This window comes from Diabrotica undecimpunctata, chromosome 3, assembly GCF_040954645.1.
Source record: "Diabrotica undecimpunctata isolate CICGRU chromosome 3, icDiaUnde3, whole genome shotgun sequence".
In the NCBI taxonomy this organism is placed as follows: Eukaryota; Metazoa; Arthropoda; class Insecta; order Coleoptera; family Chrysomelidae; genus Diabrotica; species Diabrotica undecimpunctata.
This window is the reverse complement of record NC_092805.1, coordinates 156582124-156654212: the sequence shown is the minus strand read 5'-3', so window position 1 is coordinate 156654212 and position 72089 is coordinate 156582124. Positions and strand designations below refer to the sequence as shown.

The following is a 72089-nucleotide window of genomic DNA, read 5'->3' as shown; positions in this document are numbered from 1 at the left end:
GCTCCCACACAATAGAAATTGATAACGCTTAAATTTATAAATTAAAAATTCATAATTGCAAGTAAAATACTCTAGATAATAGCAGGAGGTAACGTCATCGCTGTATAAGTAATTATAAGAAAAAGTACTTATAAATCCTATATGCAATCATTTGATGAAAATCTGGGATCAACGGTAAGAGGCAAGAATATGTTACATCGATAAAAATGAAAACTTATTAAAAAATGTGAAAATTACACATGCATTACTCCCCTAAATGTAACCTATAAAAATTATGAGAAGGAAATTATTAGCCAAATACAAAATTCAAAACAATATTTTGGTTGGTGAATACCAAGGAGTATTCAAAAGAGGCAGATCCACAATTGTCCAAATTTTTTTGTTAAAAAAATGCAAAATTGAACGTATAAACAATACGTAAAACCTCATATTCGTAGCTGTATGATTTGTCACTGATCTAAACCAAAAAGAGCCTCATGTTTATCGACTTCAAGCAAGTTTACTACTCAGTAATAAGAGGACATCCCTGTCATGGTTTCAGAGCATGTAACACCAAAAAAAAGGTAGTTGGACTAGTAAGAAACCCGCTAATAAATACCGACAATATAATAAGTCTTTCTTAGGAGAAAGTTTGACAATAAACTTTAAAATTTAAAAGTTAATAAGGGATTGCTGCAAGGGAATCTGTTGTAAACAGTGCTTGTCAATTTCTAGTTAAAGGACATATTAGTGAAAGCGGAAAATGGAAACAAACAACAATCTACGGTAATAAAAGTCAAATACTTAGGTGGGGCGATGATGCAGAACATAACATGGACGAAAAACCAAAGATATTTCATCTATTAGAGGCGAACTCAGATACACGACTTACCAGTTAGTATGCATTTAAAAACTACCACAAACAATGAATGGTATTGTTTCAACAATGTACAATTTATCCTAGAGCTAGAATGTGAATAGAAATAAGGGTGGAGAAATGCAAAAAATTACGAAATGGACCAATAAATGAATGAGAACCTACAGTCCTTTACGGCAGCTAAATATGGGTTTTGAATAAAAAACCAGAAAATAGGTTGAGTGTGTTAAAAAAAAATCTTCAGGCAATTTAGAATGGCATAGAACGCTTGGAGGAGATAAAGCAGTGCAGAAATTGGACAACTGTATGAAAAACCAAAGGCAAGAAAAGAAAAGGACGACCACGAAAAACTAGCGGGAAGAATGTAAGAAAGATTTAATGAAAAATTGGAACTAGAGGAAGACCTATGTGAAAAGTTTTAAATCCAAGTAAAAAAAATTATAATTCAATTCGGAAATTCCATAATCATAGTAACTGTACACAGTAGGTACCTAATCGTCATTAATTTGTTTCAGGAGTTGCACTAAGCAAACAGGGGAAGTACCTAAGTGATCAATTTAGCATTGAGTGGAGCAATATAAAGCTAACAAGGTCAGGAGATGCTAAAAAATTTATTTTTAAAAGACATAGCAACTCCTATGATCCAGAACATATTATGGACTGTATATAAACATCAGAAAAACCAAGCTAATGATCATCAGCAAGAAAAACATATCTGGAGCAAATCTGTTTTTGAACCAAATAAGAATTGAACGTGTCTCACAGTACAACTATTAAAAAAAAATAAATGAGTCGGGTGACTATACCAAAGAGATTAAATGTCGAATCGGAAAGGCAAAAAGTGCATTCTTGACTATGAGCTCTATGTTCAAGAGTCATAACCTCACACTAGAAACAAAAATAAGGCTCCTTAAATGTTACGTGTACTCAGTGCTTCTGTACGGAGTAGAAACGTGGACACTGAAGGCAGAAACTCTATCAAAACTTCAGGCTTTTGAGGTATGGTTATATAGAAGGATCCTGAAGATACTATGGACAGACAGTCACCAATAAAGAAGTACTACGGAGGATAAACACAACTGCGGATTTGGTCAACATCGTGAAGGGTTGTAAGTTGCAGTACTTGGGACATATAATGAGAAATCAAGGCAGAGGAGCTACTTCAATGCATTTGGCAAAGTAAAATTGAAGAAAAAATGGCAGCAGGACGAAGAAGAATATTCTGGATTGATAATCTGAGAGCATGGTACAGAAAGACCTTAACACAGCGATTCCGTATAGCTACCAATAAAGTCATCATAGCTAGAATGATCGCCAACGTTTGGAACGGACAGGCACACAAACTAAACTTTGTTCAAGCAATCTGAGACCGAAAACAACTACTATTACAGAAATTGAACAAGAGCATGGCCATGCTGATGAAGCAAAAATAAACGCTATTTGCTTAAATAAAGATGTTATGTTTTTTCTGTCTTACTGTATGGCTGTGAAAGTTGGACAATGGACTCTGAAATAGAAAAAGGAATAAATTGCCTTTGAGATGTATATATACAGACGAATGTTGAGGATTCCATGGGTACAAAGAGTTACTAATGTTGAGATACTTCGTCGCATGTGTAAACAAAAAGAATTACTAAGAATAATCAAAGAGAGAAAATGCAATACTTGGGTCATGTGTTGAGAGGCGAAAGATATGAATTACTTCAAGTTATACTGGAAGGAAAAGTACAGGGCAAAAGATCAGTAGGAAGACGCCAGAACTCGTGGCTGAAAGACCTGAGGAGATGGTTCGACCGCTCATCCGCAGAGATCTTTCGCGCAGCAGTTTCCAAAACTACAATTGCCATTTGGATCGCCAACCTTCGAAAGGAGACAGCGCAATGAGAAGAAGAAGCTTAAACAAAGATGAAAGAGAAAGCCCTAATGATGATGACGTCATCGAAACCCAATTCAACTAGTCTGCCATCTTATCTGCAAGATATCAATTGGAGCAGCTAAAAATTAACGCTATACAAAGTGCTTTTCAGCGGGAACCAGACAATGATGACTTAATGTTTTTTAAGAGCCTACTGCCGTTTATATCAAATTTACCCACAGAAAAAAACTTAGATGTCGGAACCACATTCAAAAAGTTATCGAGGACCACTTTAGTGGGAAGAACTTTGCAACCGCCATCTGCAGCAGTGTTGACAACTGCGTCTTCTCATGCATCCCCAGCTCGGTCAACGATTTCATTTGCTAGCAGGAAATCGCCAGATCAAAACTATCTTTAATTATTGCCCGTCACTGGAGGAGCATTGCCACCAAATAAAGAATCATTCTCTGAGAATAAAGCTTTGCTCTCCCACAGATTAAAAATATATAGAATATAAATTTTGAGCACAATTTTTATTCTTAGTCTAATTTTTTTCATCGACAAAAAGGGAAAAAAAACAGAGTGTGAAAACTACAAAGGCATTACTCCCTGAGATGTAACCTATAAAAATATAAGAAGGAGAATACAAAGGAGAATGTAAAAATTTTTGTTAAAAAAAAATGCAAAAGAGAACGTATAAACAACACTTGAAATCTCCTAAACGAAGCTGCATGACCAATGATCTAAGGAGACTGAGGAAGAAAGAAAAACCTTTGATCCATCCAATACGGCAGCGAAACATGGATTCTGAATAAAAAACAAGAAAATAAGTTGGTTACGTTGAGTGCGTTACAGAAAATATTCGGGGGAGTTAGAGTGGCATAGAACGACTAGAGGTCATAAACCAGTGTAGAAAATGGAAAGCTGTACGAAAAACCAGAAATTAGTCGGAAGTTAGACCAAAAATATTAGGTTGTTTGGGTCACTGGTCGAGAATGGCAGACGAAAGATATATCAAGCATTTCTTATTCAAAAACGAAAGGAAGAAGAGAAGAGAACAAGTACGAAAATTTACGAAAAATGGGAAAACGACCGCAATGAACAGAAGAAATTAAAAAAAAACCTTTAAGTGTATAGACAGTATTTTTTAGTTGTTTTAATCATAGTTTGAACTAATCCAATTTACTATGTCTTATGATGTAGCCAAAATAGTTTAATAAATTATCATATCAGATTTAACTCTATGCTTAATATCCTTAAAACTATAATCTTCGGAAGATATAAGGATGTAGACTCGATCATCTAATATATAATTTTTGTATTGACTTAATACAAACTTTTATTTCGCAGTAATTGTAGTTTAACCAAACTTCAATGAACATATAACATTAAGATTTTAAGTTAAAGGTTTTTATTTTATTATACATCCTTACACAATAGTGACAACTGTGTAATATATATTTATTTATAGTTATGCCTATGTTGGTAAACAAAAACGTTACAAACAATTCCTGAGTATTAGCAATTCCCATAGCGTGAGGACTTATAGAGGATCCTCTTTGAATATTCATCTTGTTAGTAAACAATTGCTATTAAATTTATTATATCCACTATCATTTATAATTATATCCTAGTTCTTTCAACGGTACATCCACACACACTTATGAATTTTAACGCAGGATATTGACTGCAGTGCACGCGAAGCTTTGTTCCATTATTAATATAATTATAATCTTGACCTACACGAAGATAATACAGAAAAATCTATCGAAACGTGACGAAGAAACAATTGTTGCAGCTAATTTTTTTTTATAGAATCTAAAATCAAAATATGTGTAGTGTCTAACAGTAACAGCAATAAAATTTTAATGTATGCATTTGGATGTATATATATTCGAAAAAAGACAAAAAAAGAAAAAAAATAAGGAAAAGAACCTATAAAGAATAAGAAGACAGATATATCAGAAAAAGTATTTGGCAGTGTAGTCTTTGGAAAAATGCAGATAAGACAAGACAGATTCTTCTTTTGTCAGTCCCGTCTCCCAATCGGAGGTTTGATAATTATCATCAATATCTTTATTATCTACCGCTGATCTAAAGAGTTCTATTCAACTGCATGACACTCTCCTTCTTTAAACACTCCTCTTCTTAACCTTGCCGTACTCGCGAGGGATAGCAGCATATCCCACTTGCCAGAAAAGCACGCATGTGATCTTATACAGCGTCTTTGATACACTCACACCCTCATATTCACTTTTAGGTAAGCTTTCGGGACATTTTACTCAAGACTTTGGTGAAATACGTATGTGTGCGTTTTTTATTCAGAGTTATAGTTTAGGTTTTGCGCGACCTCCGAATTTCATTGTGAGCTTAATATTTATTGACTTATTTGTTTATTTTTTTTATATTTTGTTTTCTTATGTGAATTATTACACTTTCTTCTTCACGTGTCATGTCAGATTTATCCGACGTTAGTGATCACTAGACTTCGGCAAATATGCATATTGCATATTTTGCATATTGTGCATATTTTATGCAAATATTTCATATTTTGGCATATTTGTATAAAAGTTTGCATAAAGTGCATAAAAGTTCAGATTTTTATACTGTATTTGAAAATTTTTAAACATACCAATTTATTTCAATTCTTGTATAAAATTTTGTAGTCATTTTAATCAAGAAATGATCTAAGTACGTAATCTCTACAGGTACAAAACATTTACAATTTCAAAGAAGATCAATTTAAGTAGCCCTCAACATTCTTAGAAAGTCTCGGTCACTGAGGCATTCAGTTATTGGATAATCGCTAAGGGTTCGCTCATTTGCATTTTATGATCTAATCCCCAAATCTATCTACAATTTATTGTATCTTAACAGCAGGTAAACGGCTAATAGTTTTGTTCCTAATTTAGGGATTTTCCAAAATCTCCCAGTTTATTGAATTAGGTACCTAAACATTTCTAATTTGATGCTCAGATTTGTAAATCATTTTTGTTTTGATATTCAAAGCGTAAACACTCGTTGTGCGTAACAAAAAGGAAGATTGTGATTTTATAATGCCTAAAACAACCAGTGCTTCAACTTGGATTAAACCTTATAAAGAGCTGTCTATGGATATGGGAAAAATCTACTGTTCAGTCTGTGGCAAAATTGTAAGTATCTAATATTTTCTATTAAATATCTAATATTTCATACATACAGGGTGTTTCCAAATGACACTTACAACGTTTGACTGTAGATACTTCTCGAAAAATTGAACAAAACGATATAGTTAATGAGGGGTCAAACTTATTTACTTTTCGAGATACAGGGTGTTAAAATTTAAAAAAATTAAATTCTTTTAGTTAATAACAACAATAACTTTAAAACCAATAAACGTATTTACTTGAAATTTAGTACTCGTAGGTTGTTTTTAAATGAAAAATAGCTTCCTTTAGTGAGAAAAAATTGTCCATGGTACAATACAATGGTGTCTATTTAGAAAAATTTTTCACCTTTACTTTTTTTTATGAAGTCAGCTATTCTAAAACACAATTATTTTTATTGTAATTGAATTAACAAAAAAAAAACTTTTGTTGAATTTTAAAATAAGTTATATGATGTACTAATGGTTAGTAACAAAAACTAATTTGTGGATTAATACTGCATTTAAAACACTTAGCGAGTGTTTTTTTTTCCAAACCAGTTATTTGATTAACCAAAAACACCTTGTATATTTTTATATTTTAAAGGTTGGGTTAAAATAAAGGTTTTTATTTTTATTTATAGATAGCATGTGAGAAGAAATTTCAGATAGACCAACATGTGAGAACTGCTTCACACATTGCAAAAAAAGGAAAAATAGGAGGAAAACATCAAACTTTAATGGCTAAATGTTTCCAATCTACTTCAAAAAAATTAGATGAGCAAGAAACTTTTAATGAAGACTTGTGTCGCGCATTAGTGTCTGCAAACATACCGCTTTCAAAATTAGCAAATGTAAATTTTAGTTCGTTTCTAAAAAAATATTGCAAACTTAATGTTCCAAGTGATCGGTCTCTAAGAAGAAATAATGTGAACGGGCTATACTCGTCGGTGTTAATTAATATTAAGGAAGAAATTGCAGATAATTATTTTTACATATCTGTAGACGAAACTACTGATTCCTCAGGAAAGTATATTGCTCATTTATTGATTGGTGTTCTTAAAGAAGATACCTTACCAAAATCTCATCTTATTTCATGCCAGCAACTTGAGAAAACAAATGCTTTAACAATTTCGCGTTTTATACAAGAAACATTAGCAACTTTTTTCTTCCGACAACTATTCCTTCTAATAAATTACTGCTTATTTTATCGGATGCTGCTCCTTATATGGTGAAAGCAGAACAAAATTTAAAAATATTTTTCCCAGATTTAATACATGTTACTTGTGTAGCGCATGGATTAAACAGAGTTGCAGAGGAAATACGAAAAAAGTTTCCTCTTGTAAATACCATGATATCCAGTGTCAAAAAAGTATTTCTTAAATCTCCTATAAGAATTCAACTTTATAAAGAAATGCTACCTAACATTCCTCTTCCACCACAACCTATTTTAACGCGATGGGGAACATGGTTAGAAGCAGCTAATTTTTATGCAGATCATTTTGTTAAAATAAAGAACATAATTGATACGTTAACAGATGAAAGTTCCCAATCTCTTTTGGATTCTAAACAAACTTTTCAGAGTAACTTGCTTCAACAAGAACTTTCATTTATAAAATCAAATTTTAGTTTTGTTCAAAAAACAATTACTCAGTTAGAATCACCAAAACTGTCATTGTTCGAAAGTACAGCATTAATAAAAGAATTTGCGTCATGTTGTCGGAACGTTAGAGGTAATATTGGAAAAGATATTTTAAAAAAATTTGAAGCTACTATGGAAAAAAATAAAGGTTACCATATTCCTTCTGAAGTAGTCAGTGTTCTAGCTGGAAATATTTCGGAAACAATTAATTTAGAACCAAATGTTTTGGTTAGTTTGAAAAATGCTCCCGTTACATCAGTTGATGTTGAACGAAGTTTTTCCATATATAAATATATGTACTTAGACAGAAGCCACAAGTTTTTGTTAGAAAATTTTGAACACCACTTGGTCATTTATTGTTACCATAATTCTAAATAAGTTTATTCATACTTAAAAATGATGTAGATACTTAAAATAAATGTAAATCTTAATGAATAGTAGGAAATATTTAGTTATGTACACTTTTTTTTTAAATAAAATTGTTACTATTTTACGATTTTTTTATTTATTTGTATGCATATTTTGTAAAATATTTGCATATTTTCGGGTAAACACGTGCATATTTATGCGCATATTTTCTACATTTTTATTTGCATATTTGCCGAAGTCTAGTGATCACCATTGCGAAGGCTTCTAGATCTTCTGCCACATGGAATAATTGCCCCGCAGTTGTAGTACTCTATATCTATTTTCCCTCACTATATATCCTAGGACTAATGAAAATTCCTCGACAGGAAGTTCTCATCATCATGGACTTGGAGTCAGAAACGAGAGGGGAGAATTATTAGGAATCAAATAAACTACACTTTAGTAAATAAAAGATTCCGAAACAGCTTTACATCTGTCAAGACTTATCCTGGAGCAGACTTGGACACAGGCCAAGTTCCACTGGTGGAAGTATTTTGAGTCAAACTCAAAACATTGCAGAAAAGTAAAACACAATCATACGACCTACGTATGCTCAAAGACCTCGATACGAGGATGAGAGTCCAAGCCACGTTAAACGAGCAAGTGACTGCAATTAGAGAGGAATCGAACGAATCCAATAGTGCAAACTGTAAAGGATAAACACTTAAAGACAAATAGATTAATGAAGAAAAAATCATGGATGACAGATGAGACCCTGAAACTAATGGGCGAGAGAAGAGAGGCCAAAAATGACCCAGACAAATATAAAACCATAAATATATTAATAAGAAAGAAAATCAGAGAAGCGAAAAAAAAAGAAGTAAGGGAAAGATGCGAAGAAATTGAGACTCTGCAGTCAAAGTACGATAGTCACAATGAACACAGGAAAGTTAAAGAACTCACTGGGGGAACAAGACGAAGGCAGAAAGGAAATATAACTGATTCTGACGGAAACATCATCTTGGACAAATATAGTAAAATAAGAACGTAGAAAGAATATCTAGAAAAACTATTTGAAGACCAAAGAGATAACACCTTTGAGCTAGAAGAAGAGCTAAATGATGAACCAAGAATATTACAGCAGGAAGTTTATTCCGCAATAACACAGTAAAAGGATGGCAAAGCGACAGGCCCTGATAATATACAAGCAGAACTACTCAAACTAATGGACAACGAATCAATAGTAATAATCGCAAAGATATTCAACAACATACACAACTCTGGAGAAATACTAACAGAATGGGTAAAATCTGAGTTTATTGCACTTCCAAAAAAACCAGGAGCCAAAAAATGCGAAAATTACCGTACTCTAAGCCTCATGAGTCTTCTCCTAAAACTGTTCCTAAAGATAATTCATAAGAGAATCTACAAGCTGTGTGAAACTCAAATTTCCCTCAACCAGTTACACAAATGCTGTTGATACTAGAGAGGCTTTGTTCTCAATACTGGTCTTATTCAAGAGATGCAGAGACGTCAACTGCGATGTATACGCATGCCTGGTTGATTACGAGAAAGCGTTTGATCGAGTACAGCACGCCAAGATGATGCAAATACTAAAAGAAGCAGGAATTAACAACCAAAATCTACAAATAATTAGAAATCTCTACTGGAATCAGACAGCAAATCTCAGAGTTGAAGGTGAACACACTGACTGTGAAAATCATGCGTGGAGTGAGGCAAGGTTGTATTTTGTCTCCTATAATTTTCAATCTGTAATCTGAAAGAATATTTATCGAAGCTTTGCACGAAACTGAAAAAGGTATTCTACTAAATGGTTACCGGCTAAACAACGTCAGATATGCAGTTGACACCACAGTATTTGCGGACAACTTAGAAAACCTACAAGTTTTTATGAACAAAATCACGTATAACAGTCAACAATATTTACTTAATATAAACGTTAAGAAGACTATTTATAAGAGGATAATAAGATCCACTGTGACATATGGTAGTGAAGTATAGACAAGGAAAATATTAGATGTACAGAAATTGTAAAGCTGGAAAAGAAAAATGCTTCGAGTTATATATGAAGGCAAAAACATGATGGAAGGTTGGATAAAACCTACAAATAAGGATATAGAAGAACTGTATATTGAACCTAGCAACAGCGCGTCACAGGGTAACAAAGAGTTAGATGGATAATGCAATGAATCCAGCGTACAAGAAAATTTTCAAAAAAAGAGGAATTCATGACTGGAGAGAAAAATAAGAAATGCAGATGAATTCTTCTTCTTAGAGTGCCATATCCCTACGGAACGTCGGCGACTACCATGCTTATAATATTGGTATACTGATCTCGGTCTTGCGCTACGTGTAGCAATTGGTCCGCTGTCAAACCTGTCCACTGCCGCAAATTCCTCAACCAAGAGAGTTTCTTCCGTCCTATCCATTTCTTTCCTTCGATTTTACCGTTGAGAATTAGCCGAAGGAACTCATATCTTGGTCCTCTGATTATATTTCCAAGATATTCTAGTTTACGCCTTTTAATAATATTTAATAGAGTTCGTTGATGTCCCATTCTTCGAAGAACTTCTTCGTTTCTGGTTCTGCTAGTCCATGGAATTTTTAGTATCCTTCGATACAACAACATCTCAAACGCCTCGATTTTATTCATAATATCGGCGTTTAAAGTCCAAGTTTCACATCCATGCAAAAGTACAGACCACACGTAACATCTTGTAAACTTTTCAGGGATTTCCAAATTTAATGAGTTATTGGATAATAGAGGCTTGAATTTTTGAAATGAGTTTCTTGCCTGTTCAATTCTACATCGAATTTCGAAGGATGGATCCAGATTTTGGGTAATCCAACATCCAAGGTATTTGAATCTCTAAACTCTCTGCAGCGGTTGTTGGTTTAATATCAGTTGGATTGCGCCGATATCCACTTTACTGGTCACCCTGTATTTAGTTTTATCGATATTTATCGACAGTCAGAAATTTGTGCATTCCATGTCAACTCTATTGATTAGCTCCTGCAGATCGTCGATGTTTTCAGCTAGAATCACAGTATCGTCGGCGTACCGTATATTGTTAATTATTTCTCCTCCTATGATAATTCCTTTTTGATCTTTTAAAGCTTCTCTTAATAGATTCTCAGAATACACGTTAAAGGGGGTGGGAGACAGTACACAGCCCTGTCTTACGCCTTGTTCAAAACTGATTGGCTTTGATTCTCTGTTGTTGGTATTAATAATGGCTGTTGGGTTCCAGTAAAGTTTGGCAATAATTTTGATGTCTTTCTCATCTAGTTGGATGCTCTGCAAGGCGGTAATTAGTCTGGTATGCTGAACGCGATCAAATGCCTTTTCAAAATCAATGAAGCACATATATACGGGTTTTCTTACCTCCCAACATCGTTGAAGGAGTGTTTGCATAGAAAATAGTGCTTCTCTAGTTTCAAGGCATCTCCGGAACCCGAACTGCTCTTGACTAATTATTTCTTCGCACTTGTTGTTAATTCGGTTTAGAAGAATATGCAACAGTATTTTAACGGCATGGCTCATTAAACTAATGAGTCTACAATCGCTACATTTCTTAACGTTTGGTTTCATAGGTAGAGGAATAAAGATCGATTTTAACCAGTCCGATGGAATTTCACAGATGAATAAAGGATAATAATTCATCAATTTAACAGACAAGGAGAATGATTAGACCAAAAGTGACCTAAATGGAGAGTATGTATTTCAGCTCTAGGCCTACATGGCCTGTTGAGCATTTAATATTACTAGCATATATTAATAGCTTTGGGAAACATGTTTGACATTAACACCTGCTACTACCCTCGCCTAGCAAAAACTTACTTACTATTCCTTTCAAAGAGTCGTCTGCTATTGTATTTCTTCTTTTTGCATTCCAGTTTCCTATTATTTTACACGGAAGATATGGCACAGTGGATAAAGATGTTGAACATAAGAGATTGAGTGGACTGTGGTCACAGGCACCTGGATTATTTCCTAACGCAGGTGCTCACAGGACACGGGTATTTTACGGTTTACCTCTCCAAATTTGGAAAGTTGGAAAGGCCGACACGGATGAATACCTATACTCGGATACTGTGACACATATAATGTTAGAGTGTAACAGTTTGCTAGCAGAAAGTAACAAAATGAAAAGAGAGACAAGTGTGAATTTTGTTACAGTGAGAGAAATGATTGAAAATAAAGCAGGTTGGACTAGTGTACATAACTACATCTGTGCAATGATCAAAAAGAAAGACGAGGAAGACAGACAGCTGTATCAACGGCAAAGGTAAGTGGGAAAGATGTAGTAAGTTGAGGGAATACGTTTTGATAAGAGTTGAAAAGTGAGTCAGATTGTAAGAGTTAGACTGTGTGGGTCAGACTGGGGAAAGAGGAAATGCCCGGCTGGAAGTAATGCCGTACTAGGAGCGATGAGGGTCCACGCGCTACCTGAAACGGGATTCCTCTAAAAAATGCCAGTTTTTGGGACTAAAAAAGGAAAAACAGGGAAAAGAGGCAGGGAGCTCCCTTGCTGATAGTCTGTCGATAGTGGAGGTAGTGCTTCAGAAGTTGATGCTCGGCCTTACAGCTGCTGGATCGCTGAATGACAGAAGTGGGTTTGATTTAGCAAGCGTTCGACGTAGACTCAGCGACGAGAGTGCGTTTTAAAGTCCCTCGGGAACTATCGCCGGGACTACGAAGAACGAATCCTACACTAAAGCCAGTCAGGCGGCGTTCTGGACTGAGATGTCTTTTGAAGATTCCAAACCTCGCCCCTAAAAAAAAGTTTCTTATTATTATCATCGGTTCTTTTTTAAAAATATTGTAGAATGTTTCATATATTAGTTGATATGCTTCTTCTAGTAAGTCTATAATATTTGAATAATCTAATAAAATTTCCTACTACATCTCTACATTTAATTTGCAATAAATCCTAATTATCCCTTTACTTAAACCATTATCTACCTTGCAACAATGTGGACGAAAAAAATATGACCCATTTAATTACTTTTTAATATCTTTTTTATAGAATGTTTTTATAACTTACTAATGCATAACAACTTTAAAAAGCAGCAACAATAGCGAATATTCATATTATCATTATCGTATGTTGATACATTTTCTGAAAACATTATTTACGTAAATAGCTCTCTTTGTAATAATAATTTTACCATTTGAGTATTCGTTTAAGTAACAACAATAACAAAAATAAGCTCGTTAAGTGTTTTCAGAAAGGTAAACACACCATTTATTTACCCAGCACAATTGAAATGCTAGCTGCCAAACGGTGATGAAGGTTCTGTCTACTCGTACGCTTAGTTAGTGATCGGAAAGTCCGTAATACTAAAATTCAATACAGCTTATTTAAAAGTGAAAAGAATAGTTTTAGTGCTTAATTTACATATATAAATGTTTCCAGATTCTTTTTTGTACGTTTCTTTCTGTTATCTACAATTACTTTGGCAAATTCCTGTTCCACCAACACTTTTACAGCTTCTAACGCAAAATTGACATTTTGTTTTGTAATTTCATTTTTGTATTTGCGCCCAAATCATTTCTTTTAGGTTTAAGTCAGGATGACATATTGGAACTGTTAAGGAAATATGTTCACATTCTTGCAGTAACTTGTCAACTTTATATTAAATACGATCTTATTTAAGTATGCTGCATTATCACCGACAAAAACAGATCCTACAGGCAAATTGGGGATTAACTCATGTTTCAACCATTTTTCGTAATTTTCTGCATTTACCATCGTCATCATCCAGCCTGCATTTATCACTTCCACTGCTGGACATAGGCCTCCCTTAAACTCCTCCATTCTTTGCGATTTTGTGCTCTTTGTTGCCAATTTTTCGTGGTACGCCCGATGTCGTCAGCGTGTAGGTGTCTTCCTCTACTACGTTTGTCTGCTCTTGGCCTCCAACGTGTAATTTTACTCGTCCATCTTTAGTCATGCATTCTCGTTACATGGCCTGCCCAATTCCATTTAAGTTCCGCTATGCGTTCCATAACATCAGCAATACTTTTTTTTTTCAGTCACTTGATTCAGGTATTTGTCCAAGTTTGTGGAAATCTAGTTTTATTGTTCCTATTCATAAATCAGGTGACAGGAGTAACATAGCTAACTACAGACCAATAAGCATTCTTTCTTCTATTCCTAAAATACTAGAGAGTATAATATGTGACTCTATTAAAACACCTTTATGCAATGTACAAACCAAATGAGCATTAATGTTGGAAAATGTCACTTTATTAGTTTCTGTAGAAGAATTAACAACCTCTCTTATAATTACAAATTAGCTGAAGAACCACTGAAGGCTGTCTCAACTGTAAGAGATCTAGGTGTTCAATTAGATTCCAAACTAAATTTTTGCGCTGATTTTGATTATGTGAATAACCAGGCATTTAAAATGTTAGGCTTCATTATTAGAACCTCTAGATGTTTGCATAACATTAATTCCATTAGACTGATTTACATTTCCCTAGTTAGATCTGTTCTTGAGTATTGCTCAGTCGTTTGGTCACCCACTTATGAAGTCCATATAGCCAAGCTTGAAAAAGTCCAAAATAAATTCATTAGGTACTTAAGTTTTAAATTACACAAACCTTTAAGCGACCATTCCTACTCAGAAATTAGAAATACATTAAACCTTCCTAGGCTATCTTCCAGACGGATGTATGCTGATGTTTTGTTTCTTCATAAACTACTGAATTCAAAAATTAATTGCAATGATCTACTGTCTCTAATTGACTTTAATGTTCCCTCTAGAGTTACTAGAACATCTCATAATTTTGTAATTAAATTTCATCGCTCTAACTTTGGTAGGCATTCTCCACTGAGTAGAATCATTCTAAATGGAAATAGAATAGACTTTGATTTGTTGCTGTGCGCTTCGGAAAATGTCTGTAGAATGTGTTTAAAAAAATTTTGTAATTTTATGTGATTTATATTCGCTATGTGCTTTATATAATTTTAATATTTGTTTTTTTTTTCTATATAGCTGCATCGCCAATTCTTTTCATACATATTTACTATATCTTTATAATTATTGTATCACTAGATAATACTTGTAATACTTTGTGTATATATTAAATTGGGTGGTATCCCGTTAATAAATAAATAAATAATAATACTCGACCTTATTCGCAGATCTTCCTGCATTTATACCATCATGATAATCACTCGACGTGTAACCTAATGTAAAAATTAAAAAAATATATGAAACCCATTTTCCCATCACCGTGTATGATTACCAACATACTTTCTTTTGAAGTATTTTTCCACGATACTTTTTCACTATCATCTGACCATCTGCACAGCGTAGTGTGTCCTGCTGTAGACAGGTTTCATCAACATATATAATTGGCTTACCTTCAATTCTGTAACATTTAATATTGTCTAAATACATAACATGTAGAGCACAAATGTCATTCCTTTCAATGACTAAACCTCTATTATCTTTCGTTTTGCAGCTTAGAATCTTTGAGCTTTGAGATGTATATATACAGACGAATGCTGAGAATTCCATGGGTACAAAGAGTTACTAATGTTGAGGTATTTCGTCGAATGTGTAAACAAAAAGAATTACTAAGAATAATCAAAGAGAGGAAAATGCAATACTTGGGTCATGTGTTGAGAGCCGAAAGATACGAATTACTTTAAGTTATACTGGAAGGAAAAGTACGGGGCAAAAGGTCAGTAGAAAGACGCCAGAACTTGTGGCTGAAATACCTGAGGAGATGGTTCGACCGCTCATCCGCAGAAATCTTTCGCGCAGCAGTTTCTAAAACTACAATTGCCATTTGGATCGCCAACCTTCGAAAGGAGACGGCGCCATGAGAAGATCTTTCGTTTTATTTCATTTAAATCACAAATATTTTAGAATCCTGTAGAGATTTACACTTCCAGTCCATGTGTGTGCCTCGTCAGGCCTTTTCTGTAAAAGCTTCAATGATAATTACTATTTTATTGGGAATAAGCCACAATTGAAGTTTAAAATAAGTTTATTAACGTTTCAATTTCCACTTCGGAGATCTTTATCGAAATACAAACATTAATACATTGATATATGACAAATTTCAGTCTCATGAAAAGAAATTGTATTTCTAAAGAACTGTTTGTCGTAGTCCCACAAGCCTATCATAGTTGCTTTCCATTTGGCAGGTGGTGTAGTTGGAAATTCTTATGAATTATATAACATATAGGCTTGGTGAATTATTCTTTTTACTGTTAAGCTCTAGTAGTTTCACACATGTTGCTTAATATTGGTTCAATTTTCCTCAGGAAGCCGTGTTTGTATATATTTAAACACTTTGTAAACTATCCCTTTGGATTCCGGTGTCAATCTGATCTGTTGACTCGTACTACACTTACCCTTCTCCATTCTATAAAATACTTTCTAATACGCGTATTCGCACCTTTCTTCATGAGACTGGAACACATAATGAAACAAAATTTCAAACTCGTTTTAAATCCAGTGGTTAGAAATTCTCAAAAATAAATCAGTTCTTTGTATGTCCCTCATGACTATATAATTACTCTTTCAAATATTAACCAATCTTTATGAAGACATATTTGATTTATTGTTTACGTGAATAATACCATACTTTCTCAAATTGTTTAATATTGCAACGTCAATGCATAGCTGTTTCTATTGTCTACACCTCCACATAATCAAATATTTCGTGGAACCGGTCGACGCTAAATTTGAATCCAACTGTAACAGTAGTTTTTTGGATTCATTTTGTTAAAAAAAAATAATAATAATTTCTAATTTTTAATTCTAAAACATGTCAGTACGATAAAAATTAAAATTAATTTTCTACAAATGTATAGTTTAAGTGAATTAATCCCAAAAACCAAAAAGAAAACAAATTTACCCCGATCTTAAAGACACAAGGCTATATTTAGTATCACTCTTCGAGGGTAGTTCAGGCTAGGCTTTTTCATGGTTTAAGTATTCTAGACCACTTTACTTCTAACAATGGAAAGTGCATATTGGTTTTCCCCTCTTAGAAGTATATTACACTTATAATTTACATCTCTCCAACATTTAATTATTGAACCATGGCAATATATTTGTTTTTCTATTTTATTGATCAAATCTCCTCCTCATTTCTCGAGCCCTTGACAGGACGTGGTGACACTCTAAATATTGTTAGCTTGCTGTCTCCATTGGCTGCGATCCTGTGCTATATGGACGTAGGCACAGGATCGCAGCCTTCCTGTAGGGATTTTCCCACCAGAGTCTTCAGTTGATCTGTCCATCGTGTTGGAGATCTTCCTCATGGTCTTCGGACTTTTATCTTTCCTTCTACTACCAAAAGTGGTAGGTATTGGTAGTAGATTTTGTTCTTCTAGCTATGTGAGCGAAGTAATTTAGGTATGTTTGGTTTATTTTTTTTAATAGCCTGTCTTTTATACGAAGCTTTACCAGACTTGACACATTAGTTATATGTTCTTTCCAGGACTCGCGTATAATTTCTTCTATAAACCCACATTTTAAAGGTTTCGATCTTATTCATATCGCTTTTTTTTTAAGTTTCCGCTGTGTATGTAGCAATATAAAAAATAAGAATAAGGGCATTGACCAACATGAACTTCGTGTTCTTTGTTTTTAAATCAAATAAAAGGCAGATATCGAGCACTGTTTTTTATTATTAAATCTTGCCCAAGTAATCTTCAGGGGCATCTCGTCACAATTGTAGGCTATCCAGAACTTCTATGAATGTTCTTCTCTTCTTCTTCAGGTTCCTTCTCCTATCGGAGGTTGGAAATCATCATCGCTATTTTAATTTTATTGGCAGCGCTTCTGAATAATTCTAATGAGCTGCAACCGAACCACTCTCTCAAATTTCTTAGCCAGGATATTTTGCGTCGTCCTGGGTTTCTCTTCCCTTGTATCTTCCCTTGCATAATTAATCTAAGTAATACGTACTTCTCGCCCCTCATTATATGACCCAGATATTGAATCTGTCTAATTTTAACAGTTTTTATGACTTCACATTCTTTCTTCATTCTTTGTAACACCTCTATATAGTTACTTAGTTACTTTTTCAGTCCACGATATTCTGTGGATTCCCCTGTAGCACAACATCTCAAAGGAGTTAAATTTGAAAATTGAAATAATAATAAAATACTAAAAATAATAAAATTGACGAGTGAACCATATAGTAAAAAGTGAATGTGACAGCTCGAAAACCATTCTGCAAGTTAACAGTTCATCAGTGTATAATGAGTTTCCGTATATTGTACAGGCATTTGTATAAAGGACTATATACATATCCTGTTTTATTTTCATACAACGAATACATTTTCATAGCGAATATTTTTCTGTTATACTGAATGTATTGACGCTGTATGTAAACTGACATAAATTTGCTTCGCAAATGCTTTAGAAGTAGCTGCTTTGCAAAATAAATTAAAGTTGTCTACGGTCGTTTAACTTTAGCTTCTGGGCAGTTAAATTTTTTAGGTATGGAGGCAATGTCACGTTATGGACTGCCTCGGATTATCTTACACACTCTTACGGACTCCGATGATTTTTTCTCGTTTTATGTTTTACTGAACCAGTGGACTCAAATTTATCCACCACATTGCGAATACTCCTCTCAGTAAGACGATTATGGCGACCGTAAAGTGGTCAAATTGCGCGGATCGTTGCCCAAACAGAATACCCATTTTGATAAAACAATTTTATCATATGGATGTGTTGTTGTACGCTATATCCATCCATATTGATTTGGCAAAACATACTGAAAACATGCCCAGTGCCACTTCTGTGTTGCCATTCTCATGATGTTGATGGCTGAAAACGTTATAACCAATTTTGTGTTTTGCGTTTATTTGAAAAACAACACTTCAAAAAATCAATAAAAACTGCCCAGTTTCAATTTATTTCAAATCCTACTTTTACCAAGATATTCATTGAAAGGAATGTGTATATCAAAATAATTGTACAAGTTGATTTCATGTTTTTATTAATATTTTAAACAAAAATCGGTAGAAACTTGGAAAAATATATTGGAAAATGAACATATATAATATCCTTGTAGAAATAACAAAAAATTGTATGATGTCTATTCGCCACCACTGCTATTATCATCGCTAAATAGTTCTACGACTGGAGTGTGGTCCTTGGTTTCCCCAGATTCTGGTTCTAGACTAAGATAAAATTCTTTATTAAGAGGATTCTTAAGATATTTAGTTAACTCATTAGATCGCGAAACTTTGGCTGACTTATTTTATTTTTCGCTTTATTTGGTATCCGAGTTATTTGTTTTGGTGTTCTTTTTCGAGTAATGGTGTGGAACGTCCGTGTGCCGTGATAGCTTTGACCTATTAAAACTTGTCCAGGATACTTCTCAGATATTCAGTACATTCTTGCTGGTTTTAATGAAATTTTTGGTTTTGGATTCTTTAAAAATAAATATTTAAAACTTTCTTCCATAAGAATCCAGTCAGTTTCTTTCTCATCATTAACCACTTTAAATGGAGAAGGTTTAGACCTTGACTGACTTGAATAAGATCATCCCATTCATCTGGAACATTAACAACTACTTTTGTGTACGAGAAATGAGACTAAAATCACTATCGCAAGGTAGGTATAAATGTGCTCGTATTGGGTATACGTATGTTATCTCGGATGCTAATTTCAGTACATACACCAGAATATATGAAAAGCGGAAAAATATGTAGTTTTTGTTCTGACCCGGGCAACCATCAGAGAAAAACCATATTTCATACACTTTTTTGAGTATAGGATCTTTTAGATAATGAAATATCATAGTTAGTTACTTCATTTTTACCATTTAGCCATTTCTTCGTGATAGGTATACATATAGATATCATTGCCTCCGATATCGTGTACACCAAATACATAGTACCAAAGTTGTCTGCTGTAGAAAAATTTATTTGTAGTCAAATTGGGTAGCGGAAGATTTTGCATAAAGTAAAAGGCTATTGTAGATACATTATTACTATGCTGACATTTATATTTAATTTTTTGTTTTATATCACAAAATGGCTTTTTGTTTTTCACCTGAAGCAGTTCGTTTTTTGTACAAAGTAAGAAACTTTGGACTGTGGATGAAATTCTTAAAAAGTCTCTGTACAATTTTTTACATTTAATTCTGATGGTAGATAAATTTTCTTTTTGTCCAGTCTACGTGTATAATGACTTTAGGGGCCTTTGAATGAAGACATGTCAGCTATTATGTGTTCTATATCAGCAGGGTGTGTCTTCTTAGACCTATTTGTATGTTTACTTCGGGCATCTTTTAGAAAACATCCACTCATTGCTAAGCTATTTCTAATTCGACTGATCTGCATTTCAGTAACACCGAAAATACTACGAAGAGCTTTGGGACAAATACTTACTTTTTTCCCAATAGTAGAATTTTATACATAAAAGAACCTATATGTGGTGAACCTTGTTAATGTCGAGCTTTGTTTGTATCTTCATTTCCACTTTCACTAGTAGTACTGTGGTTAGGTAAAGCAGCTTGTGGTCTCTGGACACGAGTAACGCTAATAAGGCTTGATAAATATGAATCCTGCTCAATTTTGGTCTTTATATTATTAAGCATATTAAGTAAGTCAGAACGTTGTTCCGGTGTTATTACATAGAAGCATCAGAAAAACTTACAGTGATTTCCTTAAGTTTGGGCTAAAACATCCTTATCACCTTTATGCGTTTTGTGAGCAACTCCATGTATTTTAGCTTGCTTTATGGTTTACCTTCAATAAACTTTTCTTTTCCGTTTTCGTGGTTGTTCTGTAGTTCGAATTTCACACATGCTATCATCTATAATATTAGAGGTATTGTGTTGAACAGTTTCCGCCATGCTGAACTATTTTTCTAATACAAAAGAAACAAGATCATTCATGCTTAGCCATAACGGTTGACTAAGATGAAAGAACTTTACTGTTGCTTTTACAACAATCCGCATGGACATCTGTTTCTTTTTCTAGAACTATCCTAATTTTCTATGTAGTTTACTCTAGATATCTGGAATTTTTACACAACTGAATGTGTGAGATCGATAAAGAAACTACTATTCTATGCGGACAGCATATAAAGTCAAATTTGCAAAAATGGACTTGTATTGTTTTTCAAATAAACGCTTCAGTATAAACGCTATATTGGAAGACCCTGTATCTTGTAAACTGTTGTCTTAAAGTCTAAACCTTAGTTATTACCATATATATGTGATATTACAACGTCTCGTCGACGGTAACGGTAAAATACAAAAATATATTTTTTAATATTCTGCTTACATAATTAGCAACACTCAAATTGGTTGTCTAGTTACTCCCAATATAGAGGATCTTCATGAGTTGGAGTTGGCTGAGCGTAAAAAGCGGAAGCGGCATGCAATTAATCCAAATAATAGACGGAACCAGCGAGGGGTCGAAGGGGGGACACTCATCCAGCCCATTGGTTGGGAGTGGGATATGATGTGCAATTGTTCTCTTTTTTTCCGACTGCAAAATACACGGTAAAATAAAAGAATAGGTTTGGTTTGGAATACAATAGTTGGTGTGTGCTGGTAATGAATGAATTTTACAAAATCGTAGAAAGTTTGTTAGATTGTTTGTTTTTAGTTGGTATCTGTGCGGAGTGTAACAGAAATCCGTGTGTACTGAACTGATATGGTAAGTTTATACTTACTTTAACAATTACTTGTTTGTTAATGCAATAAAATGGTTTTGGGAGGCTATGTTTTATTGTGTTGACAAACACAAAAATGTTAATTAAACACTTAAAATACAGTTATCATCAGAGTAGTATTTTACAGAAAGCACTACTGACTTCGGTTTTAATAATCATAATGGGATGTTATAGTAAAAACATTTTCCCACAATAAAATTCCGCTTATTGCTTCTAAAAATATTAAACTATAAATAAAAGCCTAGACGTCTATTTATGGTAGGGTAAATATATAGTAAAACGTAGATTATTGTATATTATGAAATATGGCTCAGGTTATTTATCCTCTTTAGATCTGACGTAACAAATTGGAAAGTAGGAAGTCAAAATTTCAGGCGAGAGTTGATCAGCTTTCTGGCTTTCTATTAGTTTATATTTTAGTGTTTCTTTATAATTTTATCATCGCAGAAACTATAGTTCTCACTTTCAGATTTGCTCGGTTTATTGAATTGATATCTCAGAGATATACACACAGCCAAACTTATATGGAATCATCATGTATTTCAAACCAATATTTATTTCTTTTGAAAAAACTTTAATAATGGTTTTTATAGAAAATTAACAAACCGATAAAACCATCAGATAACACAGCTCGGTACGTTATAGATTATTTGCTTCAGTTGTAAATTAAACGAAAATAGATAAACTTATTTTTGCGTTCAAAAACGAAAATATGCCTTATGTGGGCTTAACGCATGTGCAAAGGGAAAAGACTATTGGTCTTTTGGAGCAAAGAATGTCTCAGTGAGGATATAACGGCAGTGGTAGGCGTTACATAGGGCGTTGTGTCAAAAGTTTATACTAGATGTCAGGATCAGGAATTAGTAACGCTTAAGGCGGGTCGACACGATCCAAGAATGCTTGGATTACAACTTGGACAAAGTGGACTTGTACAAGTATACTTGTACCAAGTTGGTTGTCATGGTTAAATTACTTGGGTGTCAAATAACCATTGTAAAGATGGCGGAAGTGATTGTGGAAGGTGTTCTAATGTGCCTTCTTGATGTGCCTATCCGTTACGAATATTGGCGATCATCATGGCAATCTTTATCTTATCTGCAGCAGCGCGGAAAAGCTACACAGATGTTGTATTGAACCCGATTCTGAGTTTCTTTAACCAAGATGTTCTTCTTCTTCCTGGACCTCGTTTTCCAAATATTTTTCCTTGCAGGATGGCTTGAAGGAGAGTATATCTGGATTCATTTCGCATAATATGTCCGAAGAACTGTAACTTTCGAGATTTGATGGTGGTCAGTACTTCTCGGTTCTTATTTATTCTTCTGAGGACCTCCTCATTTGTGACTCAGTCAGTCCACGGGATCTTAAGCATTCTCCGATACAGCCACATCTCAAATGCTTCCAGTTTTCTGCACATATCTTCGTTCAAGATCCACCATTCAACAGCATAAAAAAGGACAGAGAAGACGTAGCATCGTAGCATTCTTACTTTTATATCAAGAGAGAAGTTGTGACTCTTGAAGAAAGGCTGCACTTTCTGAAGACTGCTGAAAACACTCTGCCTTTCAGACCATTTTGTTTTTGTGTTTATTTCTCGTTTTCTATTTTTCGACACCAACTACATTTTAATTTTACAATACCATGCTACTTGTATCCAAGGAAGTTGGCCAGCGTCCTAGTTAACTTGGATAGAGCCTGTTGATACAAGTGTGCTTGGATGAACAGGTGACATTATCAAAGTAGCTTCCAAATGTTGCTCATACAACGTCCTAGCAGACTTTAAGCAAGTACACTTGGATCGTGTCACTTGGATCGTCTCAATCTGCCTTAAATGCGGGTTAAGTAGGATGCTGGCCAACTTCCTTGGATCCAAGTAGTGTTTTATTGGAAAATTAAAATGGCGTCAATGTCGAACAATCGAAAACCAAAGTAACCACAAAAAGAAAATGATCTGAAAGAGAGAGTGCAATATAAAAATAAGGATGCTAGAAGTGCGGCATTTTTTCTTTTTTATACTTTTTTTCTGGATTTAAAGCTCATGTCTCAAATTATCAGCAACCACTAGAATACCTTCCATAATCACTTCCGCCATCTTTACAATGGTTGTTTGACACCAAAGCCATTTAACCGTGTTAACCAATTTGGCAAAAGTCCACTTGGTCCAAATTGAAATCCAAGCATTCTTGGATCTTATAAACCCACCTTTAAGAATAGACTAGATAAAGTTGCCAAAAAGTAACAATGGCTCACCACAATCGTTTCATTGTCCAAGTAGCTAGAAGAGACCCAACAATTTCTCACCCACAGCTCCAAAGGCGACTTTTGAAAGCTACAGGTGTAAGTGTTTTAGTTGAAACGATAAGAAAAATACTTTGTATCCAAGGACTATACAGCAGTAGACAGTAACGGGTTTTCGAGGTATACAGGAAGCTCAAGATTGATCGCCTAAATTGATGTTTTCAACACTAAAACTGGAACATTGGAAATTGGTAAAATGTGAGATATTCAGACGAAACCAAGAATTGTGAAAAATTAGATGACCGACGAATTCGTGTACTTAGAGAGCGAGAAAGATAAGTAAAAACAAAAATTGCCAGATCTGTTCACATATATAAAGGAGAAAGTGTCATGTTCTGAGGAGGCATTATGATCAGTAAAAAACCTCCTTTAATTTCCATCCAACCAACTTTAACAGCTCGTGGGTATGCTGATTTGGTTCTACAACCTATAGTTAGGCTCTGCAGATGTGCAATAGGGGAAAACCTATAGAAGCATTGTGGGGTATGCTTAAAAGAAGAATTAGAGCTCACCGGGAGAATCCAAAAATACTGCACAGCTAGTATAAGCTGCTTTTGAAGAATGGAACTACCTACCAGAACAAAATATTGACAATTTATTTATTGCATAAGGGCATTGCAATTAAAGCTTGCATAAGGGGCGGAGTGGATACACTGACTACTAAAAAAACATAAATACATAAAAACAATTTAAACATTAGTCGTTTTACATTTTTACATATTTACCCCGCAATATTTTAAACTTTAAATGCCAATTTAAAAGACCTGCACAATGTCAATAAAGTAGAACCAATTGTTACTAAAATGTTACACTTACCTTTTTGGCAGGTGCAGAGACACATAAAGAGGCCGACATTCGGCTCGCATGTCTGCCTAAATTTCAAGAAGTGGGTTGTAAGTTTTGTTGCATACTGTGGATAAAGTGCCAAGTGGTTGCTAGCTGATGGTGTCAAAGGAATAGATGACGGTGTTTTTGAATTTTAAAAGATTGTAAGATACCAGGTGTTTTTTTGGTTTAATATAATAGGTATATAATAATATTTTGTCGTAAAATTACTAATCTCCATATAGAGTTTTGTATGTTATGATCACTAACGCAGCATAAGCAGCAATTTGATTAAACTCAGCCTGAGAGACTTTTACACCCCTTTGAATGACATTCGAGTATTACAATTCATTGAAGCGATGTGTATTAATTTGTGAAACCAGGAACTACTTCACCGCGCTCCAATGCTCCAAACCATCCCTTTTCCTCCTAGAGCACGGTGATGCGCGGTATAGGTTCTCTTATCAGCAAAGTGCTTGTCGTGTGGGAGTCCTCGGTACAAGAACTCTAACACCATATCATAACCCGATCAATGCAGACTATCGTGAGTTTATTTTTTCCTCCTGTTGACGTATCGTCGAAGTGAAATTGCTGCTCGGGCCTCGAGTCACCGCTCTGCTACGCCCAGTTCGGTCGAAGATGTGGGCCCTTCTTGCTCGGGTTTTGGGGATTTTTTTTGTTAGCTTTCACCTTTTTTTAGTGTTTCGTGTTTTTTTTGGTGGCAGAAGAGGCTAGGTGATTTTTTAAGTATTTTATCATTTTTTGTTGACGGTCAGTAATAGTGGTTCTGTCTTTATATAATATGGTTAGAGCATGTTTAGCATCTATTACAGACCGAGGACGATCTGTGTCCCGAGTGTGGAGTGGTGGATGACGCGCATCATGTGGTATTCGTATGCCCTGTATACAATGTGGGGTGAACTTTGCTGCAGTTGGGCCTGGGGTCACCTCTAGGCGAGCCACATGAACTAATGTATAAAGCAATTGAAAACAAAAGAATTTTTGACTTGATCATTGGTTTTGTGACAGAAACCATAAAAGACAAGGAAGAGAAAGAGAAGAGACTGCAACAAAGGTGAACTGTTTATTTTAATATGTCGTATCTGTCGGCGTCAGTAGGGTGAGAAACTATTCAGCTTCCACTACTGACGACGAAGTTTTAAATGAATTCTCAAAGAACTTGACTACATTACAGAAATCAATTTACATACATGTTGTCTTGTTCCTACTTCTATCTAGTGTACGGTGTGGAGGGACGAATGGACCACCCCCGGGGGTGGAATATGAATATCTGGAGTCGCTTGTACCTGTTGTCTGACCTTTCTCGTTAAGTTCAAGATGGTTGAAATAACGGCGCGGTCGCTCCTTCCTGCCTATCGTAGGTGCAGACGTGGGTGAGGTGGCGCGACTTTGATGCTATGGTAATCACAGAGGGTAGACGGAGAGCGACAGATGGAAGTTATGAGCAAAGCTAACGGGTCAGATGGTAATGCTGGTAAGAGTGGTCCCAGGCCCGTCGGTCGGTTGGAGAAAGAGGGGGTGAGTTTAGTTCGTTAGCGGTCAGCTACGGTGAGACGTAGTCGTCCAAATCAAACACACCTAGGACACCTTTCTAGAGGTTTTTTGAAAATATTCTCATCTCCCAAAAAAAAAATGTTTAGCATCTGGATGCTAATACGAAGAATGCAAGTTTTTGAAAGGAATAGGAGAGAAAGACCAAAGAAGACCTAGTGGGAGACGATTAGGAATAGCATGTCGCTAAAAGCGAATAATATTGGTATAACCCATTTCTGAAGAAATATAATTAGGCAAGCCGATTTAAAAAATATTAACAATAAATTTGTTTTGTTAAAATGTAGATTAACCGAACAAAATTACGTATTTCTGCTGCCAAAACCATAAATTTTATATTTTTTACCGGTAATTACATACAATTTGCAATAAAATAATTTCCGTAAAAGTGAGTCAGATCGTTATCGATAAACTTTATCAATGACGTCGCCAAACGTGAAACAGTTGTACGGTCGGGAGTGCATTCGCCATTGCATCGCAGTCAGACGTGACTCCTGCCTCCTGCGTTTTTATCGATCATCGCCGACGCTTCGTCTGCAGCGTCGCCGCCGTCGACAATAAAGTCTTGTGCCGTCGACATTAGAAGTACGTCGTGTCGGAGCGGCCATTTTTGCTTAAAATAGGATTTGTTTTGTTTAAGGTGAAGTTGAATTGTTTTAGTTTGAAGTGGATTAGCTAAAAAGTGTTTTCAAGATTTATTCTAGAAAACGTTTGGTTTAATTCGATTTTATAGACATTTCGTTACGCTTGGACAGGTCAGTAATTCGTAAATATTGATATACAGAATACAGCTGTAAGTTTTATCACTTTCTATTGACACAATTCATACATTTTGGGAAAAATATGGAATATTGCCAAATATGTCGGAAATTGGTATATTATTTTAAATGTATTGGTAAAATATTTCATGAAGCCTTATAAATATGATTCTATAGTTGGTTTTTTATCAAAATATTGTTATTTCTTTTACCTTAATATGCGCAAGAATTTTTTGTTCCAAAAAAGAAATAAAAGCACATATCTTAAAAGCGTTATAAGTAGGTATATTTTACCTGATTATAAAAGTACTAGTATCAACATGATAGATATACATGGTAATAGACTATCGAAAATAATATTCATTCCGAAATTTTAAAATGAATAATATCATTTCGATAATCTGATAGAAATAAAAAATATTGTTAAACTAAATAGTTAGTTTGCGGAATTTTGCAAGATTCTAATGAGAAAAAGAAACTGTGTTATTAAAAATCCTTTTGATATTAACAATCTAACTTCTCATAAAAAATAGCTTTATCATCTAATAAAAAATGCATTTTATTGCCATACTGTAATGAGTTTCCCGAGTAGGTGTCAAAGATTCTTGCTAAATATAACATCTATTATCAATAAAAACAGTTATTCAGATGTTTATAAAGAAAACTTTAAGGACTGTAATTTAACACATATTGGAAAGACGCATCAGTATTAACATAGACAAATTTTAAAACAGCTTAAGAAACAATAACCAAATATTACAGTATTAAACAAGAAAAAACATTGTAGAAACAAGTAAATTGAAGGATTTTTAAATAAATTTCAAACGAGCATGAATAAATTACAATCCATTTTGTAGATTTGGTCTTGAAGGTAGTTCTATATGTATAAACACTATCTACTTGTCAAATTACTTGACCCGGGCCTTTAACTCTTTTTTTGACTGGTTAAAAATTGAGCTTGCGTCCTTTAACCCTATATTTGAAGAGCTATATCTCTGAGACCGCTGGACCGATTTTAATTCACAAAGTCTCATTTTTTTTGTTATAATGTCAACTTTTTGATAAAAGATACAAGACCGCAAAAGATGTTTTATTTCATAGTTTAAGCAAAACTAAAAGAAAATTTCAATTAATTATCAAAATTTAACAAAACGGCTTACTTACGAAGCAAGTAGCTCAATTTTTAGGCGGTCAAAACAAATAGGTAAATATAGATATACTTTCATCTATATTTGTATACCATTTTAGATTGTCAGGAAAAAGTACTATCAGTTTACAAATGATAAAAAAACGCAATTTTCGAAAAACTGACTATTTTTAAACAGCTGTATCATGGAAGCTACGAAATGGATTTTAATTTACCACCACTTATTTGAATGTTATTTAGAAGTCATTTCATTTACCGTTTTCCACAATTTTTTTCCTTGTTTAGTTAAATTTTGACAATTAATTGAAAATCAGAAAATTTTGTAAAAATTTTGTTCTTCAAAATGGAAAATTTTGTTCTTCTCGACCTATAAAATAAAATTCATCTCCTGCGGTTTATAAATTATTTCATCAAAAAGTTGACATTATAACAAAAAAAAAATGAAACGCGTTGAGTTAAAATTGGTATAGTTGGCTCGGAGATATAGCTCTTCAAATATAGGATAAAAGGGCTCAAGCTCAATTTATAGGCGAAAAAAAAAAAAATAGTTAAAGATCAAGAAATTCGATAACTAGATATTCTTGTATAGAATTACCTTTACCTAATTTTTATGCAATTTAATATTGTCAGGAAAACGTACTACCAGTTTACAAATAGTAAAAAATTAAATTTCGAAAAACTGGCTATTTTTAAAAGGCTGTATCTTCGAATCTATTCTATGGATTGTAATCTACTAATGCTTTTTTGAAAGGTATTTAAAAATCCTTTAAATTAACTTGTTTCTCAATCTTTGTACACATTTAGTTAAATTTTTACAATTATAATTGAAAATTATAAAATTTTGTAAGCTTTAACTTTTAAGTAAGTAAGGTAAAGTTTAATTTAATAAAATGAAATATTGTGACTTCAAATCGGTCTACTAGGCTATATCTCAGCTATAGAGATATAGCTCTTTAAATATAGGGTAAAAGGACTATGTTTAACCCTTTCGAGTGGTTTTTTGCAGACCCAGGAAAACTTTTAGAGATACAAAAATACTTATAGGCTTCCTTTTTAAAGTACAATGATATACTAAAATTTATTAAAAATTTGCCCCTATCTGATAAAGTTGTCAAAAAGTAAAAATATTGCTCATACATGCTGTTATAACGTTATTTCTGTATGCCCTACGACAGTCAGGTAGATACAAACTCATACAAGCAAGCAAACAATTTAATTAAACCCAGCTTGTGAGACATGTTCACGCCTAAGAATTACGTTCGGGTGTAACAATTCATTGGAGACAGGTGTACCCCCCTATAGCAGTCTGATGTGAGATAGAGGCACAACTGTCAACCAAGTATTTTTCATGTGGGAGTCCTGAGTAATAGAACTCTAACATGTAACCCTATCCGATTAAAAATTGATGCTAGCATTAGTCGCTTTATTCCTGTTATCTTCATGTGACTTATCCGCGAAACTAAATTACTTAGGCCTTAAGTCTCAGCTCTGAGCTAGACCCAGTTCGGAGAGTTGGTGCTCAATGGGTTGGGCCCTACGTGCTCGGGTTAGAAACTCATACACGGAAAGCCAGCGAATGTGTCCTACTATTTTAACTTCTCCAGTGTAAGCTGCAAAAGCGCCACCTATTTTGGTAGGCTTAAACGAAAACGACTGTCGTTTTTTGTCTTTTTGAGCTGTATGAAATAAGTAAAGGATATACAGATTTCAGCAAGAGTTTTGAAACGCCGAATATATAAATAAATAAACGGCGAAAGGAACATAATTCGTCAAATTTTCCGTGTATGAATTGGTATCAATAGACTTCTTTCTTCTTCTTAAAGTGCCTATCCGTTCCGGATGTTGGCGATCATCACGGCTATCTTTACTTTATTTATTGCAGCGCGGAACAGTTCAGTGGTAGTCGTGTTATACCACTTTCGTAAATTTTGAACCCAGGAAATGCGTCTTCTTCCCGGTCCTCTGGGAATAAGACCATCAATAAACTGTTATAAGGTTATTTCTTACTTCAAAATACGAGAGGTTCAGGATCGTATCTTAAATATCTGCCAATGGTGCATTTAAAAAACAACTTAATTTATTAAATTGGAAAGATATTTGGTATGAGTTTTATTATTGATGGAATGTTTATATATTTTTAATGTGAATCATCTCCAATATGCATCTATTGTTGTAGTTATGTTCTTTTTCCAAAATCTGTACATTTTTTAAATCAAAAGAATATCTACATTCTAGAGAATGCTTGGCCAAGGCTGTAGTATTTAATTTGTTAGTTGGTACACTATGTTTGTGTGCAACAACCCTTCTATGTACATATTGGTGTGTTTGCCCAATATATGTTGAACTGCAGTCTTTACAATTTATTTTATAAATAACATCCGATTTTTTTGTTTGTTTGTAGTTTGTTGGATTGAGTTGTTATTTATCTCCAGGTCTTCTCTAGTGTTTCTAATGATCATGTATTATCATAATTAGTTACCAAACTCGAGCTTTAAAATGTTTGTGTTTATCTTCCGCTAAAATTATTTGATCATCGGCAAACAAAAGGCACAATTTCCACATTTCTTGTTCCAATTTTTTCGTATTTCATTTATATAAAATTTAAATAAGGTTGGTGATAGGCAGCATCCTTGTCGAAGTCCTTTCTCGACTTTAAACGGTTCTAAGTTTTGTCCGATTTTTATTCTATATTCATTGTCTTCGTAAATGTATGTCGGTGTTATCCACTCCGTGATTTTCCATTGCATTACACGGGTTGTTGCCTGAGACACTAAAGATCCACAAGTACAGCGTGCAATTCAGAAAAAAATGCCATTGTTTTTTCTATGAGCTGTTTTATAGGACATAGATGTTTTATAGAACACCATTACTGTATCGTCTGCAAAATATAAGTTATTTAAAATTTCCCTATTGACAGATATACCATCTATTGAATCTGAGGGAGCAACTAACCATAGCGGACTCTTTTGGTATTTTGATATCTAATCTTCAGGCATTATCAAAAGACATCGAACAGACCAAATTATTTTTCAAATTTCTCATAATATGATAGAATTTATTTGTGTATTTTGTGGCATTTGTGAAAAATATGAGGTCATTGACTTTTCCGTAAATGAGAATGTATTGCATGTAACACATCCTTTAAAAGCTCTTCATGTTCAACATGTTCCTAAATTTCAAATTCACTTTAAAATGGTCACCGTTTCATATTCAAGGCCAACAGTGTAAAGATAAATATGAACTTCCTGTAACAGTTTTGACGTAATGGATTGTCCTGTAATAGTCTTTAGCTCAAATTTATTTTTGACATCTTCTTCTTCAAGTGCAATCTCCGCGGCGGAGGTCGGCAATCATCATAGCTATTCGGACTTTTGATACAACTGCTCTGAAATGTTCATTTAATGTACATCCATACCACTCTCAAAGGTTGCGCAGCCATGACATTCTACGCCTCCCTATGCTTCTCTTTCCTTAGATCTTTCCCTGCATAATCAGTTGGAGCAAGGTGTATTTCTCTCCACGTGTAATATGTACGAGATATTCCAAGTTTCTTGTTTTAATTGTATTTAAAATTTCTATTTCTTCATATTCATTCTTCTCAGAACCTCTTTGTTTGTGACGTGTTCTGTCACGATATTTTTAGAATTCTCCTATACACCAACAGCTCCAATGATTCCAGTTGTTACATTAATGTCGCATTTAAGGTCCAAGATTCCATTCCATAAAACAAAGTCCAAAAAACATATAACCTCGCCAACCTAATTCTTAGTTTCTATTCTTTTTTATTCTGATTTTGATCTCCTAAATGTAATCATTTCTGGAGTTAATCATTGTTCCTAGATATGCAAATTTGTCCACTTGTTCGACGTTGGTTCCGTTTATTAAAAAGATTCTCGTTATATCTTTGAGTTTTCGATATACTCATAAATTTCGCCTTCTTGGCGTTCATTGTTAGACCGTGCTCTTTTCCATACTCCGCTATTCTGGTCAGCAGTCTCTGAAGATCGGCTAAGATCACAGTGTCGTTGTTAACGAGAACTCCATTTACCTTTATTCCAGCTGTTTCACCCTCAAGAGCGTTTTTCAGGCATTAAAAAGAATTGGCGACAATACGCATCCCTGTCTCACTATACGTCTAATTTCAATGTCTTTTGACAGCTGTTCGTTAACACGTACTTTTGCTCGCCGTTTATAGTATAAATTTGATATGATCCTGAGGTCGTTGTAGTCAATCTTCTATGATTTCAGGACATTCATTAATTGTTTATGTCGTACTTTATCGAATGCTTTATTATAGTCAATAAAACGTGCGTATATATCTTGATTGACGTCCAGGCATCTTTATATCAGTATATTAAGTGAAAAAAGAGCTTCATGCGTTCCTAGGCCTTTGCGAAAACCAAATTGTGTACCATTATTGTCTATGTCCAGTTTGTGATATATTCGTTTATGGATGACTTTTAGTAGTAACTTTAGCACAAGAGACATCAAGCTAATGTTGCGGTAATCGCTGCATTCTCTTGCGTTTTTTTTTGGGGAGACAAATAAAAATCGACGTTAACCACTCTTTGGGTAATACGCCTGAACTATAAATTTGGTCCAAGAGTGTCACTAAAACATCAATGTGCTTTTTATCTAGAATTTTAAGGATTTCTATAGGAAGCATGTCAGGTCCAGGGCTTTTCCCACTCTTCATTGTTTTTAATGCGTGTAATATTTCTTCTTTTGTAATATATGGACCTATTTCTTCTGACGTAAGTTCTATGTGCTCCAGATCTCCTCTTTCATCATCGAACATGTCCATCTTTGTATTTTCTGTCCATTTCTGCCCATTTTTGACATAGCTGTAACATATAGATGTAGTCTATATTTTTTCAATATTCTTCTTCTTCCTATGCCGTCCCCATTAACGGAGGTTGGCGACCACATTTTTAAAAGCTTCTCTGTCTTTTGCAACGTGGGATAATTCGTCTACAGTCATGTTTGTCCAGTCTCGAATATTTCGCAGCCATGACTTCCTCTTTCTACCTATTCCCTTTTTGCCATCGACTCTACCCTGCATGATGACCTGCAGAAGACTATATTTATTATTTATTAGTATGTGTCCAAGGTATGCAGTCTTGAGTACTTTTATCGTTCTCAACAATTTTTTGTCTCGACCTATCCTTCTCAGCACTTCCTCATTGGTGACCCTGGCAGTCCATGGAATTCTCAACATTCTCCGGTATATCCAAAGTTCAAAGGCTTCAATCTTTTTAACTATTTGCGCTTTTAGTGTCCATGTTTCTACCCCGTACAATAGTTGCGACCAGACGTAACATTCAACAAACCTCAGTCTCAGCGCAGTATTCAGATTTTTGTCACAGAACAATTGTTTGAATTTTAAGAACGCTGCCCTTGCCATTTCTATTCGTACCCGGATCTCTTGGTCTGGATCTAATTCTGTGTTGATGTAAGCTCCCAGATATTTATATTTTGTCACTCTCTCTATTTGCTGTCCACCAAGAGTTAGTTGTTCATTATTTATTGGACTCCTTGATACTATCATAAATTTGGTCTTATCTGTGTTGATGTCCAGTCCCATTTGAATGCATTCACTATTTATTGCATCTAGTAAAGTTTGTAGTTCTTCTATACTCTCAGCCATAATTACCGTGTCATCTGCAAATCTCATGGTGTTTATGATTTCTCCACCAATTCTTATTCCCTCTTTTCTTTCCCATAAGGCTTTTCTGAATATGACCTGTGAGTACACGTTGAAAAGCATCGGAGACAAGACGCATCCTTGCCTAACCCCTCTCGCAATCGGTATATTATTTGTTTTTATATCGTTTACCTTTACTACTGCTTTCTGGTTCCAGTATATAGCCTTAATAAACTCAATGTCTTTTTTGTCTAAATTGATGTTTTTTAATTCATCTATTAACTTCATATGCTGCACTCGGTCAAAGGCCTTCCTAAAGTCTATGAAGCATACATATGCACTCTTGTTATATTCCCGACATTTCTGCAAGAGTACCGTCAACGCAAATAATGCCTCTCTTGTACCCATGCCTCCTCTGAAGCCAAACTGAGTTTCATCTATCTGCTCCTCACATTTCTTATAAATTCGATTTTGAACAATTTTCAAGAGAATCTTTAAAGGGTGGCACATTAGGCTTATCAATCTATAGTCATTACATGATTTGGGATTGTTGTTTTTTGGTAGAGGTAAAAATATCGATTTAAGCCATTCTTCCGGGATGTTGCCCTCTACATATATGTGGTTGAGAATTTTCAATATTGATCCATTAAAATATCCTCTGTAAACATTGAACGCTCGTCATAAGAAAAAAATGACAGAACTGCATATAAAAGTTCTTTAACTAGGTATTACTTGCTAGATGATAACATTTTAAATAATTTTATAAAGTGGTCCCCTCCCCCAATTCTAAATGATAACGTCAGTAAAATGTTCATGAACTTGTTAACATTACATTCACCATTTTTTTTTTAAATTTTTTAATACGTTTATCTGAGAGTGTGTTTTTAATTTGGCATCTTGTGAAGCTCATTCGCTTTTCACTGCGCTAAGATTATTTTTATAATATAGGCCAAAATATTTATTTTATACACGCTAAAAAAATCTACCTGAACCATATTCACATAAACGAACATACTGTTATTTTTAAGTTGAACGACTTATATTTGGACCGAGCTTGTTACTTTCTATTAACTATAAAATAATTAAAACTGTAATTATAAAAAAACAGTTTTATAGTTACTTACGGTCGGGTAATGATTTATTTTTATCAGTTCGTAAAGGTAAGTGGTTAATTAAAGATAACATCCACGCTATCACGAATTGGAAAAAAACGCATATGTAACAGATAATGAAACTGATACTTAAGATAATAAAATGCTTGTTTTAGATCTACCGAATGCATTTTATTGGAATTTATGATGAAAAGTATGTGTTCATGCAAAATGCTATAAATATACCATAATATAAAATTAATTCATTGATCACCTAGCAACTGAATGTATTTATTACTTATTAAAAATTGACAAGTGCAGAAACAGATAATCACAATCCAAATTAATAATTGTTTATTAATAGAAAAAAGGAGCCGATTGGTTCCACGATTTTCAATATATACCCCATCATTATGCTCAGTAGAAGAAACTTTACAGGCTAAGGTAAAGTAATACCTTTATAAGTCATTCTATAAATAGTTAATTTAAGAATAAACCACCAGAGCTATACATACTCGTATTTATGAAAATACAAATTATCATCATTATTCTCAGCGTATTCTACTGAACATCCAAAGGTACACAATATAGATGCATTAAGATTAAAAAATGTGTTTACCTCTTATGGTTTAAATCAAAGTATTTTTGAATATACTAGAATACATAATGACTCTAAGACTGTGATTGATAATATTTTCTGCAATGTAAATATTAAGTTTTTATATTGTTCTGTTGTATATACTGATGTTAGTGATCATTTTTTACAGAAAGTTAAATACAACTTGAATGCTTCTTTTTCGGGGGATAATATTGTTTATAAACGTGATTTTAATAGCACTCTTAATATTAATTATTTTAATCAATTGCTCTCTAGGGAATCTTGTTGCTTTCTAGACTCACATCTATCTTCGGATAAGAAGTTTTGCATATTTTATGAAAAAATTATGGAACTATTCAATAAAGCATTTCCTTTGCAAACAGTGGATACTAGACGATTTTCTAAACAGTCTAAAAATAAGGGCTGGTTGACTTCTAATTTAATAAATGAGGGAGATTTTATTAGACATTTTCAGATCTATAAAATATTCAGAAAGTTATGAGCTCAGAATACGGTATAACATTCTAAAAAAAAAATCATGAATACAAAGTTAAGTTAGCCAAGCAAACTTATTTTAATAATAAAATGATAAATGCGCAGAATAGTACGGCTGAGGCTTGGCGCATCATAAATCGAAATACTGTCGGAGGTAAAAATCGAAACTCTTCTAAATACCCAAGTAAATTTAAAAATAATTTGGGAATTTCTGTGGATGACTCTCATGACATAGCAGAATCTTTCAGTCAACATTTTTCAAATTCCGTAAAAAATTTAGTTAGTCAAACTTCACCTGACTATAATCCTAAGAATCTTTCTTCGCTTATACACTCCCTTTTCCTTTATCCTGTTAGTGATGAAGAAATAAAATGTATAATTAAAGATATCTCAAAAAAATCCTCGGCTGGACTGGATGAGATTCCGTATTCTATGTTAACCCATGTACCTCATAACATATATAAACAATTAACATTTCTAGTAAACCTTTCATTCCAGGAAGGTATTTTTCCTCAAATTCTAAATACTGGTTTAGTTGTGCCTATACATAAAAAAGGTGACAAATCAAAATTTGATAACTATCGAGGCCTCTCACTTTTATCTGTGTTTTCAAAAATATATGAGAAGGCATTTCATACACGTCTCCTCTCGTATATTAACAAGCACAACATTATAGAAAAGTCTCCATTTGGTTTCCGTGAAGGTATAAATGTGCAAGATGCACTACTAGCGCGGTGCAATCATATTTTATCGAACTTTGATAAGGGTAATAAAGTTATCTGTTTGTTTTTTGACTTTTGACAAAAGCACGAGCTTTTGAAACTGTAAATCATCCAATACTGCTGGAAAAACTTTATCGTAGTGGTGTTAGATGAACTGCGTTAAAGTGGATCCACACCTTTTTATCGGAAAGGTTTCAAAAAATTAAGGTCAATGTGAATGTGAATATGTTTTCTTCAGAAGAAAGTGTCCTCTCCGGAGTTCCACAAGGAAGTATAATTTTTTAAATGCTCTCTTTTATTTTTGATTTTCGTCAATGATTTAAATCAATGATCAATGATAAACGATAGCTCAACATGTTTGGTTCGGAATCCATTAGATAATTTTTCTGATGCAATAAATGTTCGAGTAGAAAACGTGGAACATCAATCAGGCTGTTATGTCACTCAATTTGCTGACGATATCACAGTTGCGCTAAATTCCAATAATTTTTTTCAAGCAGTACAAAAAGCAAACTGTCTTGTAAAAAGTATGACTCATTACTGTTTAAATAATGCCCTAATCTTAAATGGATCAAAGACCAATATGGTAACCTTTTCACCTTCTACTATGCAGATGAGTCCATTAGTAAAACTTGACAATGGGTCAGTGGTAAATAGCCACTCCACTAAGTTGTTAGGTGTTTACCTGGATTCTAATTTGTCTTGGAGCTCTCACGTTGATTATGTAGTGGGAAGATTGTCTGTGCACTGTTATGTTCTATGGCAACTTAGGAGTTTTCTCTCCCTAGATATCTTAAAACTTTACTATTTTGCTCATGTACAGTCAATTTTGCAATACTGCTTAGTTTGTTGGGGAATTTGCTCGCGAATTAATGAGGTGCTTGTTCTTAAAAAAAAAAAATTATTCGTACCATGACGTTTAGAAGGCGCTTGGATTCCTGTAGACCAGTTTTTAACTGTAATTTCGCTGTATATCTTTAGTTGTGTTGTTTATGTAAAGTCACATAGATGCAATTTTATTTGCAGAAATGATGTTTCCTTAATGAGTGGCTACAATTTTCGTCACAGAAATGATTTGGTGACCCCTGTTCGTCACTTGACCGTTGTGGGCAAGGGTCCTTACCCAAAATGCGTTCGTTTGTATAATAAATTACCTAATTATGTTAAAGATTCAAATATTTATGTATTTAAGAGAGCAGTTAAGGACTTACTTCTGATAAACAGTTTCTATTCGTTAGAGGAATACTTGCAGACATCCTTTTAACAATTTGTATGTTTTTGTGTATAATTTATATGTTTTTATGTTAACTGCTTTTATGTACTTATAATTTTTACTTATTTATAGGTTGTATTTGACGCATTTCAATACTTGTAAAAGTCAAATGAGATAAAGAATATTGATTGATTGATTGATTAACATGGTGCAGTTTCCCTTACATAGTAGTTCTTCATTTCTGCTCACGATTGTCTAAAATTCGCTTTTCTGCACCGGATTGTACTGGCTTGTTTCGTTATGTTATAGTCCCATTTGGACATCTTCTTGTCCTCTTGACGCCTCATGTGGTATCATGGATACCACTGTGTAATTCTAGTGGACCATCTATTGTCAGTTTTTCTCCCTAAATATCCCGCCCACCCCCATTTTAAAGATTTAATTTTGTGGATTACACCAGTGACATTGGTTTTCTGTCTTATCCATTGTATTCTTTATCGATCTCTCTTTGTTATACCTAGCATGCATCGGTTCATTGACCTTTCAGTGACTGAGTTTCGCTATTATCTCTTGCTTTATGTCCACGTTTCGCAGCCGTATGTCATGATTGTTAGTATACACTGACCGAATAATTTTTTTTTCAGGTAGAGTGGCATTCTGAATTTGAATATAACTGTATTTTTACCAAAGCCTAAGAGATGCCTAAACCAGTTTCATTGTTCTGTTGATTTTTGCGAGTAAGGAGCCAGATTTATGTATTAATTGTCCCAGATGTACATACTCGTCTACTGTCTCATGTGTTGTCAATCTTGGACATCCACTAGCTCTTTTAGGCCAACATAAATTGTTGCTGCATTTAGGTCGCTTATCATTTCTGTAGTTCTGCAGGATTATTCGCAATCTGAAAGATATCATCTGCAAATTTAAATGGTTGAGGTATTCTCCATCAATGGATAGGCCTTTGTTGTGCTAGTTCATTTTGCAGAATATATTTTCTAGAGTTGCAGAGAAGAGCTTTGGTCATAATGCGTCTCCTTGTCAGATGCCTCTGGTAGTGAGAAATTTTGGAGTATTTTCATAAATTATTACCTTAGCTTTTGCTTGTCTGTATATATTTGCTAAAGTTTCTATGTACGGTTAGTCAATTACTTGATTGGTTAAAGCTTCGATTACTGCCTTGGCATATATAGAATCGAAAGCCTTCTCGAAGTCTATGAAGGTTTATGCTAGCGGTATTTCATATTCTTTAGCTCAACTTATTAGTTCTCAAAGCATATGGATGTGATCGAGGGTACCGAATACACTTCTGAAGCCAGCTTGCTTACTTGGCTGTGCTACATCTAATGTATTTGTTAATTTGTTGTTAATGATCTTTGTGAATATCTTGTATTATGATTGGTAGTAGACTCATAGGTCTGTAGATTTTGATATCTTTTTTACTTCCTTTTTTATGACTGGGAATTATATTTGATGTATTTCAGTGGTTTGGTATGCATCTTGATCTTAGGCAGTTCTTAAATATGCCTGCAAAAATTTGCCAGGTTTTTTGCCAGTATAATTAAGCAGTTCCACTGTTAAGCCATCTATTTCAGCTGCTTTACCGTTGTTCATTTTTCTAATTTTCGATTCTACTTCCTCCGGAAGGAATTCTGATACATCTTCCTGGTTACTGATTGCTTCTTCAAGTGTTTCAGGGGCTTTGTATAGTACGCTGTAGTATTTAGTCACGAGTTGTATTATTTTATTTCTGTTGCAATTCTGGTGTTTTCGTTTATTATAGCAATGATATGCTTCTTCGCAATGATGAATGCTTTCTTGTTTTCTTTCTAGTTTTAGATCTAGAACAATTTTTGCTTTGATTAGTCTATGGCCACTGCCTATTTGAAATTTATTTATTACACTGATATGTTGTATTGTAGCATTCTTGTTGGTTAAAATGAATTCAATTTGGTTCTTAGTGGATCCATTTGGGGCTACGTAAGTCCATTTTTGTTCGATTTTGTCTTAAAGAATGTATTTGCAATATGCATGTTTTGCTATATATAGATGATGATATTTGGTGCGGTTCTTCTACTTGTTGGGAAACAATGAAATACATACAGAGGAATGGTGGGATTTGAATTGACAAGAAATATCACCATCCATAAATATATATTCATTTGAACGTTTTAATCCTACGTAAAGAGTACAAATGATGGTATTTTGCATGGGTAAATTGCTGATGTATTGTCAGAGAAGAGTTATTCCTAACGTCGTCGTGTAGCTTTAAGCAAGCTTGAATTTTGCAGTTTACTTAACTCACCATTAATGGAAAGGCGTTTGTACTTCATGTTTTTACGTATAGAGATTACTAAAAGCTTACTGATACATTATATGACAGTAATTGTTAAATGGACGATTTGTTTCCTTTTAATTCAATGGTGAGACACCTGTCATATGGACACATATGGATGTCAAACCTGGACCCTAACCAAGGTAAACATGAATAAACTAGCCATAACAGAAAGAACAATGGAAAGAGCAATGTTAGGTATACTACTGTCAGATAAAAAGAGGAACGACTGGGTAAGATCCAAAACAAAAGTCGAGGACATAGCAAAAAAAATTGCCAAACTTAAATGGAGCTTCGCGGGCCACACTGCTAGACAAAAAGACCAACGTTGGAATACTGGACCAAGAGGAAGACCACAGATGAGATGGGTTGATGATATTAAAAGAATAGCCGGAACAAATTGGAAATATGTTGCTCAGGATAGAGACCGATGGAAGGAGTTGGGAGAGGCCTATGTCCAAACATGGACGACAGAAGGCTAAGAAGAAGAAGAAGAAGAACTTCTCATACATATCTTTCAACATCTGCACTCAACGAGTACAGTAAACCCAACTACTATTTTATTGGGCGACTACCATGAAACCTCTTTAATAAAAATTTCAAATGCTTTCTCAAAATCAATGAGTATCATATGAGCGTTAGTTTTTAATTTTTGTATTTTGAGGGATATTTTCATATCACGTCTTATGAAGTACTTTTCGAAATTACCTTTAAAAATAACTATCTCGCCTGATCAATTATGTATGCGTGATGTCCCATTGTACATATAAAGCTCATATTGTTTTTTTCGCATAAAGATATTACCTCATCGGTAAAATGTGAGAAAAGGTTATCTCCTATGATGATTTTTCGCCCTTTAAGACGTTTAACATGTGGTAAAAATGTCAAAGTAAACCAATATGTAAATGGCTATGAATCTATTCATCCATGATGGGTGCGATTATATCGAGAACCTAAAGAGCAGCATCTGTCAGTACAGCAAGGTACTATTTTCAGTCCATTATACCCACTTTTTTTCTACTTTAGATAATATTATTTTTTTATTTCCGGGGTTATCTTGTACATTGGTCTCGTCGTAATTGAATATGTTATTAGGTGGAATATTTCCTAATTCTCTACGCAGATTCTCAAAATAGGCAACTAAAGTTTCTTTTGAAATATTAGCTCTAGGTCTTTTAATATTGGTCCAGACTTTTTGGGTAATTTCTCCTTTATGCCGTCTCAGTAATGAATATACCTAGTCAGTTCCAGGTAAATTGTTTTTGAAAAGAGGCCCTTGTCGACCTTCGGCATCCAAAACACTTTTGGCTAAATATTTTATATCTCACAAATCAAGGGGAAATCCCCACTCGCCGCATATTGCAACACGCTGTATAATGGTTTCTTCGTCGTTGGCGGAAAATACAGTCTGTTCACCATTTTTTCTGTCATGTCGGTCATTATAGGGGTTATTAAGGGTTCCATAGAGAATTTTATGAATGGTGAAGGCTCCTTAGTTCCAAGCAAAATTAAGAAAAAGGAATGGATGACAAACGAAATTTTGCATCTCATGGAGGAAAGGCGAAGAAATAAAACCAACAAGATAAAATACAAAGAAGTGAACCATGAAATTAAGAGAAAAATTAGAGAAGCCAAAGAGAACTGGGTTCTGGACAACTGCAAGGAAATAGAAGAATATGATACAAAGTGCGATAGCTTTAACATGCATAAAAAGATCAAGGAAATAACAGGTAAAAAAGTAAAGCATCCATAGTAAAGGACAAAAAAGGTAAAATAATTACAGATTTAAATGAAAAACTGGCAAGATGGACAGAATACATTGAAGAACTTTTTGCAGACGAAAGACCAGAAATAGCAGTGGCAGAACCTACAGACGACACAACAGGGCCTGAAATCCTAAAAAGCGAGGTAGAATATGTTATAAGCATATATATATAAGCAGTTGAAACTAATAGACGACGACGACGCACTTGAAATAATGGTGAACCTCTTTAACACAATTTATAGAACAGGCATCATACCAAAGAAATGGCTCTCCTCTACTTTTGTCACAATCCCAAAGACGAATAACGCCAGAGAGTGTTCAGACCACAGAACTATAGCATTGATGAACCACACACTAAAAGACAGAGGACATAAGCGCCACACAGTTTGGATTCAGAGGTGGAATGGGAAAACGGGAAGCTTTGTTTGGTCTGAGTGTATTAATGCAAAGATGTTTGGATGTAAACCAAGACCTCTACGTAGGTTTCATAGATTTTGAGAAGGCCTTCGATAAAGTCAGACACCAAAAGCTGTATGAAATCCTAAGAAGCAAAAACATCGACAGTCGCGACATTAACATCATATCCAGGTTGTACTAAGGACAAACAGCAAAAATCAAAGTTGATAATGAGTTAACCGAAGAAATTGAGATTCGTCGAGGTGTGCGTCAGGGTTCTGTGCTTTCTCCACTATTATTCAATATATATAGCGAAACAATATGTCAGAAAGCGCTCCTAGAGCAAAACATTGGTATGAACATTAACGGAGAGTTAATTAACAATATACGATACGCTGATGACACGCTAATAGTAACCGATAACCTAGCAAATTTACAGTTTTTGATGGAAAACATAAACACCCATACCAAAAAGTATGGTCTAAAACTGAACATCAAAAAGACTAAATTCATGATTGTAACAAAGAAGCTATACACCAATGTGAATTTAACCATAAATAATCAGCCAGTTGAAAGAGTTACGTACAAATATTTAGGGGTTTGCTTCACTGATACTAATGACCAGACAAGAGAAATATATAAATATAAACTTAAGAACGAGAATGTTAAGGTGCTATGTTTTCTCCGTTCTGCTGTACGGCATGGAAGCCTGGACACTGAAAAAGATAAACATCAAAAACATTAAGGCATTCCAGATGTGGTGTTACAGGAGAATGTGGAAAATACCATGGACAGAAAGAGTAACAAATCAAGATGTTCTGCTGAAGATGGGGAAGGAATGCGAAGTCATAAAAACCATACAAACGAAAAAACTGGAATATCTGGGCCACATAATGAGTGGAGAAAAGTACTCTCTGCTTAGACTCATAATCCAAGGAAAAATCTCGTGAAAGAGAAATGTGGGACGTAGGAGGATTTCCTGGTTGCGAAATTTAAGGGAGTGGTACGGGTGCAGTTCAATACAGTTGTTCAGAGCTGCAGCCAACAAAGTAAAGATTGCTGTGATGGTAGCCAACCTCCGATAATAGACGGTACTGCAAGAAGAAGAAGAGAATTTTATATTCTTCGGCATGGCGACGCTTACTCAACAACTTTCTGGAGGGCATTTTCCACCCTTAATTCATCATAGTCCTTATATGGCTGAGCACCAAGTTTTCTTATATAATTTCGAACTATTTTTTCTGAAAAGACGGCACTAATTTAAGATTTCTTCAGAAAATATGTTACCAAATTCGCCTCTGGCGGATATCAATTTCGCCCCATAGAAATGATCAAATTAGCCCCATTGTGAATTTTTAAATTTCCCGCGTAAATTATGATACTCTGAAAAATAGCGTGTTTACGACAGAGAAAATATTAAAATAATTAGTTGAAATCGCACATTTTGTTGTAGGCACCGGAAAGTTAGGAAGCTAAAGAAACTGATCAAATATATAGGCACAATTAAAACAAGCTTTTTTCTATAAAAAAAATATACTTACTTTAACTAAACAATCACAGGTGTCACGCTAGTCTTTACTTACTAAAGCGACTTTGTAAACCGTTTGTTAAGCTTCTTAGATTTCAGAGAAAATTAAAATATTCAGAATCATTCCCAATTATCAATTTCACCACTTTGGATCAATTTCACCCCATTTTACTTTACTTAAAAAATACTAGAGTTTTGATTTGCGTTGCAGTTTTTAAAAGATACTTTCGTTGTGAGATGAAACAAAACTTATAAGGTTTTAAAAGATCAACTTCATTATATAGTACATTTTAACAGACCTTTAAATTTCTTGTTTGAGCATATTCTAGTAGTTGATTCATTATGAGGTTTATATATTTTTACATGCATTTTTGACATTTTAAATATGTCCATAACCTAGAGAAGATATATTTTGTTATTGATCTGCTTGTATGAAAAGATTTTATAAATTCTATTTAAGATAAAAATGCTAGTTTGTTGTACTGAGTAGCTTTGTAGATATTTCCACTGTACACGGAATTTTTGCTGCATGTACTTTAAGATATTTGCAGTTTATTGTATACTTACTTACTGTTTCTCATTTTATTGTCTAATTGTAGACATACATAAGGAGAATTCTGCAGTCCATTTTTGTACAAATAATTGTATTTGACAAAAATGTCTGCTGATAAATCTTCTTGAGTATTTTTATTAGATTTGTATGTCGGGTACAATAAAAATCTCTTAAATACGAAGGAATATACTGGGTGTTTTGGACAAAAATTAATTTGAGTTTGGAAAAGAAATATTAATAAACAATTTCATTAAATTGGCTTTTTACTAGATTGCTGCAAATTGTTGTTTTTGGTATTCCTTCTTTTCAGGTTTTCTGTTTTTTCAATCTGTTTCACAATAAATTTGTTGTCTTTAAAATATCAGAGAGATGTAAGGTCCAGCGACCAAACCATCAGAACACAACGATGTGATACTTCGGCGCACGAGCAAACAAAATGAAATGCTAAATACAGTAAATACTTGGGTCATGTATAGAGAGGTAAAAGATCTTTTGTGTAGTAGTTTCTAAAGCTACAGTTTCTAAAGCTACTTGGATCGCCAACTTTCGAAAGAAAATGGCACAATAAAAAAGAAGATCGCGTTTACAAAAAAAAACAATATCATACTTAAATCTTTTATCTTTAACTAAACAATAAAAAAATCTAAATAAAATACCTAACTTTGTTATTTTAATTTCAGGTTCACGGCTTTTAATGGCGGATCGTCACTCAGATCCCAAAACCAATGATTCCAACACTCCTGTGAAAAATTCAAACCAGTCGCAAAATTCTCACCAGACGAACGCCGTTGAACATTTTGAGAACCATGGAGTACAGCCTCGTTCCGAAAGGTTACAAAGCGCCCGCAGAAGGTTAAACTTCGACGAGAAGAATCAAGACAGTGATTACGATTCAGATGATGCCTTTTTTCATTGTGATCAGAAGGAAGCAGAAGAAAAAAGGATGAAGTGGAATTTTGATTTTAAAAACGAAATCCCACTGAATGGAGACTGGATTTGGGAGAGGGTTGCTGTGGAATATCCTCAAGCCACAGATATAGTTTCTTCAATGATGGAAGAAGACCAGAATAGGAATATTTAAAATATGACTGAGTTTATTATTACAGAAGACTTAATTCTAGAATTTATAGATTTAGGTGGCCTTATGATGACATAATGTTTATGATGATAAAGAAACGAGTGTTTCAGGTCATGTCAGATCGTTACATTTTAAACTGAACAAAGTATGATAAAATAAATATATATAACACAAAAGTCACTGAAATTATCGAAAAAACTAACTTATTGTATCTATGGGATTAGGACATTAGGATTTGTACAATAAGAAAGAAATAATTACTTTTTATAATCTGAACTCACACCAAATTTAAACAATTAACTTTTAAGCTTTATTTGTTGAGTAGTTTATGCTTACCAAAACAATATCGCCAATATCGGATCCATTAGAGACCTTTATTAACTAAGAAAAATGCCTTTGAGATAGTTCCTTAATTTTAATTTTTAATGGCCACTTTGGCCTACAAAATGACATACAAACATTTTCATACAAATTGAGCTACATTTTGTATCTGTTCTTCATAAACGGTGCGTACAATTAGTGGTACACAATAAGTATTTACTCACAAATCGTTGTTCATATGTGGGCCACAATATGCAATGATTCTAGCTAGTGTGTACGTTATATGAAAACAACTACATGAAGTATTACTGCTTATTTCGGTCTGTTCAGCTTGTGTGTAAATTCTGGCGGAACAGTTTGGTACTTCGCCAATTCGGTACTGTTATGAGAATATTCGGATGACGGTTTTATCCACTGGAAATCATTTATTGAATAGCGCGTAGTTGTGTTTGATTAGAATATAGTAAAAACCTGAAATTAGGAAACAAGTATTGAAAGATATTTTTCATATTAGAGGCATAATCTTCGAGAATTTTTCCTAGTTCCGTTAATCTTTCCGTTATCTTTCAAGCATAAAATTTCTCACCCGTAGTGACTCCAAAAATTGGGTCCAAATAGAGCTTCTGGACCTCTGCGTGTTCTTTGGGACATTTTCCAAATTGATTTCTTCACTTGGCATCCAAATCTGGATTTTTATCTGGATTCATTAGATCTGTCCAAAATTGATTACGCCTTAATGACATTTGTCAAACTGATAACAATAAAATTACCAGACACCTTCGTGACGGATATGTCATAATGTTGTCGCTGAGAAAACATGGGTAAACTCCATTCGTTTAGCTCGGGCATATTTTGACAGATTAATTGTCGGAAACCTACAACACAACAATTCCTACTTCTCAGTATTAATCGCTCAAGTATCCTACTATTGCATTCTTCTTTCTTTAAAAAAAGAAGAATTATTCTAAATAATCGAAGTGTATACTAAACCCATCAAATTTTGGATAGTATATATTAAAATAATATATTTTAGTTGTTACAATTTAACATAACTATTTATTATATGGTGTAAATAAATAAATATTGATTGTCGGTAATTGGCAAAGTTCTATTTTATTTACTATTTAGTTTGTTTACTATTAATATTGGCTATGAGTACGTGTGCTTGGTTGTATAGTAATTTCCAGCCACTTTTAGTCTGTCAAAAAGTAACTAACTTCGCAAAAAAATAATTACTAAATTCACTAGACAGTTCGGACTGGGAATAGCGAACCGAGTATAGGAAGGAGTTTTTACAGTATGAAACGTGGCGTTGCTATGACGTTTTATCAGTTTAAATTAGTCTGGTGAAATAGTCATTTAAATAAAAAATATGGCAAAATTGCTACATGGCAATATTGCCAGTTTGCAAATCATAAGTGTCAGTATGTGACGTTTATATCACTATTATTGTCCTTATAAAGGTTGTTTACAAACAGATTATAATGCAAATTTTATTGAAAACTTGTAAACAGTAAGTTAAGTTATGTACGCAATATTATACGCAAATGGCTAAAATCATATCTAGGCCATATTTTGAGAGGCCACAAATATAGTCTTTTAAAAATAATTTTAATGGGCAAAATTAAAGGTCGGTGAGGACCAGGTTGCAAACAATACACATGGTTCAGAAGAAGGATCATTACGTGTAATCTAACCAGCATGAGTGCCTACACGCTGAATAGCGTACGACACCAGAAGAAGGCTAAAATCCGAAACCACTTCATTTTTATTTTACAGACTTTTCTAATTAGGTTTTTTTACCAAGTCTATAGTTATAGTTTATAGTATAGTCCATCTACATGCGCTTAAAATCTTAATTGAGAAAACCAATGAATACAACCTTCCGCTGTACTTAGCATTCGTAGATTATGAAAAGGCTTTCGACAGCATTGAACACTGGGCGGTGGAAGAAGCTCTGGTCAATAGTAGCATAGATTCAAGATACCGACAATTGATACATGATATTTACCAAAACGCAACCATGACCGTAATTCTGGACGACAAATTAATAACGGATAATATAAAAGTTAAACGAGGAGTCCGACAAGGCGATATAATTTCACCTACACTGTTTACCTTGACCCTCGAAGATATAATAAAATCAACAGATTGGGAAAACAGAGGAATATGTATTAACGGAAAGTACCTAAATCACCTTAGATATGCGGATGATATACTCCTGATCTCCTCGGAACGACAAGAACTAGAATTACTGCTGAATGAACTTCATGAAAAATCACTGCAAAAAGGCCTAAAAATTAACTTCAACAAAACAAAAGTAATGACAAACACGGAAGACCACGAGGCAATAAAAATACAGACAGAAAAAATATAACAGGTAAATGAGTATATCTATCTAGGACAAGCAACCAGAGCTAACAGAGAAAATCAAACAGCCGAAATATCGAGACGAGTAAGAATGGGATGGGCAGCGTTTGGCAAACTTTCTTACGTTCTAAATAATCAAACAATCCCTCTATACTTACGAAGCAAGGTATATAACTCCTGTCTAATACCAGTGCTCACCTACGGAGTACAGACATGGACATTTACACAGGCCAATTTGGATAGGATAAGGAAGGCACAAAGAGCAATGGAGAGACAAATGTTGGGTATATCACTTAAAGATAGAAAACGTAACCAGTGGATCAGAACCAGAACAAAGACAGTAGACGCGATAGAACAGGCAGCAAAACTGAAATGGAAATGGGCTGGACACAATGAACGTCTCCAAGACGGACGATGGAACAATGCCATCGGAAAGTGGCGTCCATACAATGCAAAGAGATCAAGAGGCAGACCACAGGTGACGTGGAAAGATGACATTAGGAAACAAGGAGGTCCCACATGGCAGAGAACAGCTTAAGATAGGAAAAGATGAAGAGAACTGGGGGAGACCTACATCCAACAATGGAAGGATAGAGAATAGGTTAAAAAAAAATAGTTATAGTATTGTAATAAAGGATCTTAATTCTTTAGATGGATCAGTACCTATAAATGTCAACGCGGATATGGATATCGTTTTATCCGAAGAAATTCTATTTGAAGTTTACTTTTTGCCGTATAAGGTTGTTTTTTAATACTTTGTACGAATATTTCGTTTGATTTCTAATAAAGCGTTTATTGTACAGTTAAAAATGTAAGTAACAAACATGATATGAAATGAATCTACAAGAATTACAAACAAAATACAGTACTAATGCAGTACTAATACAGTTGTATAATGCAACGTTGTATTCGGGATTTATAGGTCGCGGTCGTTACAGGTTTTAGTTAAATTTATTTTAACGACAATATCTTAGGTTCAGATTTTATCAACAATGTATATAATGTGTTTATTATTTATTACTAATTTATTTTAGACACAGTTTTTATAAAGGAAAAAGCAGCAGCAAATTATTTTAGTCATCCGAAGGAATTGCATAATGGATTCTTCTTATCTAAAATACGAATGACTATATATATTATAAATTAAAGAGATATTTTTAAAGTTATGTTGACGAATACATTCCTTATTCTCCTACACACCTTGCAAATATTTAATAAAGTATGTGATTGTTATATTCATATAAGAAAAATTATAAATATGAATGTATAGACAAGTCTGTATTTAGATAAGTCGTATAATAGATCAAAGCAATATATTGAGAAATATTTTTGTATTAATATCTTTACTTATTTTAATTTTAAACAGTTTAAAATGCTCACCAAAGTCATAACTACTCGACTAACAAGGAAATTAGACGAATACCAACCATATGAACAGGCAGGTTTTAGAAAAGGCTATTCAACTTCCGATCACCTGTTAACCACAAAAATATTAATAGAAAAATGTAACGAATACAAGTTTCCAGTTTTCCTAGCATTTGTAGACTACGAAAAAGCTTTCGATACCATAGAACACACGGCCGTAATAAACGCAATGCAAAATTGTAGAATAGACAGCAGATATATTAACTTAATAAAAGAAACTATGAACCAAGCTACAGCTACATACTACCTGAAAATGAAAATGAACACACGAACCCTGTACCATTAAACAGGGGAGTCAAACAGGGAGATACTTTATCACCCAAACTGTTCACCTTAGTTTTGGAGGAAGTTTTTAAAAACCTAAATTGGAAATATAAGGGAATAAACATCAATGGCCGCTACCTCAGTAATCTACGATTTGCAGATGACATAATCCTGATAGCTACTGACCTACAAGAAATGCAAACCATGCTTTTAGAACTACATACCGAATCTTCTAAAATAGGACTGAAAATGAATTTAAACAAAACAAAAGTCATGCACTCCGAAGACACCGTGACAATAATAAACGATAAAGTTATAGAAAAAGTTGAAGAATATATATACTTGGACAAAAAATAATACTAAATAGGGAAATTCAAACTGAAGAAATAAAAAGAAGAAGAAAGTTAGCTTGGGCAGCATTCGGTAAACTGAACTATATACTCAGAAATCAACAAATTCAATTACATCTTAGATCTAAAGTTTTTGATGCATGCATTATTCCGATATTAACTTATGCGGCACAAACATGGACAATCACAAAAAAGAATATGAATATACTTACGAGTCACTCAACACGCGATGGAAAGAGCAATGCTAGGTATATCACTTAAGGACAAGAAAACAAACACATGGATAAGACAGAAAACCAAGGTCACCGATGTGGTGCAAAAATCATTAAAGTTGAAATGGGAATACGCTGGACATGTAGCTAGGAGCGATCTAAACAAATGGCACAGATCAATTTTAACCTGGAGACCATACCAACACAAAAGACCCAGAGGCAGACCTCCTATGAGATGGACAGATGATCTGAAAAGGACTGCCGGGAAAAATTGGCTACAAGTAGCGTACAATAAAAAACAATGGAAAGGAAGACTTGAAGAGGCTTATGTTCAGATGTGGACGTGAATGGCTAGACGAAGAAGAAGAAGAAGAAGATCTTTACTTATACAGCAGATATATTTGTGAACTAGGGACACAATTTCAGGAACATAAAAACTAACACGGATATTTTAGTATATATACCGGAATACTTTAAGATAAGAGTCCAGCAAGGATTTTTCCTTTATAAAAATTCTTTTTAAATGCACTTTAAAACTAGTATATAAATGTCTACTAATTATATCCATATTAAGAATTTTAGTTATTTATTTGGGTCAAAAATTATTTTACATGTTTTACAACATGGCGGCAAGAAACTATTGCAAGTTAAAATATTTTATACCAACTAAACCAAAATATAATACAACAAACACACAATATGAATATATTTCCTCAAACTATGTTTTCAAAACAAATCTTCTAGAAATGCTTTTGTCATTGGAATGTACTTAGGGTCGTCTATGCCTCAGGAGCAAAACTCTTTTTCAGTCTCTAATAAATTAGTTTAAATAATTCTTTTAAACTACAACCACAGTGAAAAATTTGCACATGTACCTTGCTAATTTCTAAATGTTAGTTTACAAATTTCTGCGCATATTTAATGATCGGAAATTCTTAAATCGTAATAATATGCTGGTAGTTTACAATTTACTTTTTTCTTGAAAATAAAACCGGAAATGTTAAAACCTAAGGCAAAGTAAAACAAAAAGAATAATTTATTCGTATTTGAGAAGTACAATTTTTTTGTTTTAATTGTTTTTCACCACTGCAAAGGGTGTCTTCCAAAAGATGTTCCAGAAATTGTCGTGTTTCAGGTGCGCAGGTTAAGCGGGGCGCGTAGTGTTGTATGAAAACGAATTTTAGCTCAGGTGCGTACTGTTATAAATACAGCTGTAATTGTATCACTACCAGAGTACAGACATAGAAGATACGAAGAAAGACTAAATGGCAAAACAGTAAACTAAATTAACAATTCAAGGTGAAAAGTGGAAATGGAACAAGAAAACAGTTTAAAACTTATCGGAAAACTGATACAAAGCAAAAGTGTGGATGTTAAAGAAACAGACGAAGCAATTGAAATGGCCATGTTACCGATACGTGAATATGACCAAAATAAGAAAAGGGAAGCCAACCAAACCACAAAAAAGATTAGATCTGAAAAGAATACTTAAACAAAAAATAATAAGTCTTTGGAATGATAACTGGATAAGAAGCAGTACCAAGTTAAACGTTTTGCAACCAAACATTTCCTACAACCAGCTTCCGCCAATGAAAAGAAAGGATAAATTTATTGTTTAGAGATTGAGAATAGGACACACAAGCCTTACACATGAACTAATGAAGATTAATCAGATTTTGTACCAGTACTGCAACACCAATACTTTCGTAAAATATTTACCTCTCGAATTTTAACACTAACTAACGGCCAGAACATAGTCTTGGTGTCAAGCTTAAAGACATACTTATCAAAAATAACAGCAACCATAAAAATGTATTAAACTTTTTAAAAAACACAAAGTTATACAATTTTATTTAAACAAAAATGTATTCTACAAAGTGTATTGTAAATCATATTGTACTCAATGTAAAAGTATTAAAAATGTAAATGTAAATTGTACCTGTGCCAATGACCATTAGTAGTCGAGACACATAATTCGAAATAAAAAAATGTATAAACCATGTTTATTTATTTTTGATTTGCAAAAAGTTTCTTGCTATATTTTTTCGCAATTTTTTTATGTAGTGCAATATTAACTTATTATAAGCGTTTATGTTTTCTTTATTTATTTTGTACCTAACAAATGCAATGTTTAATAATTCTAGTCGATGTAGTAATTTTAGTTTGCTTGTGATTTCTGTTTGTATATTTTAAGGGAATTTTTTGAAATTCCTAATACAGCTGATACACCAAATATAATGTACATATAACATGTAATATTAATATTTTAAATATTTGTAATTATACATTATAAAATAATGTTTATTAATAATAATAATTTAATAATGCCTGTGTTTTATTTAATAGTCATTTTTTTAAATAGAAATAATTTGAAAAAAAAGGCGTATGTGATAGATGTAGAGAAAGCTTTGGTAAAGATCTAAATAATGGGCATGTATTTAATATTTATCATACGTTAATCTTTACCAAAAAATGGGGCCTTATGGAATACTCGAGGATAATGACAGAAAACTCATTACAGAAATCAAAGATAAATTTATATATATAAAAAGTTATATATAACAAAGATTTATATACAAAAATAATAAAATTATAGAGCAAGCAGACCAAAATCCTTCTTCTTCTTCTTCTTCTTCTTTTTATATAGACATGACATGACTGGGGAACCGTTTCTTGCCGTCTTTACGACTCTATTTGTTGTAATTCGGCTTATATGATCGTTCCATTCTACTCTTCTATTTCTTACCCAGTTCTTGATGTTCTCCACCTTGCACCTACGTCGTGTATCTGTACTTCTAGCTCTGTCCCATAGTATCTTACCATCAATTTTTCTAAGTGTTTTAATCTCTGACTGCTTTCTGATTATAATACAAAGTAGATATTATTCTTATATCGCGAGTGTCTAACTGTTTAGCTTCCAAGATCTCTAAAAGTTGGTCATGCTTGACGTTATCAAACGCCTTGTTGTAATCAATGAAACAAGCAAATACATCTTGATTCATATCCAAACACCTCTGTGTCAAGATGTTACAGGCAAATAATGCTTCACGAGTTCCATATCCCTCCCGGAATCCAAACTGAGTTTCTCCGATATCTTCTTTCAATTTTCTGTAAATTCTATTGTGAATTATTTCGAGGAATATTTTTAAGGTATGGCTCATCAGACTGATCATGCGATGATCACTGCACTGCTTAGCATGTGCCTTCTTGGGTTGAGGGACAAACGTTGTCTACTAACAAGTGGATTCGATCTTCGTCTATCAACTTTAGTATATCCGCTGGTACCTTGTCTGGTCCTGGAGCTTTGCTATTCTTTGATGACTTCACTGCTTGCATTACTTCTTCTTTGCATATTTCTGGACCTGTCTCCTCTGGAAAATTATCACAAGGAAGCTGCCTTTGATCGTCAAACAGTTCTTCTATGTATGTCTGCCAATGTTTTAGTTTCTCCTCTGTTTCCATTATCATGTTCCCTTGTTGGTCTATCTAAGTACTGCCTGCTTCCTGTTTCTATTGTTGATCATTTCTTTAACTTTCTTGTGAAGATAGAACGAATCATATTTGGCTTCCAAGTTTTCAATCTCCTTACATTTGTCTTGTAACCATTGTTTTTTAGCGTCGCGGATTTTTCTTTTGATCTCTATGTTAATTTGCTTATACTGTTCTTCATTTTTGCCTTTCGATAGTCTTCGAGAATTCATCAATAACAAAATTTCGTCACTCATCCATTCTTTCTGTTTCTTTGGGTTTTCTCTCTTTAGAATATTTTTAGCGGGCTCCAGCACGTTCTTTTTAATAGTGGCCCGGTGTTTATTAATGTCTAGTTCTGGTATCTTCTCTGTCTTTTCAAGTTTTTTAAGATTTGCCTGAATGCTTGTTTCTACCTGATGTTTAATTGTTTCATCATTTAAACGATTGATATCTATTACTTGTTTGGGCTTAGGTGTTTGTACTCTTATAAGTTTTATTCGGAATTGTGCCACTACTGTACACTAACAGTAGATCCCTTCTATTGGAATAATGATTAGACCAATTTACTTTCATACTTCTACTTGCACAATAAAATATTCGTTGTATATATATATATATATATATATATATATATATATATATATATATATATATATATATATAGAATAGGTTAATGAGAGTGAATAATAAAAGTAAAACGTAATGGCATGTCTCGCAATGGTTTCGTCTATCTTTGTTATACTACCAAAGAAAACACACCAATAGGATGTTCACAATACAGATCATTACCTTTAATAACATCTTCCTGAAAATATTAGAGGAAACACTACAAAAAAAAAGAAAAGGAAATCTATGATACTCAGTTCGGATTCAGGAAAGGAATGGGAACGAGAGAAGCACTTTTCACTTTTAATTTGTTGGCGCCAAGATGTGTAGATGTAAATCAGAATCTGTATGTTTATGTCATTGATTTTGAGAAGGAGATCAGAAACTTTTAGAATTGCTAAATGAAAATAATGTAGACAAGAACGTCAAAATTTATAACTATGAGACACTATGAGAGAAAATGGAGACACTAAACGAGGCGTTCACAGACAAACGGAAAAATCTTGCGGATTTGCAGATGACACAAATGAAGGATGAAGGAACATAAGTAGAAACGATTAGTAACTAAAAATATCTAGGAACAATAAGAACACGCATTTAAGTTTGCGAGGCAACTTAAATGCGCGTTCTTATTGTTCCTAGATATATAAATGCGTTGTAAAGTTGCCAACAAAGTGTATGGTTATTGAATTTTTTCCTCTTTCTATAGATTTTCTTTTCTCCTCCATCTATTTTTTATATGACACTAATAGTTTTGTTTTTCTGCCATCTTTTTCATCTTCAATAAATCGCTGATAATTAAGGAAGAGCACACGCTTTTAATAAAACCAAATTAGGCTCGACCAAGCGACACTTAATCGTTTTAATTTTCTTAATCAGCGATCGAGGCATGTGGCCGATGACACGAAATTTCAAAAAGTGACATGTGTTCGCTATATCGTATGACAGGACATCAATATCAAATCACCAAATATTGGTACTTTTTGTTTGCTTTGGGAATGTACCCCTTAGTGGTGTATTGTTACTGGTTGTGTAAATATGCAGGGTAATTGTTTGGACACAACAGCTACCCGTTCACAATAGGTCGTTATTTTAGTAGAAAATAAATCGAATCGGGACTGTAAAATAAATTGTTTTGTAAATTGCCTATTATAATAAAAATGTTCTCGCAAATACAATTTGGAAATTTATTCATTATCCTGAGTGATCGATCATCCTTTTGAATTATGTTAGCAATTTGATCTATTTTATACAATATATGTTTTATCTATACTGCAATGTGAATTTGGTTCGACGGAGAGTGTCGTAACATAACAGAGAGGAAAAATAATGCATATCAACGACTACAGCAACGACAAAGAACACGAAAGGCAGAGGAGGAATATAGAATGTTAAGGAGGGAAGAGAAGAAACTACATCGCAGAAAGAAAAGAAAACACATAGAAAAAGAGCTCCAAGAAATGGAAGAACTAAATAAACCATCAGAAAACAGAAAATTCTACCAAAAACTTAATAAAAGTAGAAAAGAATTTAACCCAAGAACAATGATGTCCAGAAACAAAGAAGAAGACTCAACATAGTGAAATACTACAAAGATGGACAGAATTCTTCAAAGAAAAGTTTGAAAAAAACGAAGATCCACTATATCATAGAATTATACTGGATCAAATGGATACCAGAGAAACAATACCCCCTTCAGTAGCTAAAATGCAAGAAGCAGTTACCAGACTGAAAAACAACAAGTCACCTGGATTAGATAACATTAGCGCAGAATTAATAAAGGAAGGCGGAGACTCCCTATTGAATACGATACACGAACTAATAGTGAACATACGGAATAGTAAACAACTGCCACAAGACTGGAATACCGGAGTAATTATCCCCCTACATAAAAAGGGAGATCAGCTTCAATGTAAAAACTACTGGGAAATAACGCTACTAACTGTGGCATATAAAATACTGTCAAATATTGTGTATGACCGATTGAGACCAGATGTGGAACAACTAGTTGGGGATATCAGAAGTCCACAAGGCAAATCTTGAAAAAGACTAGTGAATTTAATAAGATACACATCATCTTTTTATTGATTTTGAGAGTGCCTATGATAGTAACCATCGAGAATTTCTGATCCATGCACTGAATGAGTTTAATATTCCAACTCAACTTATTGATATAGTAAAAAAAAAACATTTAAAGTATAATGCAAAATTCGAAATCAAAACGCACTAACAGATACAATCCATGTATTCTATTCTATTCTGTATTCTATTTAACATCACATTAGAGAAAATAATTAGACAGTCAAAAGTCAACATCAGAGAAACAATAATAACAAAAAGTCTATAAATATTGGCATTTGCAGATGATGTTGATATCATAGCTAGAAGCGAAAGAGAGATGATAGAAGCATTTAATGCGATAGAAAGAGCGGCACAAAACAGTGGCCTAAACATTAACAAAATAAAAACCAAATACATGAAGGCCAGCAAATCAAGAGGCCAAAGAAACCTACAGAATCTGACAATAGGAGACTATAACATCGAAAGCGTGAAAAATTTTATATATCTAGGTTCACTAGTTACCCCAGAAAACAATGTCAGTGAAGAAGTTAAGAGAAGAATACATATCGCTAATAAAACATCATCACAAGAAAAACCAAATGCAAAATATACAAGACCCTGATAAAACCGGTCCTTGTATATGAATCAGAGGATCGGACGTCTGCGCTGGATGGGCCATGTTGAACGAATGTTGGAGACTGAAACACCAAAACATATAATGAGGCAAACACCAGTAGGGAGAAGGTTAAAGGGAAGACCCAAACTTAGATACATGGAACAAGTGGAACAAGATCTGAAAACACTTAAGATTACCAACTGGAAAAACAAAGCAAGGAACAGAACAGAATGGCGGAAAATTCTAGAATAAGCCAGGACTCAGAAAGGGTTGTCGAGCTACTGATGATGATGATGTATATTTAAGATATTCAAAACAAGTGATCAGTAAATTAAAACCACGTTTTGACTTTGAGCTTTTCATGAAATGACGTTGAAGCTGTTTGCCTCGATGGAGCTTCGACCATGTCAGGTAATTTTACTATAATACAAACAAAATACAAAAACAAAAGTAAAAGAATAAGTTTATCTTATACATTCATGGCCTTGGTCACAATATTTGTCGCTGTATATCGGCAAAAACACGTCGTTGTTGTCCTCCAAGTGGTCAATCGTTTAATGTTTATCGGGGTACACTAGCACTTTCACATATCCCCACATAAAATAGTCTAGCAGGTTAAATCGCACAATTTTGGAGGCCAATTGACAGTCCGAAACGTGAAACTATGCAGTTACCAAACGCTTCCTTCAATAATTCAATTGTGGCACGAGCTGTGTGACATGTTGCTCCGTTATATTGAAACGACAGCTCCTACATCTCATGGTTGTTTAATTTGAGAATAAAAAGGCAGTAATCATGACTCTATAGCGGTCACCATTGACTGTCCACTTCTGGCCAGCATCGTTTTTGAAGAATTACGGATCAATGATTCCATCAGACCATAAAGCACACCAAACAGTCAGTTTTTCTGAATGTAATTGTATGTTTCTCAACATACATTTGACGAATATCTTAACACCAAATAAGGCAAATAATTTTTCTGTTAATAAATAGAATTCTCTCAAATTATGGTTTATCATTATATTGCAATTTAGTTATTTAAAAATTATAACAAACGTTTAAAGTAAACACTTAAAAAAGAAGATATTCCTAATGACAAATTTGTGCCATGCGTTTTGTCAAGTTAACATATATATATTTTGACATATTTTACAACTTCAAACACTTTAGTAAAGTAAAAAGAATGGTATCAAAGTTTTTAATGTTTTATTGTATTTCGATGTACGTTATTGTGTATTCATCTGCGATCTATAATCATGAAGACGAATCCATTGCAATGAGAGCAAAAAGAAATTTACTCTGTAGAGAAAAACGGTATTTACAAAAACAACCGATGAGTAGTGAATTAAGAAATTTCATTAAAAGACATAAGCGTAGCGCAAGATCTACCAAACCAAGAATTAAACATTCTATCGAAGATAATATGTACGTCTTTAAGAACGGAAATATAGTGCCTCTAAGCAAAATTAAAAAAAGAAATAAAGAAGACAGAAATAATACCATTGATGATTTGGACGCTAGACAAAAGGGACCATATACGGTACTACCATTAATAGTACCAGTCACACCAGATGCCTGTGAAGAAAGTACTCAAACTACAACAACAACCAAGCCAACAACAGTTAAAACCACTTGCATAGCTGTATCTGCATCTACCCAAACCACCAATACACCTTTTGTTTATTCAGGCCGTCACCAACCAGTTGAAGAAATAGATGTAGAACAAGAAGAATACGAAGAGGAGAAAAAATCAACGACGCATATATTAAATAAAGTAATACAAGATGTCCAGGAGTTAATTAAATTGCAGAACGAACCGAAACTTGACGGTGAAGCAACTTTGTGTAACGTTACAGGTGACTGGGATAGTTACGCGGGAGGCATGCAAATTAGAATTGCTCGTCGTAGCCAAATGAGGAGTCTCAAAGCTACCATAGTACCAAAGGAACCGCCTGGAGAAGGATTTTTATGCGATAGCGACTGGAACGTCACAGCCATAATGCCTTTCCAATATTCTTATATGATAGCGATTATTGCTTTATCTGAAAAAGGTGCGTATATAAATTTAGTAAATGTCACTAAATATTTTATTTTGCTTTAAGTAATTAAGTACGTTCTTCTTCTCCTTCTTCTTTTGGCATTATAACCCTGGATGGGTCTTTGCTTGTTTGACTATGTCCTTCCATTCAGATCTCTCTTGGGCCCTTCTTCTCCATTGTCTTATATTCATGGTTTTTAGGTCGTCTTCCAGGTCATCCAACCATTTCGTCCTGGGTCTTCCTTTTTTCCGCCTTCCTACCGGTTTCCACTGTGACATATTTTTTCACTGTAACAATTCTTTGTTGTTTTCGTGTCTTCTTGTCACTTAAAATGTCCCAGCCATGACAGTCTTTGACTTTTCACAAATCTTACAATGTCATACCTTTCATTCAGTTCATTAACCACGTCGTTTCTCCTGATTCTCCATGTGCAATCTTCCTCTTGCACCGGGCCATATACTTTCCTCAGTATCTTTCTCTCGAATGTCCCGAGTTGGACTTCCTCTTTTTCCGTCATTACCCAGGTTTCACAGCCTTAGGTTACTACGGGTCTAATCAAAGTTCTGTAGATAGTTATTTTGGTTCTTTTGTCCAATAAATTCGATGTCATCGATCTTTTATTAGAATAGTATGTATGATTTCCACTGGAAATACGTGCATTAGTTTCGCTACTTACGGAATTCTTGTGATTGATTTCTGTGCCCAGATATGTGAAGGCATCCATACGTTCAATAGTATATTTGTTTATTGTTATATTATTTTTATTCCCAGGTGTTCTTTTGATGGTCATGTACTGTTTTTGTTTCGTTTATTTTAAGCCCTCTTTTTTTGCTTCAGGATCAATTTCCTTGAACGTTTCCATAAGTCGTGTTTTACTTCTACTAATAATGGCGACATTGTCTGCATATGCAATAATTTGTACTGTTTTGGTGTTTATATGACCGGATACATTGGTTTTTCTGATGACTGCTTCAAGATCTAGGTTGAACAGCTTGGTTGAAAGTGCCTCTCCCCGTCACCCCTATGTTGATGTAAAACAGGGGAGACAGTTCTCCATCTACTCTAACTACGGCTTTTGAACCCTGTAACCTCATTTCTACGAGGCTGATATATTTTTTAGGTATACCTAGATTTCGGAGGTCTTTCAGGATTTTGTCTCTTTTCACACTATCAAAAGCTTGTTTAAAGTCTATGTACATATTGTTATATGTCGTATTCATAAGCTTTCTCTCCGCTAAATCCGTCCGCTCCTGGCGCTTTACTGTTTTTTAGTTTCTTTAATATTTTAAATACTTCTTTATAACTCGAATTTTCAATGTGTTGATCCGTCGTAAAATATATTGTCTCGTTTTGATCATTTTCATTGTCTGCATTTAGGTTTTCCTCAAAGTATTCTTTCCATCTCATTATAATTTTTTGTTTCTCTGTTAGTAGTGCTTCGTCCTTGTCTTTGCATATTGTCAATTTTGGTTTAAATGACTGTGTGCTTTCTTTTATAGAATTTTCTGCTCACGTGTCTGTTGTTATGTTGTAGGATTTCTTGTACTTGTTTTTTTAAAGCTTCTTTTTTTTTCTTCTGCATATTCTAGTCGCATGTATTCTCTTTTAGTTATAAATTTCTCTGCTATTTCTTGTTTTTCTTTGAAGTGGGTTAAGCTTAGCTTGTCTTTTTTCCTCTACTGCAGTTCTGCATTCATCATCATACCATTCCGCACTTCTTTGCTTTTGGCTTTTCCGACAGTTTCTTCTGCAGATTCCGTTATTGTTTTTAATTATCTCCAGTCTTCCTCTGCAGTATCTTTCTCTCTGATTCCGTTAAGTTTTACATGTAGAGTATTTTGATATTCTTGTTTCAACATTCTTCAACATTCCATTTCTTAATTTGACTATTTTTCCCTTTTGCCACTGTCGCCATTTTCTGCAGCAATTTTGCCCCCCTACTTTTATTATTTTAAGGCGATCAAAGACGGAAATCAAAATTGCCAACGCAAAGAATATAACTTACAGTTAGTCCTGCTTCTACCACAAACTTAATGACTGCAACTGAACACTTTTTACCGGCATATTTCAACTCAGATCTCTGGAGACCAATTAGAAGATTATTAGGAGGTTTCAGATCTAATTCTCAGTTCTTCGAGGCTTTTATAACTTGTCGGTAAATATTTATTTAGCCTCAGATGCTATTTACTGGTACCAAGGCATGAAGAGCTCAGCTATAACTCAAGATCTAGATCAAAGTGACTTCTAGATGAAGTCAAAAAAGAGAATCTAATGGTACTGACGTAGCTAATACCTCACTAGATGACTCCCAGACGCCGTTTGCCGTCCTTATTCTCACGTATCGATGATCTTTTTCCCGGCAAAATCTCTCCCAGCCGGCTCTCATGATTTCGTTTTTCGGCTTTTGTTAATGTACATCAACACATGATCCTGTTAGCGGTATTTTCCGATGCAAATAAATGAATGGATTTTGTTTATTCTAATCGACGATCTTGGGAGGTACTTCTAAAGGGTTTCTCCTTCAAAAAATTGTGAAAAGCCAATTAAAATCTTATACATGGTAAAAAAAAATGCTGCAACAACCTTACACATTTCTAGTTCAAAAAGCTAATCCTCTATGTATTGCTTCGAATTCTCTCTTTGGTTAGTCTACATATTTTTTAATGTCATTGTCTATTATGACTCCATCCTCTGATGAAATATCTTCTTCTTCTTCTTAAAGTTCCATTTCATATCGGAGGTTGGATATCATAACGGCTATGGTCACTTTGTTGGCTGCTGCTCTGAAAAGTTGTAGTGAACTACAGTTAAACCATTCTCTAAGGTTCCTCAGCCAGGAGATGCGTCTTCTTCCTACGCTTCTTCTTCCTCGGATCCTTCCTTGCATAATAATTCTCAGCAGCTCATATTTTTCTCCTCTGGTTATGTGACCCAAATATTCTAGTTTTCTTCTTTTTATGCTGTTCATAATTTCTAACTCCTTATTAAGACGTCGTAGTACCTCAGCGTTGGTAATCCTTTGAACCCACTGAATTTTTAATATTCTTCTGTAACACCACATTTCGAACGCTTCTATATTTTTCTTATGTGTTGATTCTTCAATTTCCAAGCTTCCATTCCGTATAGTAAGATAGAAAATATGTAACATCTTAGAGCCCTCAATCTGAGATGCAACTGAAGGTCTGTGTTGGTAAGCATTGTCTTCATTTTCACAAATGCTTGCGTTGCCGTTTCAATTCGGACTTTGATTTCTCTGCTTTGGTCATTTTTGTCATCAACCCAGGTTCCCAGATATTTATATGTCTCTACTTTTTCTATTTGGGTTTGCTCTATTATTAATCTTTCATTTCCATGTTGCGTTTTTGAGACAATCATAAATTTAGTTTTTCTCTTATTTATTTTTAGTCCGTATCTAATGCAATAATCGTTAATTCTATTTACCAATTCTTGTAGCGATTCCAGGGTGTCTGCCATTATAACGGTGTAATTAGCGAATGTTATGTTATTTACTATTCTTCCGTTTACAGAGAATCCATCACCCAGATCCGCTATCGCTTCCTGGAATATGGCTTCACTGTACACGTTAAACAGTAATGGTGACAGAACACAGCCCTGTCTTACTCCTCTCTTTATATCTATATTTTCGGACTTTTGTTCTTCTATCTTTATATTGGCCTTTTGATTCCAATACAGATTGATAATGATTCGTAAGTCTCGTCTGTCTATATCTTTGTTTCTCAGTACTTCTATTAGTTTTTCATGTCGGACCCTGTCGAATGCCTTCTCGAAGTCGATGAAACAGGAATAAATATCTAGGTTCATATCTAAGCATCTTTGAGAGAGGACATTAAAAGCAAACAATGCCTCTCTTGTTCCCAGTCCCTTGCGGAACCCAAACTGAGTATCATCCATATGATCTTCTAGTTTTCTATATAATCTTTCATGAATCACCTTTAGAAATATTTTGAGGGTATGGCTTATTAGTGATATTGTCCTATAGTCTGAACAATCTTTGGCATATACTGTTTTTGGTATTGCTACAAAGGTGGACACCAACCATTCCTGTGGGATTTTTCCAGTTTTATATACTTCATTAAATAGGTCCAGAAGTACAGGTAAAGTTTCATCGTCTAGACATTTCAGTAGTTCCGCAGGTATTTCGTCTGGACCTACAGTTTTTCCGTTTTTTGCGTTTCGTATTGCTTGTTCGATATCCTCTATTATGATCTCTGGCCCTGTTTCGCTGTCGATTTCTTTCGGTTCTTGTCGATTATCCTCAAACAGACCTGTTATGTATGTCTTCCATTTTTTTAATTTCTCTTTAATTTCTATAATGATTTTTCCATTTGCGTCTTTCAGAAGGGCATCTTTCTTTTTCTCAGTGTATTTGTCATTTCCTTTATTTTCTTATGCATGTTAAAGCTATCATACTATTTAGCATATGCCACTATTTCACTGCATTAATTAGCAAGCCAGGTGGATTTGGCCTCTTTTATTTTCTTTCCTATCAATCTCTGTAGTTCCTTGTATTTTGCTTTACTCCTGCCTTTATGTTTCCTTCTTTCCTCCATTAGATCTAAGATTTCTGAAGTCATCCATCTCTGTTTTTTTCTTATTTTTGTCTGCAGTAGCTTTTCTCCTGCCTTTATTAAAGTTTCCTGTACCATGTTCCATTTGTCATTAACATCTGTTGTTTTTATCACGTCTTATTTGATTTTCTTTAAGTTATCATTTATTTCTTGTTTTAAGCTCTGACGTATAGGTCCTTCTTTTATCTTTGAGACATCAAACCGTGGTATATTTGTTTGTTTTTGGATCTTCTTCAATTTTATCTGCATTACGCCTACTAATGGATTATGGTCTGAATTTATGTCAGCTCCGGGGTATGTTCTCAGAGAATTTATAGCGCTTTTATATCTAGATTTTATTAAAATGTAATCTATCTGGTTTCGAACAATGTTGTCTTCTGAATCCGCAGGTGATTTCCAAGTATAAAGTCTTCTTTTAGGTGATTTAAAATTTGTATTTATTATTACCATCTCTTCGCTTTGGCAGAATTCGACAAGTCTGTCCCCTCTTTCATTTATTTCTCCCAAGCCAAATTCCCCCACACATCCGTCCACTTTTCCTTTTCCAACCTTGGCGTTGAAATCTCCCATCACCAACAATATATCATCTTTTTTTTGTGGATCTTATGATTTCGTTCAATTGCATGTAGAACCTCTCTATGAAATACCTGATGGAAGTATATGTTTCAATTGATTATACAATGCTTTTCTTTCATTATTACCCATCCACTTGTGGAACGTACACATACAACATTTAACACTTCTTTATCAAGTATGAATTTTACGCTAACTAATTGTTTTTGTTGTTGTTTAGTTTATTTTGATAAGAATTTGTAGAAGTTTCTAGGTTTCTTCTTCCGTCTTCTTTAACTGCTTTACCAGCCAATACATTGATTTTATTGTATATGCGATACCATGTTTTAAGTTACCGCCACCATGTTACCGCCGCTATCTAAATAAAGTTTAATTTGTTGTACCTATTGAAAGTTTGTTAAATAATCTAATATTGTTCAATTCAGGTAAACGCGTAGCAATGTTTTCCGGAGAATGCAGAAGCTGTGAAGGTTCTGATACTATTAGTGGATACTGGATGTTACGGCGCAAAGCGAAGAATTGTAAAGATCGAGAAGAAGCAAATCAGTTTATAAGTGACGTTTTGAGAAAGAATAACGTTAGAAAATTACAGAAAGAACATCTTGCAGTGATTTCACCTACTACTGCGCATCATGTTAATAATGACGACAGTGATTTTTAACTTTTTTTTTTTAATTTATTGCTCTTTAATTTTCCTTTATATACTTATAATTTTACAATAAATACAAATTTTATTGACACATTTTTTGTTTCATTTTTCTTCACTGTGTCAGTGAATATAAGGCTTTTTAGTAATTTAACTTTCTATATATATTTAAAGCCACTAAATACATGAGTAAAAACCGTTCAAATTAAGTTAAATTAATTTTAAGTTACATTTTTGCTGATACTATTCTAGGACTCCAACACTGGGGTTGCTGGCCATTTAGACGAGGTGTATATGACGACTTGTTGATAGCAACTTGAGTTACCTCAACATAAAGGAGAATACCAAACAAACAAAAAGTTAACCACCGAGATCAGTAAAATAAAAAAAAGCAAATTTTGGAAATAAAATATACTCATATTGAAAATCTGATAGGGAAAGCTCAGTTAACAGTTGCAAACATGAAAAGCAAAGTATTTACCAGTTTAATTTTTTTGCCGGAATGAAAAAACAATATCAACGTCTGCTATTTGAAAACAGACCAGAGTATACAATTGTAGATCCACTACTTAATAACCAAGTACACAGATATTCAGACCCTTATGAAACTGGAAACTCTTGTCTACGGAACAAAAATAGAACAGTTGATGCAAAACTGCAGTCAATTATACATTCTATATCTGAATGAGAAAGACAACAAAAGAGATACCAATTGTTATTCACTTCCAAATGTAGATTCTTCTTCTTCCAGCGCCGACTGCACTAATTAAGATTGGCTATAACCATTACAAATACCATTACAAATTCGTCTTTATCTTCTGCTTATCTTAAAAGTGCCTTTGTGTTCAACCCGGTCCACTTGCGAATGTTTTTCAGCCAGGATATTTGTCGCCTACCAGGACCTCTTTTGCAACAACTCGTACCTACTTATCATTTTTAAGTATGCCACAAATATGCGTCAAGGGTGCATTTTATCCCCCCTATCATTTAATGTATATGCCGAACATATAATTAGAGCTTCTCTTGAAGATCGCCCTGAAGGTGCCAGAGCCAATGGAATCATCATTAACAATATAAGATATGCCGATGACACCGTAGTATTAGCAAAAACAGAAGACCAACTAAAAATATTGATGAACATATTATCAGAAGAAGTCACAGGCTGGGCTTGGACATTAACTTTTCCAAAATCAAAACTCTGGTATTCTATAAAAACCTCCATGAACAAGTTATACCTAACATACAAATAAATGGTATCACCCTTCAGAGTTCCCAAAGCTTCATATACCTGGGCAGAGAACTAAATAGTCAACTAGACCACTCAAAAGAAATTAGAAGACGCATTGAAATAGCAAGATCTGGTTTCATGAATATGCGTAAAATGCTCTGTAACCCCAAGCTACCAGTCTCAATAAGATTGCGAACACTAAAGTGTTATGTGTGGTCTCTATTACTATATGGCTGTGAGACCTGAACATTAAAACAGTATGACGTCAACACATTAAATTCATTTGAAATGTGGATGTAGTTAAAAAATGTGTCAAAGAAGGCACTTAGGAGGAGGACAAATATGCAGTTATTCTCCTTTTAGTGGTGATCAAAAGGTATCTGTCTCTTTTTATCCTGTGCAACAACATTTCGTTCGTAATTTGATTGGTCCATGGTATTTCCAAAATTCTCCTAAAAAGCCACATCTCAAAATCTGCCAGCTTTCTCATTAAGTCAACAATAACAGTCTAAGCTTTGAAACCATAAACCAGAATAGAGTTGATGAAACATTTTACCATCCAATATCGGATTTGCAGATTGAGTCTTTGGTTACTCAGAAATTTCCTCATCTTCAAAAAGGCTGCTTTTGATTGTTCTATTTTTGATCGAATTTTTGATTTCGGATTTAGATCTTTATTAATCCAAACTAGTACTTCATTTTGTTTCCTTTTTTTCTTCATTCTTTTTCATTTTCATCTTTATTTTTTATCTGGATCCTTGTTATGACTTTACTCTTCTAACTGAAAATCATGATTTTTTTTTCTTTATGTTTTGTGTTTTCCCCAAACTTTTCCCCAGTATTACAAATTGTGTTTAGTAGCATCTGCAGGTCTTTCTCAATTTCAGTGATAATGATAGTATAATCGTCGGCATAACGTATGGTATATATATTTTTACCATTTATCTTAATTATTTTTGTACAGTTTTCAAGTGTTAGTGTAAATAACTCTTTGGAGTATGTATTAAATACTAATGGTGAAAGTAATAAGAACACTATTTGAAAAATCAAACGAATACAATATAACACTCTGGATAGCTATGGTAAATTACGAGAAGGCATTTGACTGCATAGAAATTTGGGCCATCCTTAACACGTTAAGTAACAATAGAATTGATGACCAATATACAAAAATCATTAAGAATATATATATGACAATGCAACATCGCAAGTAAAAACAGAAGAATAAACAGAAAAAATTTAACTACATGGAGGGGTTAGACATGGAGATTCTATTTCACCCAAGCTATTTACTTTAGCTCTAGAAGATATGTTTAGAACTTTAGAATGGATAAATAAAGAAATGACGATAGAAGGTGAAAACCTAAATCACCTGAGATTTTCCGATGGTGTTGCGTTAATAGCAAAAGACAGAGAAGATTTGCAGGAAATGCTGTTAGACCTAAATATAAAATCAAACGAAATAGGATTAAAAATAAGTCTAGCAAAACCAAATATCTAACAAACGAATCTCTAGATATAACTGAGGATATAACTCTGGAAAATAATAACATAGAAAAGGTTGAGTCATATATACTTAGGACAAAAAATCGAATTGACAAAGCTTAACTTAAAGACTGACTTGAATAAAAAATATTCCTTAACATGGCCAGCATTCGGAAAACTCCTTAAACCTCAAACTCCTCCACTCTTTGCGCGATTTTGTGTTCTTTGTTGCCAATTTTTCGTGATATATCTGATGTCGTCAGCCCAACGTGTAGGTGGTCTTCCTCTACTACGTTTGTCTGCTCTTGGTCTCCAATGTGTAATTTTTCTCGTCCATCGTGAGTCATGCATTCTCGCTACATAGCCTATCCAGTACCATTTTAGTTCCGCTATGTGTTCCACAACATGAGCAATACTCGTCCTTCTTCGCAGATCTTCGTTTCTTATTCGCTCCCGCAACGTCACTTACTCCATAGACCGTTCCATTTGTCTCTGTGCCACTCTCAATTTCGAAGACGTAGTCTTGGTTAGAGTCATAGTTTCCGCCCCGTAGATCATGACCGGTAATACGCATTGGTCAAATACTTTTCTTTTGAGGCTAATTGGTATGTTGGCCCTAAGTGTATCTCGTAGTTTTCCAAAGGCTGTCCACGCTAAAATAATTCGTCTTTGGATTTCGCATGTTTGGTTATCTCTGCTGGTTCTTATTTCGTGACCCAAATACGTATATTTCTCCACCTGTAAGGATGGAAATATTTCTGGTGGAGAAATATTTCTATCCTTACAGCTCCGTATTTTTGGCTTAAACTTTTTACTCATTTTGTTTACATTCCTGTAGAACTTTCGAGTTTCGTTTTGATTTTTTAGCCATTCTATGTTTTCTAACTGCTTTTTTTTTCAAATTCCCTTTTTTTTCCTCTATGTAATCTTTTTTCTTCCCTTGTTAGGGTCCGGTATTCATCATTTGCCCTTCTTGTGCATCTACCTTGATTTGTCTTTAGGTATGCTCTATTTTTTTATCTATTGCTTTTTGGCAGTCCTCTTCAAATCATTCGTTTTGCCTAATTGGTTTGGTTTTCCCCAATATTTCTGATGCCTTCTCAGTTACTATATATCTACATTTTGTTCAAAATTCCTGGACATTTTCCTCCGCTTCCAGGTTTTCTATACTCTCTCGCAACGGTTTCTATGAGCAGATTATCAACATTAATTATGTCTTGTTTCATATGTTTACCCCAGGACTCATATATGATTTAGAATTTATGATGAAAATGATATAATATGATGAATATAAAAAATTGGGATTACAAATAAATCTGAAGATAATAGAATACCTAGCAATAAACAACCATGGCCGATCGTTAAATTTAGACTACAAAAACATATTTGGAGCAACATTAGCAATTTTCTTATAAAAAAACATATATTGGCATTTTCTCAACCTTCCATTTATTATCATTTAATATGCACATTCTTGCACTGATAATATAATAATGGTCGATCCTTCTGTATTTGTTTTTCATTGCAAGCTTTGTTTATAGCATCTTTGTAAAATCCTCAACAATATCAAATTTAATTTGCGTATAAAACAAAAGATTTGATACGCGTAATAAACAATATACTATTCCGAATCATAAAATTAAGTGGTCACGTTAAATAAACTTTAGTGAACTCGAATAATTAATTCCTTGGCATCTTTCCATATTTACAAAAACCTAAGTTAGGAGGTCAATAAATTGAATGCTCAAACGAAATAAACTCAGCATACACTTCGACAAGATTTATTGTCACATATGCTAAATGTTCGAGTCTATAAATAAACAAACCAAAAAATTTATGCCACTTGTACGTGCCAAATCTAAGTATGTATCTATATCATTTTTATTTTCTTTGTATACTAGGTCAGTTCGTAAAAAATAACAAACACGTTACTGCCTTTTATTAACCCATTTTTGTTTAATTCTGGTATCTACTTTTTGGAATTTACGCAGAACTATGCAAAATAGATCTTTTTACAAAACGACTTCTTCTTCTTCTTGACTGGCTTTAAAACTCGGGGTAAATCTTCGCCGCATCCACTGTAGCCCTTCATCTTCTACGATCTTGTGCTTTGATTTCCCATTGTTATACACCAATCATTGATAAATCAGTTTTAACATTATCCTTCAATCTTTTTGTGGCCTATGGACGGCCATGGACGGAGTCCATGTTTCACTTCCATATGTAAAAACTGGGCAAATAATTGTACACTCTTTATTTAAATTGCTTTTAAACAGCCCACCTGTTTCCTCCTCGAGTTGAGAAAACATTTCTCTCACGTCTTTTGTAGAATGAGTGACTGCATCTAGACCATCAGCAAAGGCCATCAATAGTTTTGATCCTCGATTCGCAAATCCCCCTGTCAGCTCAGACGATATTTTACTTATTGTATATTCTAAGGCCAAATTGAATAGCAGTGGTGATAAGAGGTCTCCTTGTCTAAGTCCTGATGTTAAACTTAATGGCATTGATGTTCGGTTTGGGAAAAAAAATCTGTATAACATAACTAGCTTGTTGGGAAAACCGTATCGAAGAATACTTGATAACGAACTCAGTGGAAACGAGAAAACAGGCATCTGTTCTTTTAATCCGAACATATTCCAATATTGGAGATTTATACCATCGCTATAGAAATATAGTGGAAAATATAACCGTAAATGTCATCCATTAATAAAGAACTCATTCACCACGAAGAAATACTTATTCGCTTACAAGTACTCTACCTATAAGGACAATAAAACTTGGTAATAAATCTTCATCATAGGTGTGAGAGGAATGGGAAGCTAGTAAACAATCTTTATATCACCGTTTTTGGAAACAGTCCAGTGGGGGATTATCGGAAAATGAAATTTTATTTATTGCAGCTTCAAATCCAGTAGTTGTTGCTTCAAACCATAAAGTTGACATTACAAGCTCTGCAATTAGTAATTCATTCCCAATTTCCCAATTTCCCAAATTAGCACTTCATAACAGAAAGGTGGCGTCAAAAGGAATGAAATTCCTTCACGTTCTCTTCTTCTTGGTGTGCCTATCCGTCACGAATGTTGGTATCTTATCTGCAGCAGCGCGGAAAAGCTGCACAGATGTTGTATTGAACCAGAATCTGAGGTTCTTTAACCAAGATGTTCTTCTTCTTCCTGGACCTCGTTTTCCAAATATTTTTCCTTGCAAGATGACTTGAAGGAGAGCATATCTGGATCCATTTCGCATAATATGTCCAAAGAATTGCAACTTTCGAGATTTGATGGTGGTCAGTACCTCTTGGTTTTTATTTTTCTGAGAACCTCCTCATTTGTAACTCGGTCAGTCCACGGGATCTTAAGCATTCTCCGATATAACCACATCTCAGATGCTTCCAGTTTTCTGCACATATCTTCGTTCAAGGTCCACGATTCAAAGCCATAAAAAAGGACAGAGAAGATGTAGCATCGCAGTACCTACTCTTACTTTTGTATCAAGAGAGAGGTTGTGACTCTTGAAGAAAGCCCCCATGCAATTGAAGTTGGATCAAGCTTTTCCGATGCGTGCTCTAATCTCCTGGTTGTTGGTCCATCCTTCATTTATTAAGGTGCCGAGGTAGTTGTAGTGCGTCACTTTTTCTGCACGGGATTGATTGACGTAGAGTTGACCTTTCGTTATCCTTTTCTTGCTAATTATCATAAGCTTTGTCTTCTTAACGTTTATATTGAGTCCATATTGTTAACTGTAATACGTGATTTTGTTCATAAGAACTTGTAGGTCTTCTAAGTTGTCCGCAAATACTATGGTGTTATCTGCATATCTGATGTTGTTTAGCAGGTAACCATTTAGTAGAATACCTTTTTCAGTTTAGTGCAAAGCTTCGATAAATATTCTTTCAGAGTACAGATTGAAGATTAGAGGAGACAAAATACAACCTTGACTCACTCCACGCATGATTTTCACATAGTCAGTTTGTTCACCTTTAACTCTGAGATTTGCTGTCTGATTCCATCATCACTGAAGGATAATTTCGTAACCCCATATAATATATCTCCGCTACCTCAGGCAAGGAGTTCAAGACCTTCACAAGGATCAACTCTTTTCACCTCTACATCGAATTAGATTGTGATGAAAACAAAACAAAAAAGACCCAAGTCAACTTTACAGGCAGACAGAAAAGCTGTAAGCAGAAATGTGTTTGGAAAAAAACAAGGAAAATAAGATATTTAATGATAATGAAGACGAGGCCGCCTATATATTTTGCTGAGATTATTAAGTAAATCACAGACGCAAGAGGT

General features: G+C 34.1%; 1 protein-coding gene and 1 long non-coding RNA gene across 2 annotated transcripts; both read left to right on the top strand.

The window, feature by feature from the left end:
- The first annotated feature begins 21305 nt into the window (after window positions 1-21305).
- LOC140437643 (uncharacterized) lies at window positions 21306-51803 on the top strand. Its single transcript, XR_011950397.1, has 2 exons — window positions 21306-21507; window positions 45138-51803. It is a non-coding gene; the product is annotated as an uncharacterized lncRNA (long non-coding RNA).
- Window positions 51804-58362: 6559 nt separating this feature from the next.
- Window positions 58363-65166, top strand: LOC140436258 (uncharacterized). The gene is made up of 2 exons (XM_072524958.1): window positions 58363-59282; window positions 64858-65166. Exons 1-2 carry the CDS (start codon window positions 58415-58417, stop codon window positions 65091-65093), a joined length of 1104 nt encoding a protein of 367 aa, XP_072381059.1. The 5' UTR covers window positions 58363-58414; the 3' UTR covers window positions 65094-65166.
- Window positions 65167-72089: the final 6923 nt, after the last annotated feature.

Coding starts and splice junctions, on each gene's coding strand:
- LOC140436258 (XM_072524958.1), top strand. CDS start 58,415: ATGGTATCAAAGTTTTTAATGTTTTATTGTATTTCGATGTACGTTATT. Junction 59,283..64,857: donor TATTGCTTTATCTGAAAAAG/GTGCGTATATAA, acceptor TGTTCAATTCAG/GTAAACGCGTAGCAATGTTT.